Below are 70067 nucleotides of genomic sequence, written 5' to 3' on the forward strand. Positions count from 1 at the left end.
ATGTGTTTTTTCTTATTTGTGAATGAGTGCATACTTCATGTAAGTAAATTTTAAATGGTAAATAATAAATTTAATTGACTAGAAATTACAGGAATTAGATTGTCATACATTTTACTTTTTAGTTTGTGTTTCGCTATCATTGCTAGCTGTTATTGTAATACATGATTTCCATGTGTACACACGTTTTGTTTTCTAATTTATTTAGTAAAATCCATGTAATGGTGATTTGATTCATCCCCCAATTCTTAATCTTTTGTCACTAAACTATTAAATATCTATCACATTGTTAAAATTCTTCGCATAGCTACAACTTCATCGTCACTTATAAATTAAGGTCTTCGGTCAAAGGTGGTGTAAAAACACTAATTCATTTTGCACTTCACTTGCCATTTGTCCATCTTGTTCTACGAAAAAAACAAAGGGCAATGCTTTCACTGACACGAGCGTTATACTCTCACATGAAATTGCACTCGTGCAAACTAAAACCAATCTAACATTTCATAATTCATCTCATAAATCCTTTAATTTAATGAAGTAACTTTCCTTTTTTAAAGAAAATTATAATTAATAAATCTAAAAATCAAGAATTATCCCCTGGTGAAAATCAATCTGAGTAAGTTACATTTTACTCCTATTTTCATTTAATGGTTTCAAACTTATTAGTCATTTCTAAACTCACGACTTTTTTTTTTTTTAACTTTATCTCAAACTTTGGAAAGGAATTTAGTGGAAAAAAAAAGTATAGCAAAATAATAAAGTGCTAAATTACATTTAAGAAAAGCACGTTATATACCCAATCAATTTCAATGAACATTGCAGACCTTTGAGTAAGCTTTTAGCAATTGGAGGAGATATATGGTAACTAATTAGATGAGTGAGCCATTAGATAACTATATTATTGCTTCCTTTTTCATTAGGCTAGAATTTGGTCGTTGTTCATACTTCATAAGCATTAGAATTGACCCATCAACAAATTTTGTCTGTTCTTTCATAAGATCCTTCTTCATAGATTTGGACCAAATACTAATAATAGATCCTGTGTGAGCCTTTATTTCGATGAAAAAGAGGATTCAATAGATTTTGCAAGAATATCTACTGTCGGATTCTAAGAAATCTTTGTCATGAAAAACAAAGGGAAAATTCTCCAATAAATGAAAGCATAGCTCTGATCTTATATCGTGAAAATGTTCAAGATTCAACTTATAGAATAACTAACTAGAGATCTATGGTTGTTGGCTAGTCAAAGGTTTGTTGTATGTGATTGATATATTATGATGAATTTTATTTTTCTGAGCTAGTAATGTTGGCTTTATGAGTTAACACTCAAAGTTTTCATCAACATTTTTTATGCATAATATTTATTTTTTCCCATGCGATTTCGAAGATTCAAATTAATTGTATGTTTGCATCAAAATATTAATTAATTTTCTCTATGGGTAAAGGTTTACACGATGAAGGGCAATCATCCCCTTGTCTAGAAAAGCCATTTGCTCCCTTATGAAAAATAAAATAAAAATCCTACCTTCATCTTTTCTCTAACTAAAGTATAAAATATGCCTACAAAAAATAAAAAAGTATAAAATAATACATCAATTGATTTGTCTAGTCACACCTTCATCCAAATATAACAAAACCACATTTTTCTCAGGTAAATACAGCAACTTTAGGGTATATTGCATTACCATATTTGTAAAGGGTATAATAATTATTATTGTTGATACAAAAGACTATGAACAACTAATAAAAGCATTAAAACACTAAACGCGCTTTCTGGTTCTTATTTCACTGACCACTGCAGTTTGCCGCCAATGTATTTTAGCTCTATTTCAATTTTGTAATAAGTAATCCATTTTATGGATCCTCTTTTTTTCACAGCTTCTTGGAAAAGGGTGTTGGGCACGCGTCCACGTTTTGGTCCCATCTTAAGTTTCAATCACTAAAATAATATAAAGTATCAACTATGAAGCCAAGTTGTGGGTCTCCCTTTTGATCTGGGTATGGGTCCCTTCCAGATCTGACCATTGAACCTAACCTCATTCTCTCTTTTCAAGCCACCAAAGCTACAACCTAATTATCCCATTCCCATTTTATGATTTTATCTTAAAGAGATTTTTGGGTTCATCCCATTTTGCCGTGGAATATTTGGTGGTAAATGGTAAGAGAGAAGACCCTTGTTTGTTTGTGCTTATCCATGTCACCATTTTCCTTTTCCACTACCCATGTTTGGATTTCTCCAATAACATCACGTGAATTTATTTCCTTTCAATTTGATCGAAAGCAACCAGGTTAAGTTACCCTAATTTAAGTTTAAAAGGAAGGGGAAATGTCTTCTTAATAAGTTAAACTTCCTAATCTTTTTTAATCAATTTTAATCTTCCTAATCTAAAACAAAAGGAATGACGCAAGTCTTGAAAATTAAAAAATAGAGGGCATTTGTGTCTTCTTCCAATAATAACTTAAAAATGTCTTGTGCAGAATCTGCCTTGATGTTTGTAGTTAGTGTAATTAAAAATATGTTAAATACGCTACAAACAAGATAATATTAAACTAAATATTTGTTAATGTCATAAGCTTCTAGATATAATATTAAATACATAACTCATACCTTATACGATATACATATATGTTGGTAAATGTAACGATCTTTTTAATCAATTAATTCAAAGAAAATATTAGATTATAAAACTAAAACATTTTGAATTATAAACTAAATCAAATTTTATGAAGGGCATAATTTTATATAAAACAAAATATTATAAATATTTTATCATAATATTAATCGATTGAAAGAGTAGACTCATATTTTATATTTAATTTATTAAACCACTTCAGTCAAATAAGTATACACTGTAAGGGAATGTTTGAGTAAATTATTTCATTATAATTTTACTTTAAGTATTTGTTTTATTTAATTTTTTGTTTTGTATTTTCAGTAATTTCAGTCTAGTTGACAGTTTTGATTGCTTTATGCAATCTTTTTTTGTAAATATAATTTCCAATGATATGTAAATTATCAATCAGACTAAAAGTTATATTTTTATTACCAAAATATAATAAAATAAGAAATTAAATTTGAAGAAAAAAATTATGATTGATTTGATATATTTTTACGAATCTAACAGTAATACACTTAGTATAGTTTAGAAAATGTCGTTAGATAAATAATATGTGAGGTTGGTGACGGAAAAAGAGATTAAAAGATATTTCAATGCTAAAATAGTATTTGCATTATCAAAATAACAATAATTAATATATCACATATCTTGGGGGGGGGAAAAAAGGCTACTAGTTATATAATTAATATAATTGATGTATAACTATAACAGTAGTGCAAGACTATTTAGTCTGCCAACTCTTTAATTAATAAAACGGTAATATACTTTAACCTCTCATAACTTGATTCAATAAATTTTATCTCCATGTGCTTGCTTATATTTTACTATATATATATATATATATATATATATATATATATATATATATATATCATATATTGATTTAATGTTAAATTAAGCTTATTTAATATATTTTCATTAAAAAATTATTAGTATAAATATCATGATATATACATTAATAATTAATTTTATCAGTATAACATATTAGTACATAATATCAATAGATGAAATGTTAGCATAATATTTATTATTAATTCATATAAACCTTTAAAGTTTATACTAATAGTTTAACTTTTAATAGATAAAAAATTAAATCAATTAAAAAATTTTGAACACTTGATAAGTTTTATTTATAATTAAAATAAATTTATTATAGATATATATATCACACAACATATTTAATATATTTCAAGATATTTTTTTAAATGTTATATTCTTGCTGAACATAAATCAAATTATGGAATTCAATAATATTGTATTTTGTTACAAAATGCACACGTTAAAAATAAATTTTAATTCAATTTTTATAATTTTTTTAAATTTTAGATTTAAAAATTATTTTAGTCCTTATATAAATTTATTTATTTTTATTTAGTCTCTATATAAAAAAGTTTGTAAATAAATTTTTACATATTGAAGCTTTCACCCTTAATCCTAACCAGGGGCTTTAACTCTCCCATCATTCTATTCACATGAGAAAGTTTAGTTGTTGTCCTATCATGTTTGTTGTACCTGGGTAACATATCACAAATAAGAAAAATATTTACTATTCATATTAAGCATGTTTTTATTATAAAATTATGTTTTATATAAATATTTTATGTCAAAACAAAACTCTATAAAAATTGAAGATGGTCCAAGCATATGACAAGTTAAAAATTTATACCGTTTGGTCATGCACATTTCACAAAGAAGATTATGATTATAAGTAACAAATACAAACCAACATGAATAGTAAAGAAGACGCTTAGATGTAAGCTATAATATCATTGGTGCATAAACCCCATTTTATATTTCTTGATTAATTGGAAAATTTTGGATACACTATCAAAATATTATCATGCTTTCTCGGTGAATGGATGACATAAAATACTCAAATTATTTTTGTTTTCATGATGCCAACTCATTCGACCTACAAATTCCATGCATATAGTTTTTGTAACCTAAAAATAAGTAATAAATGGAACATCATGTTCACTAGAATATTCTTAACTTCTCTCATTTCAGTTTTTGCAAGAACATACTTCGCGTCATGGCAAAACTTACACTGAGTTAAGTTATTATTTTCTTTGTAAAATCTTGTTTACAATAACCTATCTTCTAAGTCTTTAACAAGAATTTATACACCAACTTTATTACTCTGCAATAATTTTTGGATAGCATTATTTTGTTAGAGCTACATCAACAAGTATTTGACTGTGATATTATATATATATATATATATATATATATATATCACACTCAAATAAAATAAAATAAAATTAAAAGACCAAACAATTAATTTTACGTTTTCAAAATTTAAAAATTCATACGAAAAATTGTACTGAATGACAAAACTTTAAAGTTTTTGGAACATCCAGGTGCTTCTTAACTTATTTTGCAAAGAGAAAAAGATTATTACAGATTTTGTGCATATTTTACTCTTAAATGTGTTGAAAAGGAAAAGACAAGTTATAATAATACTTTTAAAATGAAATCTAAACATATTTTGTTTCGATAAATTGATGAAAATGTACATTTCATATACATTACACCACTTTGATGGTGAATGATTCCAAACTAATGCCTGAGGAACTCGTGATACACGAGTGAAGTTTAATTCTCTTTTTGTAAAATAGAAAGGGAAATAACAGAAAATGAAGGCATATTATGGGGTCATTAAAATGAACCATTGGATTTATGTGTGGGGCAATAGAAGACCACATGTACACGCGTCGACCGGTGATGGTTGTTGGCAGTGTTAATGATTTTGAAATGTCAGAGAGGCATTGACTTGTTTAGTTATTAGTCTACATACAAGATAGAAAAGGTGCCTAAGTGTGAGTGTTTTGGTAGTTATACCCAACGTTTTGCATCTTTCAAATTGTATGGAATTGTTTGGCTACTTATCTGTCGTACAGGTTCTTCCCTCAACAAATTTCGAAATGGTTCCATATATGGTTAAGAAACTAAGATGGCACTTTTTTTTATGAGATCATTTTAAGTGGTTGTTTAATTTGAAGTGTGTTTAATTAATTTGAAGTTATATGAATGCTTTAGCAGTTGATAATATTTTAGGAGATTAATTAGTCTCTAAACAACATATATCAATTAACACCTAACATATAGGTAATCGAGCACATTGATGACAACTTTATGGTCAACAACCTGAAAATAGTTAACACATTGAATAAACCTCATGAAACAAAGAATGCATACGATATATTGCCTTCAATGGCAAGACCATTGGGGTAATTTGCTCTTGACCATTGTACCGGATCATGCATATTTGCAAGGATCTCAACCTAACAGCCTTATTATTGTTTTCACATGCACAACCTTATTATTATTTTCTAAAATACATAGAAGAATTGAATGATAACTCTACCTTGAGAAAGAGAGGACTTTCCTACCCTTTTTGTTTTCTTATACTACTTTCCGCATCTCATCATGACACGCTAATTATTTGAAGGAAATATAAATTTCTCAAGTTATGGAGAATTTATTTGCAAAGATGGTGAAAAGAAGGGAAATACAAGTAACTTGAAACAAGGTTCTTGCCTTGATTAAGGTTCATTTAGGCTATTATTTGATCGAAAGATAACCTGTCAAAGAACTGTTTCTTTTTGAAAAACTTCTTATGTTGCTCTAATGAATTTTGTGCTTTTAGTTTATAGTCCAAGTGGATATTTCGACCAAATCATGCATAACATAGCATTTGTAAGATTGCTATTAAAAGTGAAATTTTAACAAGTTTTTTTAATAATTGATGGTCAAAGAAAAATATGATTTTTTGTTCGAAAAGATTAATATTTAAAAAGTTTATTGAATAATTTATGTTTAAGAAAACATAAATTATGGACAATTTGTCTTAAAAATCTGTCAAAAGATATTAGAATCAAACCTTTCAGTTGCAAACAATTCAATGAAATAATCAAGTTTGTCGAAAAGTAATTTTAAAGTATCTTCAAACTTCCTTATTTTCATTAAAAATATATTGGTTCAAGATATTTTTTATGAACTTTTAAAGATAATAAAAGATAATGAAAGAACTTTTAAAGATATTAGCAGTTTTAGATAAATGATACTCGGCAAAGATTATGGTAAATAAGCGAAAAAACAATTAAAGATGTGTGTTTTAGGCAATTATTTTAGTATTATATATATAAGTCTTTAGATAATAGAAGAAGGATTTCTTCAATACACTTTTACTTTTATTTAAAAGTTTGTCAATATTTCACGTACACACGTTAGACTCCAACAAAAAAAAATAACAACTACATCATTTCAATTAAAGTACTTTTTGTTTATTGTAATTTATATTAGTTTGAATTGTTCTTAAATTTTTCTATTTCTTTTCATATTTCTTTGCAATTCTTCTTCTTCTCCATTTCTATTTTGTCATTTAAATGTTAGTCATTCATGTTATTAATTTTATTCAAAACACATTAACAAAGAACCCATTCAAAAAATCTAAAATTTAATTATAAATTATTCTTAAATTTATTTATTTACTGAAAAAATTCAACATAAACACCAATCAAAATAAATTTATTTAAAATTTTTAAACTCATAAAAAAATTAAAAATCAATTAAATCAATAATTGATTAAATAAAAAAATATATATATTTTATATTACTATTTGATTTAATTTTTAATTATCATTCTTAATATCAAACCATATTTATAATAAATTTATATAGTTTTTTACTTTATTATATATATATATATATATATTACTCTATATGTTTGTGACATTGTATAAATACATAATACATCACTTTAGATTCTATTTTTTTAATTGAATATATTTTTTCTTTATCAATAATTTATCATTATTTTTATAATTTTATCCATTTCGTTATAATTCCTTTTCGTTATAATTTCTTTTCTTAATTTTTTATTATTTCAATTAACTAATTTCAAATTTTAAGTTATTATTTACTTTAAATTTAAAAATATACTAAAAAATTATATAATAATAAATAAAAATAATTTAAAAATAAATAAAAATTAAAAGTTAATCTAAACCATGTATATTTCTAGATTTAATTTGATTTATCCTTTAAATTATATTTAAATCGGATAAACCAAACTGAGTGTTACTTTTCTTTTTCTTTTTTTTGTTAAGAATGGGAACCAAGTTTCAAGCAACAAAATAAACTAAAGAATGGACCTAAGGTAACTACATTAGTCTAGATATAAGAAAGGGAACAACCTATAAGGAACTTCAGTAAAACTAACTAAAAGAGAAAGGGATCATAGGCCAATTTAGCCAATAAGTCTCTATAATGGTTGTTTGTTAGGTAAGTGTATCCGTTGAAAAGTAATAAAGGATTCTAAAATAAATTTTTGAAATATCGTCCCACAAAAATTTATTTTCAATTACTAAGAATTTCTTAATTCAATTGTTTGAACCTAAAATATGTGAAATTAATAAGAATTAGAATTTAATTATAAAATTAATTATGAATAAAAGCAAATAACACAACACAAGTCTTGGTTGAACTTATAGGAAAGGAACCTAGGACATATGGATTTTTTCATTTAATTATTTTATGTTATTTTTTCGTTTAACTCTAAATTTAATTTTCTTACAATTACCAATCATTCATACAAATACTATTAATACTCAATTATCGTACAATACTAATATTCTTTTTTCTAAATTAATATCCTCAATAATCATACAAAATATCAATTAAAGAAAGCATAAAACACTTATAAATTTGTTAATTTAATAATGATTAGAAAAATATATTAGTTTGGTCCACCTAATCCTTTCTCTCGTTTTATTGTATAGATCCATTAACTAATTGAGGTACGATTGCCTAACGATATAATTAATTATGATTATAATTGTACATAGTAGGATAAAAGCTAATCACGAACGAAAACTAAAAATAGATTCAAACTTCAAAATTTTATAAATTCATGAATAATAGTTCTCATAACTCTACCTATGGACTTAGTTACTTTTGCTAAAGAGAAGAACTAAAACAAGTGTAAATAAAGCATAGAGAAAAGCAAAATAGAGCATGAGATGAGTTCTCAGTCTTCAAGTACAATCGCTCGAAGCTCCAACTCCTGCCAAAAGCATGCCCAAGATCTTGTACAAGAGAAATAAGATGAGAAGCGCATCAGAGAGTAAAAGATAAGATGCAAATAATGTGTTCAATAAGATGTCTGAGGTATATCTTTTATAGGGTTTAAAAACCCTAAAAGTTATTTATAATTGAGCTTCCGCAGATGAGCATGGTCGTGCAAGGCCTTGTTGAAAGGGTCTGGGAGTGCTGACTACTGCAAAGCTATGATCTTTCATTAATTTGGGCTTAAAATTCACTTGTGGTTTCTTCATACTAAACTTCACATTTAACATATAAATCAATATAAAATCCAATTAAAATAAAGGTTAAACATAAATATATAGGTCATAAAAAGGGCCTAATTATGGACTTATCAATGGTTGGTCTCCCTAAGTATATGATCCAGCCTAACAAACTTAACAAATTTAATATTGTCCCTTATCTTACAAATAACATGAAACAAGGAATGAGAAGGGCAGTGCAGAGTTTTTCGCGAGTTCATCTTAATCCAGCAAGGAGTCTGGCTAGCATAATGCAAAATTAATTGGGTGCCATAGTAGATTTTCCAGAGTTTCACTTCAAGAGGGGAACAAGAAGATAGCGAGTAATAGAAACCAGCAACAAAGTTTCTTTTTCAGTCTCTAAGGATAACCAAATAGATTAAAGGAAACCTTTTGTTTTACTTTTATTTGCAGTTTGAATAACATTTTAAATAAAAATTACATTGAATTGAGCTGAACTATGAACACTCATATTTTCATTTTCATTTAACATGCTTCATTTACTAACATTTTTACTTAAATACCAAACAGCTTTTATAAATAAAATAAAATTTAAATATAATATTGTAAGTTGTTTTAGTATTATTTTTTAGTTAAAATTAGAATTTTATTTTAATTATATATTAATTTTTATTGTATAAATTGCTATAAAATTACACTCTTAACTAAAAAAAAACCTAATATTACACTTATGCTTTTTTTTTTCTCATAAATATTCTCATCGTTCATTGCACCTAGAGATTGTCAACGTCAATAGCAAAATGACTGGTCCAAAGTATAGGAACCACTTGAAATTCAGCATCGTGAATTTTAAATACGAACAAAAGCAAACAAAATAAATATATATTTAATTCTTTAAAAAAATTGAACAACAATAATTTAGCCTTCCGAAACATATTACATCAATTTGACAAGTAATAAATTTTTGAAGCAACAGCAAATTAATGTCGTGTGAGCAATATTTCAAATTGATCTTTAAATCATTGAAAATATTGATTTAAAATTAATTACTTCGATAGAGATTGAAATCATTATAATTGTAAATTAAATTAAAGCTTTTAATATCAAATTAACATAAAATGGACCATGCATGCTATATGTCTTGCTATATAAAAACTAAAAGTAAGAGTTTAATGTATAAATAAATGCGAGCTAAATAAATATTATTACTGAAATATATGAATATTTATTAAACATAATATAAAATGTAATATGGAAAAGAATTTGTGCAATAAATCACTGTTGATGGTAGATATTGAACTTGTTAATAGATTGGTTTTCCATTGAACAACCCAAAACTAGTTGATTCTGTAATATTTTTTTACTAAATAAATGCTAAATTAATATTTGAAGGACAATTAGCAAGTCATTTGAAATAATTTGATATTTTGATTTTGTTTTGAATAGCTTGTTTAATTGATATGATATACGAGAGAATATAATTGAATGATTTTTTTATTTTATATTTTTTCATGTTTATTTAATTATGAAATTGAGTTAAATACTTAAAAAAATTAACAAGACAGTTAAGTTTAGTTAAAAATACACATGGTCTAAATAAAAAATATTTAATTAATAATATATGATGATAAATTTATCCTATAAGCTTATTTTATCCTATAAAAAATCTTATTTAACTTTATTTAATATTTCTTAGAAAATTCGTTCATAAATTTTTGAAAACTTTTCTGATCAATAATTAAATTTTTTTTAATGATTAAATTTTTAAATACAAAACTAACTATTCAAAATAACTCTGTATTTTTTTAATAGTTTTGCCCTAAAAAAATATTATTTTATACAATTTAAATAAAATTAATTATTTTAAAATCATGTTTTCCTTAAATTTATAAACACAAAATTAATTTTATATAGTTAATTATTATAAAAACCGATTAAAAATATAACCAATTTATTAAAATTAGAAAACATTTATTAAACAAAAAATATTTTATTCACTAATTTTTTTATATTATTTTAAAATATAAAAGTATTAATAAAAATATATTTTAATTTTTAAGAAAGTAAATTTTTTATTGAAATAGTAAAAATAACCTTTTATTTGTTTTATTTTATGTTTTTATATTCTGATTTTAAAAATATACTATAGTGATTTAATGTTTGATGGGGCTGGAAAGGTGAAGGCATGATGATTACTTTAGAGGTGGACCGTACTCTTCGTATTCATCTTCCTATCACGGATTTCCGAACAAAACACACGTGTAACCCTTCTTTTCTATCACTATGAAATTATATCTCATGCCATTGTCACTGTCATACCTTCACTTTCAATTTTTTTTTCCATTACAATTAATTTATTAACTTAAATCCTTAATATTAAGTTTAAATATTTAAAAATATTTTTTATTACAAATAAAAAATTCATAAAAGTGTGCTAATATTTTTAATAAAAATTTATTATTTTTAAATACTTGAATTCAAATTTAAAAACTGATTAATATTTTTTCAAATTTTAATTATAATCATAACACATCTCAAAAGCATACAAGAATTAAATTATACATATCTAATATCTTAAAAATTAAAAATTATTTATATTTTTTAAAAATAAATTAATAATTTTATTATTTATTAATATCAAATTAATAATAATTATTATTATTTTACGTGTTGAAAGGATATAAAATACCATAAAAATTCCCAGACTAAAATATTTGTTTTAAATAATTTTTCGGCGAGCAACAATTACTTTCTGTTAAACTTTTTTATTATTAAGTCTTGTATAATAAATTTCAATTCTTACACGCACTTGTATACATACAGATGTACAAAGTTAAAATAATTATTGAGATTGTGTGCAAGAATTTATTTATTTTTATTAGTTTCAAGCGTATTTTTTATCCCTTTAATTTAAATTGTGTAATTTTGATTTTTTTTAAGTATTTTTTTATCCAGATTAAGTTTTCTATTTTGAAATTAAAATTATTTGGTCCTTTTGTTAATTTTTTTGCTTAAATTAATTAATTTAACTTGTAAATATTTTGAGTGAAAGAATAAAATATAAATAGGTTTATAAAAAAAATGATACGGGGACTTCATTGTGAGAATCAAAGACGATTAAAGAATTAGATTCGATCAAAAGTTCATGAAAATAATAATTATTCATTAACCATAATATGAATAAAAAAATATGATTAAATTTATGCCCAGTAATAATTCTGTAATGGATAATAAATTGTTTGATAGTAACCCACTATATTTGTATAAATGCTAATTAACGTGTTCAAATTTTTTAAGTAGCGTAAAATAAAATAAAATATTTGAAATAGCCATGATTATCCCAAGCCTTAATGTGATTCTGTCGATATATATAAATGTAAAAATTAGAAGAGTAAATATAATTATTAAATGTGACTATAAATAACTAAAATATATATATATATATATATATATATATATATATATAAAATCACTCTTTCAAAGTTATGTATGGTTAGTAAATAATTTTTTCGTTTTAATTACTTATATATTAATTTTTAAACAATAATGCTTAGTATTTTAGAATACTAGTTAAGAAATAAAAAATATTTTTTTATTAAAACGTGAAAAAAGAACTCACTCTTTTAATTATTAATGTAATTAATTTAATATAATTTTAATAAAAAGTATTATTTATTAATTTCTTGACTGAAAAACACTAGTTAACAAGATTCATAATTTTATATTAAAATGTGGTGCTTCCATTTTCACGTATAAAGGACAGTGATAATGCAGTTCTAATCAACAATAGTTCATACGTATGATACATATGTCAATAATAATTATAATTATTTAGATAGAACTACGAACAACATTGTTGTATCTTCTATGTTCAAATGACCAATATAAAAAGAATCTCTACGGTCATGGATCGATCATAGCGACCCAGTAAACTAGTTGACCTTACTTAACCGCCTTTAAAGTCTCCACCAAAAAAGTGTTAATTAACTATGTAGATCACACTTTTTAATATTTTTTAATTATTCATTAAATTTTTTTTTAATATTTTTAAAAAAATATTAATATGAGAGTAGACACCGAGAAAAAAAAGTGCACAACACCAGATTTGAAGAATTCAAAATCAATTTACAAGTATGGTCCTGTTTGATTCTTCTTGTTCATGATGACGAGCAAACACCAGACTCTTGTAGAATTGGCTTCTGCATAACAGAGAGCCGTGTTTTGACCATACAATGGGATTCATTAAATTTTTTAACCCTTTTTGGAAAAAAACCAAATATTTTGATAACCCCATTAATATTCGAAATAAAATTCAAATTGTTGTCATATATCTATCTTGTGAATCAACACTTAAATTTACTTATCAATGTTTGAAGACCAAGACCAATTTGCAAATTGCCTTTAAATCTTGTATCAATTTGCACCTCCCACTAGTGCCTTACAGCTTTTGCCTTTATCTCGTAAGAATGTCTTTTCAACTATTAAAAAAATATTTTCTTTTTCATGTTTTGAAGATATAGAATACATTATGTATATTATTCCATATAATATTGTTATCAAAGTGTATAAAAAGACTCTAAATAGGTTAATTCATTCTGAACTTTTTTAAGCTGGACCCATTAAAGCTAATTAGGGGCTAATCACAATAATTCTAGCCCAAATTAGTAACCCGCCATGTCGGTAAAAGAAACGTTTGATATATAAACAAAATAATTTTTGACTGTTTATGGTGAGAGAGTTCAATTCAAACATGATCATCTATGTTTCTCTCTATCTCTAAATTTACACCGACAAAGGCTAAGGATTTGCAAAAAGACTGCTGCAAGGTGTTATCTTGATAGCTACATTTTGCACCTTCGATTTAATTGTTTTTTTATTCAGTCAAAGACAGTTTGGTGTGAACATAAATACCAAAATTCTCAGAGGCGGCAAACCGTATATCTATTCACTTCATTTTTTTATTACGTATTTTCCACAATACCAAAAATATTTTCCTTTTATATTTTAGAAAACCAAAGACAATTTGTGTACCACGAAAATTAAATTAATTAAAAAAAACTGTAAAGGTGGTGAAGGGATGTTTATGTGTGTGCATGGTGGAAGCTATAGAGTAAGGCACTGGGCAAAGTTTAGAGTTTGCACTTTGCACTATTTTAATGGTGGCTAGCTTAATTCCACATGCTTAATTTTGCACACCTTATACTATATAACCGTTTCATTCTCAATACTATCTCAAAGGGTGTCCAAAGAAGGAATCATACAAGAAAAAATCTGAGTAGATCTTGGTAATCTTGGGTCCAAATTTTAATAAGAACATAGTTTACATGTCCTTGCTAACGGTGGCGCACCAAAGTGGGTCAGGCGAGTACACCCGGTTCACGGGGCGGCGCGGCGGCGGTGATGATGATGAGGAATATGGTTATGGACATGATGGTGATGGTGGTGGAAGTTCTGGGGTGTCTGAGTCACTAGGATTCAGCAACCAAGGGGTGAATGTATCAGGGTACGATGTGGATCCAGAGTTGAAGGAAATGGTTTCAGCTTTGACACACGTGGTGTCATCAGGGCCTGGCCAGAGGAACAGCACCGAATGGGTCCAGGAAAGTGGTTTTCCTATGATGTCAGGTTTTGGACATGCATCTTCTCTTTCACGTTTGTCTTCTTTCCCTTCCTCTTCTTCTTCTTCTGCCTCATGGGTTGGCCACAAGAGAGGGCGTGAAGAAGAAGAGAGTGGTTCTTCTCATCACTTGATGCAACATCAAGGTGCTCATAGACTCTTCAGATCCATTGGTGACTTCATGGTACCTTCTCAAGGCGACTCATCATCAGGTGCAATTACTTGATACTTTATACTTCGCTATACTATTTCATCATTCCATGAAACATTCTTTTGCATACAATCATCACAACAACAATCATACGTTTTTATCTTAAACAATAAATGGGGTATAAGGAATATCATTATTTGCATTATTCTAAACAACTTTAAACCAATTTATTTATCATTGTTAAACTTAACCAACTTGTTGAATAAACCATGCACCATAATCTGTCTTTAGTACTCACCCTTCTTTTCATTGAATTCCCATTCCCTACCTCCAAGTGCAGAGGAACACAACTTTTATCTTAAATTCCATGCATAAAATACTACTCTTTTTTCATTTTTTTCTTAATCCAAGCACTTTTCATATTCCAAAACCATACTATCACAAAGAAAAATTCAATAAACCGAACATACTCACATACCAAAATTGCCTATACAACAGTGCTACAAGTTACAAAAACCTTAGTTCGAAATTAAGTTAAGCTACTCATCATACAATGACATTTTTTTTTCTACACTAGTGCAACTATGCAACCTTTTGGTGTAAGTTATATTTGCCTTTCACTTTAACCAGTGGCAGAAGAAGTCCCCACCACCGCAACAACAACCGTAACTACCACCGCCACCGCTGTGGCAGCGGCCGAAACGGCTTCATATGAAGAAGGAGGTGAAAGGAGGAGAAGGTACAGGGGAGTGAGGCAGAGGCCATGGGGAAAATGGGCTGCAGAAATCCGTGATCCACACAAAGCAGCAAGAGTTTGGCTTGGCACGTTTGATACAGCAGAAGCAGCAGCAAGAGCCTATGATGAAGCTGCATTAAGGTTCAGAGGTAACAGAGCAAAACTAAACTTCCCTGAAAATGTTAGAGCAGTTCCACCAGTTCAACCTTTTCCAGCCACTAGGTTAACCATTTCTGATCCCTCTAACACCCAATTCCGGCCTCTCACTGCGGCCTCAGCCGCCGCGCCGCCACCATTCATTCAGCAGCAGCCACAACAAATTCAGGCGTCCTCTGACTTGATCAGAGACTACTGGCAATATTCTCAGCTTCTACAGAGTTCTGGTGACTTTCAACAACCTCAACATCATCAACAACAACAGCAACACCCTTCTAGTTTGCTTCAACAGTGGTACTATAATGCACAATTGGCTTCACTTCAATCACCTTCATTGTCTTCTTCTATCTCACCTACACCATTCCATTCATTTTCAACATCTACTCAATTTTCCTCTGCTTCATCACTTCCCCTGTTTTCATCTCAACAAATGAACCTTTACCGGCCACCGGAAGGCGGCAGCGGAGGCGGCGGTTCGGGGTTTCCGCCGTCCACATGGTCAGATACTAGTGGCCATCCACCACCTTCTGGTTGAAACAGAAGTTCAGTTTACTTCACATTTTCCTTTTTTTAATTAATTTTTACTTTTTTTTTTCCTTTGATTCATACTTAGGAAAAAGAAAAACGACTTGTTATTGTTTTTTTTTTTTTTTTTTTTTTTTTTTTTTTTTTTTCAAAACGATGGTAAATTCCCTAGTTTGGATTTAACTGTTGTTTTGTTCTTATTCATGTAAAGAAGATTATTTGGAAACAGAAAAGGTGGAGTGATTAAAGGATGACTGATGAAGGGTAGCAGGTGAAGACAAAGAAGCAATTTAGGTTTTAGGGTTAGTTTATTTCCATTTCTCAAAGGGTTTTATGTTAACATTCTCTCAATTATCCATGGAAAGACGTATAAACCCATAGCTTTTACATAACGTGTCTGCTATCTGCTTTACAACTACAGATTTTATCTAAATGTTTGTACACTTCAGCTCGCTTTCAATAATATTTTGTGGAGACTTGGTGATGATCATTATGATGATTCTTTATCTTTTGGGGCCATTTTAGATATGTTCATTTATTCCAATCTTACTGAGCAAGAATAATATATTTAACATATAATTTATCAGCTCATGTTGCACTAAAATATTTTTTCTTTAATATACTAAGGATATGTACACACACTATGTTATTCACAACTTTACACCATCTTGTTAAATTATATGCTTTTTTGTTCTTCTTTTCACCTTACTCCTTTACATCTATCAAAATAGTTTACGTTTTTCATTTTGTGTGTAATTTTTATTTTAAAATTTTTGTGTAACTATCACTATTTTCACTTAGAGATTTTAATTTGGTCGTAATTTTTCATGAAACAAGATAAATTAATTCAAATTATGTAACTATATTTATTGGATTAAACTAAGGCTATACTTGAACGAAATATTAAGTATGCGCATGTCCTTGTCATTACACATCCTCCCTCACCTAGTAATTTAGTATGAATTTTAGAACAATATTAATTTTTAAAAATTTTAGTAGAATTTAGATTGTAATATATTTTAAAAATAAAATAAGATAATTCAAATAAATAGTAAAATTTTCACAACTCCAAAAGGATCTCTTCCTCCAACTTTAGAAGTTCAAATCCTACAGTCCATCACTTTTAGAGAAGCTAATACTCTTAATTCTAAGATTAATCTCACGATTATATTATTATATTGTCAATTAGATAGATAGATAGATAGAGAGAGAGAGAGAGAGAGGAAGCTCATTACAACTAAAATGGGTAGTTAACATAGCCCGCAGTATGAATGTTTGTGCTACTTTTCTTAATTGAGAGGGCCATGAAGTGGATCAGTCAATTCAAACAATGTGGATCCTGAGTCTGAGAAGGGGAAAGACTTTATGCAAGCTTAACAATCAACTTGTCTAAAACTTGTTTTTTTGAATGAATATTGGTCTTTGAGCATTAAAGAATTGTAGTGTAGCTTATATATTTCAAGGCTTCTTTTTGAACTGATCAAATTTGAACCTATACTTTTCAGTGTAGAAACTTGTTTGAAAAATGTTATCAAGTTATGTAACAAGACCCAAGACATAGACTTGAGGTGATAAAGTTCTGCAGGCTTCAAGAATATAAACTACATTGTACTTTTGAAGTAAAATTCAATAATAAATCAGCCACTTGTATTGAATCAGTAGGTGGCTTAGGATTGACCAAACCTCAGTTTTAACTATTAAGAGAAGAATAACACACACTCCTTAAAAGTTTCTTGTCTAAATTTTCTATACAAAGAGGAACATGTAGAGTAGATACTCTACAAGAAACCGTACTATAAAGTTGTTCTCTTAAGTTTTAAACACAATAATTCAAAATAGTAAAATTTTAATACCTAAAAAAAATATAAATAAAATTTTTCTCGTAAATTAAAATTAACATGTAGTATATCTCAAATTTTTAAAAAAAATAAAAATCTAAGTTAATTTTTAATTATAAAATAATTTAATTTATATTAATCTTTTATAACTTTTTATTAACAATTTTATCCAAACTCAACGTAATAATAAAGAAATTACAATGATAAAAAATTATTAAAGTTAAAAAAATTGTTGATAATCCTTAATTAGTAATAATTATCAATCCGGATAGTGCAATGATTTGAACTCATATATAAATTTTTATAAGAATACTTTAGCAATAAAAACAAAAATTTCCCAATCACTATATATGAACAAGTTTATTCATTTATGATCAGCAAAACACCATCATATATATACATATATATATATATATATATATATATATATATATAATTTAAAGATCGGACAACATGATTTTGATATCATAATGAAAAAAATTAATGTACCTACCAAATTAAAATTTACTGACTAAAAGATTTTATCAACATGCTACATTAAATTTGGCAGTACTTGAACACAAATTAGAAATTTGTAATTGAGTTGGCCCACCACAAGAAGAATGTCTCAAGCAGTACGTAACAAATACATCAACTTTATTGTGATACTTTGCCACCAAAATTAAAATTAAAACATAACTGTGCTTACAAGGATTTGAAAGACATAGTTGATCTCGTCTCTTAAATAATGATTAAAAAAATGCAGTTGTTGTTATTAGACCACTTCACTTAAGTTCCCCCTCCATGAGAATTGTATTGCTGAATATGGTAGCTTTTCCATTATGTGTTTTTTCGTGATGTCTAGCACAACCCAGAGGACTTTGATATATCTTTTTAAATTATCTTTACATTATTTTAATTACTAAGTAGAGATTAATATATTTTTTGTAAAACGAAAAAAACATTTAATTTGCCTTGAATCTTGCACAAAGATAAACTCAAACATGAAAAGCACCGACAGTGACTGAAAACTAAAGAATAGAAATAAAAACCATTGCTCCAATTGAAGCTTGCAATGTTCCATTCAGTCACGTTGCCCACTTCATTCATATTTCGACGAAGGCCTACCCTTATTTTCATTTTAATTTAACTATTAAAAGAATTATTGAGCACAGATAAACGTGCAATATTATCTGTAAATAGTTTGCTCAGCCATTATTTTCATTTTTGGTGAGGCTTTGGACAACTAGTACACCATTTCTGTTCATATTGGCTACACAATTTTCTATTTAAAGTAGCCACGTTGGGTCGTGTGCATAATTGACCCCACCGGCCTTTAAATTATATTTTAATGAAAATCTTTGTTAACATTTTATACCTGTAATATATTAAAATATAATAATAATGTTATGCCAGTGGAACCAAAATCCATAAATATAAAAAGAAAAAAAAAAGTGTCATTTCTTAAAATGACAACATTGACTGTTGAAAAGAACTTGGATTAGGTACAAAAACATCTACTTTTATTGTTCTTTGAACTTGTATATAGATTAATATATATTAACTGTAGAAGTTGGTACAATTGTCACCCAGAATCTCGTATGCGTATGTTTACTGTTTAGGGTTTACATGCAGGAAACAGTTAGTCATATTGAAAACCTGTAAAAGAATATAGTGATGAAGGAAAATGCACCAAACTTAGCAGTTAAGAACATTGCTATTTTAAAACCACTCTAAAAAGGAAAACAGCAAATGTATTGAGGAATTGACTTGCATATAAAGTGCGAAAAATTCTTCTGTGCCATAATATATACGTATTAAAGTAAGTTTAATGATGCTAATAACATATAGTTAACTTCATACTTCTATTTTTGTTATTTAAATATTTTTTTAAAAAAATATTATTTTGACATTATATATAAGTATTTATATAATTTATATAATTTTTTATCCTTTTTATATACATATATCAAAATATACTTATTTAAATAAAAAAATTACCTTTAGGTATTTATTTTGAAATCTTTTAATTTCTACCAGAGGTTTGCAAGATCGGGGTTGCCTTTTGGAAATGGTGACTCTTCCACAGGTAGAGATGAAGCTTTAGCCGCAGCTGCTAATTCTTCTTTAAATGTATAGTGTAATTTAATACTATATCTAATATAACTTCTACTTTTTTTTAAAAAATAGCACGAATAGTATATAAATATTACAATTAATGACTCTAAATATATCTCTAAAAAGGTTCTTCTGCAAGTCACCAATATCTACATCTATATCATGAGACATTTATACCTGTTATTAACATTACACAAACATATGTGGCATGTTATATTCATATGTGAACTGTGAAATGGTATAATTTCAGTCAATACAATGTGAAATTAGGTACATCAATTTTATGCAATGGATTCCTGAACTGAGACATTATGCCCCAACTGTTGCAATTGTACTTGACAATTTGGTGGCATTTAAAATAGTTATTGGATATTATAGTCAGTATTTGATTGATCATCCTTGAGCAACACCCATAACAACTGCAGAGGCAAATTGCTTATATTCTATGTTCTAACAAAGCATAAATTGATATTTTTTGGGTATTGTTTCTGAATACCATGAATCCTCTAAATCTTAGGCAGTGAGAAGAGCTGAAGAATGATTGGTGCTGCTATAGTGCTATATACATAGAATGTACCTCAGACTCAGCAGGTTCGGAATTTCACATGCTTATAGAGCTAGACAAGGGTCCTATATCAAATATAGGACTTATGTTTAAAGAAAATTAAAAATTAAACTTGTATATATATATATATATATAATCGTTAATTGTAAATACAACTTAGAAAAATTTTAAAATAAAAAATTTCATACTTGTGTTTAAACTCAGTTCTTAATTAGCTTTATATTTATGAATTGTTTTTTTTTTTTTTCAAATGGTTGAATACATTAAAATATTTGAATGAAAGTGGATAAAAAGATTGTTAACACGTGTGGAGCTCTTGATCTTTTGCTCGTATCCCCATTGATTAGAATCAGTCAACACAAATTATATTATACTTTAAGCACAATTAACTTGGCATTTGTACAAAATTGATTGATTAAGCACGTAAAAAATACCCAAATAAAAAAGCAATTATCATTCTAGAATCCAATGCATTTTATCAAAACGACAAGCAAAGTAACTGTTGCAGTAAATTATTAAATGTAAATTCAATTTTGTTTTGTGCTTCTCTTCCTATTTATCTATTATGAATGAATGGAATTAAGCATAATAACAGAGGGATTGCGTGAAATTAAGGCTCACGTCTCGCTCAAAACTACCTCACGTCACTTTCTTTTCTGATCTTACAATGATTTATTAGAATTATTCCACTTTAACATGTGAGCTTTAGTTTAAATTTTATTAAATAAAACTGTATTAAATACTTATAAGAATTTTACTTTCTATAATAATTTTATCTAATTTGAATATAATTTATCTTCGTTAAATAATACATGTAATTTAGATAAAAAATAATAATTATAAAATATAATATTAATAATTTTTTATCATAAATTTGAATAAAATAATATTAATTCTTCAATTAACACTCTTAAAATATTCTTGAACAAGTTTTAATATTAACCATTTGGTATTTTTATTTATGCTGATCTTGTCGCATAGTTTTAATTTCTTACTGGTTTTCTTGAAGTTGACGTGCACGTGGAAAGCATGTGAGGTGATCCATAACGTGGTCCCACTTAAACTTGGCGATTAGAGATTAACGTAACGAACAAAGTTGTATTATTAATTAAATAAAATGAGATTTATTTAAGATGGAAAAATATAAAAAAAGATTGTAGCAGTCAATATCGGGATTTTCGCTCAAATAAAAAACAAGGACATGGCACGTGTGCAGCTTAGAGTCCGCAACATCAATTCGACACGTGGGGTACACACTATACCTAACTTTGGGAAAATCAATATTATTTAAAATGATTTCTTAATCTCCTTTTTATTTATCTTAAATTAATTTCAACAATTAATGACATTAAAACGTTCTTCAAATTTTTAATTTATCACTGAATGATATTTATTTTTAAATTATTTTTTATTCTTATAGTTTAATTCAATTTTAACTTTGATTCCTTAATTTTTGGTATTAATTCATAATATTAGCAATATGTGAAGATATGTGTTTTTATAAGGTATAATTATTTAAATAAAAAATTTATTTTTTAAATTGAATGAATATACCTGTTATTAATTTAAAGTTAGTGGTTATTATGATATGATTTTATTTAAATTAATTATTGATATTGTTTTATATAATTCCCTATTTTATACAATTATTCATTTTAGAACACATGAATCATTCAAACAAATTTATGTTATCTTATAGAAATCAAAACTAAAATGAAAAAAAAATATCAGAAGATTAAAATATAAATTTACAAAACTATTAGGACTAAAAATTAATGTTCTAAAGTACGCAACCTCAAATGATATAAATTATGGGGACAAAATATGTATTTAAATATTAATTTTTGAATAAAAACTTAAAATAAAATATTCTTATATTTTAAAGTCATATATGCATCAACAACAAATTAAAACGATAATTAAGAAGACTTTCAAACAGAGTGGGTCAGGTGACAACGAATAAATGAGTTTGAACAAGTCATTAAACAATAAAAATCAACTAATAGCCTAAAGCATTTATCCGTTCTTAACATCTTTATGATTAGAATTGAGACCTATGAATAAAAGTCCACTATATAAATTGAATGAAGCTTTTAGTTAAGGACTGTTTGATCTCACTATTCAAGCCTACACTCATTGGTGTGACATGACATCAATTCCATCTTAATAAAGAACAGATTTTGAACTGTTTTGATGATAAAAATCTAGAAGTATTAAATAATTAAATAATGCAAAAAAATAATTAATTCAGATATGAAACTATAATTAATTTATTGAAAAAATTCAAACAAAAACCAGTAAATTCAACAACAAAAATCCTGAGCAGGTGTTTTTCTAAGCCATCTATTTGAGTAAACATGTTAGACATATAAATCTTTTCAAATATTGTCGAACTTGTTACTCCTAAAATTATTTCTTAAATTTTGTGAGTCAGTTAGCTGAATGATTCGCAAATACTTACTTTACTTTCGGATTAATAAAAATACCCATCTTTTTTGGCAGAATAAAGATAACAAATTTGAATCGTTTTCTTTGTTTATTTAGGATAAAATATGCAAAACCTGAAATTTACTACTTCGTAATATTACGAATAATACATGTAATGTGTAAGAAATGTTCAAGTTTTGAAGTGGAACAATCCCTTGATTTGCTTTCAGGATTGGTAGCTTACCTACCACTTTTGGGTAAAGAACAAAAGAGTAGTTGGATCAGAAGTGCTAATGCCATTTACAAAGTTGGCATGTATGGCACATACGTTTACCTTCTTAGTTTTGAATGTGATATTAATGTGAGGTCATAATAAAAATATGGTGAGTTAATAACTCTTTGACAATTGGCTCCAATGAAATAAAAAATGTGTTGAGAGATTAATGAAAGGAGCAGTGCTAGGATAAGCATGGACACGATGTGCTTCTCTATCAGTGAATATGAGACGACGATTAAAACATTATCGTTCAATGATATAGGATTTGTCTTATGATTTCTGTCAAGTAACAGTGACTTTTGGGATAATACATATCACCTTATATTTATTTTATTTCTATATTCAATGATTTGTGTAAGAAAGAGTGTTTTTTTTTTTAATTTATCTGTACACACATTCAAAAGTAGAAAAAAAAAAAATGTAAGGTGTGTGTTAGTATCTAAAAGTGAAAATAAAAAAAACATTTTCTTAAAATAAGCACATGCTTAATAATGTAAATTTTGAAGCTTTTACTGTATTTTTATAACAATTAATCATTTAATAATTTCTTCTTCATCTTTCAAATATTTTTATAAATAAAAATCAAAGATATATTGCATGATTATTTTAAAATTTAAATAAAATTTATAAATAAAAATAATAAATATTTTCATTATTATTAATAATTTTATTATATTAAATCTGACGAAACTAAAGGGCAAAAACATCTAAAATTAAAGAGAAAATTATGAAAATGGATTGCTAAATTTAAGACAATCGATTTTACTAATATGGGATGTCAAATTTTAAAATTAAGTTTAATTTAGGATTATAATTATTTGAAAAACTTAATTTATTCAAAAAAATTATTTCAAATTAACAAAAGCCGTGTAACTTAATAAAAACTAAAATAATTTCTAAAATGGCTTAAAAATATAATTTGAAAATATTATCCTTAAGAATAAAGACAGATTTTGAATATGAAAGTAAATTTCTCACAATTTTGTTGTGAATGCTGATGCTGAGCTTATTTAATAATGCATTTGCACCTTTACTGCTAGAACATGATTAAACTAAAATATCATATACACTTTTGAGAGAAAAAAAAATCATTTTAAATTATCAATAAAAATTCAATTAAATAAATCAAGAATTTCGTAAATTAGATTATATATTAATGTATATATTTGAGTGTGTTTGCGCACGAGCACATTCGTATGCATACTAAATTTTCTAGTAGTTTACAACTTTTCATTTTTTTTTCTCCAAAGCCTAAATATAATCAACACCATTTCTTTTTTGCAATAGAACTCTTGAAATTTAGAGCATCATTAATTAACCTCTTGTATTGGGCTGCACATGAGCATTATCACTATGCTAATACGAATCTAATGAAAGTGAAACGTGCCAAGACATTATCATACTTGATATCGACTAAGAGAACATCAGTGAAACACGACAAAAGACGAAAACAACAAACGCAGATGTACTTTCGTGCAGTTGCATTAGCAAAAGATGACAGAAACATGAAAACAACTTTTAGAGTATGAATATTAGCTAACAATGAACATGCGAACAACGTATATAGCTCAAAGAATTCCTATACCGACCATATGGAATTGTTTATTATTACCATTATTGCCTACTGTTCTCATCGTGATCAAGATTATGCTTTAAAATAATAATTACGTCACTTCAGCTCTATAGATAGCCTTCACTATTTGTAGTCAATCCCCAGCTAATCATTTACAATTTTTCAGATGGTTAAAAGAATTAAAAATTCAGGAACTTTTGATTACGCAAATCGTATACAACTTGGGGGCCAAAATGATATACACAAGGATTATATGATGAATAAAAATTGAGTTCTCAACTAGGGGTATCCTGACTCTTGCCTTGATGAACAGCCTCTAGACATTCCTTGGCTTGATGAACTTTGGATTGGAGATAAAAACTCCCATTTGTGGCATTTTTCTCAAACATATTGTCATATTTCTGCATGGAAGAAATATATTTAAGCAATTATTATAACAATAATTTAGAAATTGTTTGGTTTTAGAAAACATTTTCTGTTTTCTTTTCTATTTTCACTTTTAATTACAAAAAGTCACCTTATTTTTATTTTTTTTTTTGGTTGTGAAAGATTTGTACATGAAATAATAGAAACAACTTTTTTCTGAAACCAAACAGTCCCTTAAAAATTCAGACACCAGAAGGATAATATAACCACGGCATAGATGGTATGCTAACCTTCACAATCTCCTCCCAGGGAGTTTCCTCAGAAACACCAAGAATCTGCCGAGCCTCTTGCTCTGTCATCACCTTACCAGATCTGCGGATAGTATTTTGTATTGTCTCTTGCGCAACACCATTTTTTGAGGCATCTGGAATAACATAATGTTTAGAAAATGAGAAGATCTCGAGTCGCGCTATGCATGGGTGTGTGTAGAGGGATAGAGAGAGTGGCTAAGACACAATATGTGAAAGAAAAACTAAGTGGCTAAGACACGACACGTGAAAGAAAAAATAAGGACCTAACACAAATTAAGTGTATCAAAGAATAAAGAATTGTTATAGGACAAAAACGATATATTAAGGAGAAAATTAAGGAGCTATTTTGGTAAGCTTTTTAAATAAGTATCAAATGTTATATAGGGATTTGGAGACTTATGTTGTTCAAAAAGCAATGTTGCACACTATCAAAGATTCATTTCATCAACATGAGGAAACTAGTTCATGCCAAATCAATGAAGGAAACTAGTTAGCTCTTTATGATCAAAGGTGATATCCAAAAAATTTTATCCATAAAGGAAACAGATTAACAAAATCACACCACAAAACTACAGAAGCATATGATAGAACAGATGCTAAGAAAAGAAACTACTGAACTGTATCAAAAATCAATTTGGGTACTGCCTAGAAGATTGTCTGCTAAATTGATCCATCGAGGGGATGGCTAATCTTCAGACATGCGGTGGTGTCAGGACTTTCCAGTATGAATAGGTCTGCAGAGATCAAATAAATGCTTTAGATACAAAAGGGAGTCCAGTGGAATGGTTCAAAGGACAGAGGTTGATTATGATGTCAAATTGTCACCCATTGCATCCAAATACAAGTAGGATGGATACAGAGAGAAGATGCATGGAATATATTGTGACCATAAAGTGCCAAAGAAATTAAAGGTAAAAGTTAGACCTACAGTGTTAGTTGGAGAAAATGTTGGGTTGTTAATGACAATATTCCTCCAAAAGTTTAAGGTCACAAAAATGATGCATGACTGGCCAGAAGGACAAGATTAGGACTGAGATCATAAGAGTGAAAATTGCAAGGGTTTCCACAGAGGAAAAATTACAAAAAACCATTTCAGATGGCTTCATCATGTAAGCGACAATATACACAAGCCTCAATCAGATGTGAGATTATAAACCATCGCAGTATCAAGTTATCAACCTCTAAAGGTTGAGGGACATGTAAAAAAAGAAATGATGGCAGGAGATTATAAAGAAGGTTTTAGGATGAATGTAGCCTCGTGAATCTATGGTACAGAATCAAGCACAGTGGCAGTATCACAGAAACAAACAATAACTAAAACAAACACCTAAAAATCACAGAATTGAATAGTAAAATAGCACACAATATCATACTTATCACACAAATCACAAATCTGTCCATATTCACAAATTTGAAAATCTTACTAGCTAGTGCTTTACGATATGCCTGAACAAATGCCCTTGCCAAGATTCCTCCACCAATCACAATCAAGTTCGCAAGAATCTTTGCAGCCTGCATAAACAATTCAGTTAAAGTTTCACCATAGAGGGAAAGTTCCAAAAAATATATTGTATAAAAAGCATTTACAGATAGCAGATTAAATTGAATAGCTATTAAAATTGTAAATTGTTTAGCCCAATTTTTTAATTGTAAATTAAATTGAATCACAAGATTCAAACCATGATTAAAAGTAACTTCAAATATGTCAACGGGAGTGTTTGGAAGACTTTACAGACAGTATATGAAAATAGCTTATCACTGTTTTATGCTCTTTATAACTTATTACAATAAGCTTCTTAACATAACTTATCAAAATAAGCTCTTTTAAACTAATTCTAATACGATTCATGATCAAATTTATGTCATAAGCTTTCATGTGAAAATAACATATTGAATAAATGCTTGCTTATCCAAACACACCCTACACATATAATGCTCAATTTAGGAATAAAAAACAAAACCATAACTCAAAGTCATAACCGAGTCTAAAACTAATACTACAATCAATCATCAAGACTAATACTATCACTATTAGGAACAATCATGACAAACTCAGTAACATATCAACAAGGATTGGATATAAGGTTAAATACTCTAATTTAATAAATAAAAGATTTCATTTACGTATAAATTCAGTAATATAATAAAAAGTACCTGACAAATATTAAAAAATTGTAAGTAATAGTAAAAGAAATATATATATATATTTTTTACAAAATCAAATTATGTAATTCTGCATGTATAACTTATTTCACTAGATAAATATATCTTGATTAGAATTTATATTCAAGAAAATTAAAAAGTATTAGAATTTATATTGGTTTGAATTTTTTAATTTAATTGGGAAGAAAAATAACCGCATTGCTTTCATAATGGTGAAACTGTGAAAGCGGTTACTTAATTCATTTGAAAACATAGCCTTGGAAACTAGAAAGTAGAAACCACCTACCACATGATATGCTGATCCAAAGCATGGAAAATCCAGCAAAAAAGATGACACCAATTTTAGGTTGTCTTTATTAAAACAAAAAAGAGGACCAGATTTCACATTCTCTCTTCAGATTCATTTCGGGTCATCCTCTAACCCATCTTTGCAGACCAGCACAGCAGATCAGAAGTTGCAGCATATGAATCACTTCTCACACTAGAATCGCGACTTCCAATCTGAAGTCTGAACCATACGATTCCAACAATTCATGTGATTCAGCCATATACCAATTGGCTGTCTGATTTGTATCATATGAGAACTGAGTTGTATACACCACATTTCAAATGGCAAATTGTACAATTTCCATACTCACTTACATGACCTCCTCAATCAACACTCCTCTCTTTCACCTTTAATTTTCCTTTTGTTCCATCAACATTCGTAAAATAGTTACCACCGCGTCTCAGTCTTGAACCTATGACATCCCAAACAAACCGAGCCATGCCCAAGAAAATCTCAACATAACTATGCACAAATGGCATGTTCAGAGGCAATAAACGAAGCACTAGCTAAGCTTCTGTGTATTGTAAAACCCACATAACAATCGATGGAAAGAAATCAATCTAATTTAAAATCTACATATCAGCAAAGAACCCAACATAAAATTCTACAATTAAATCTTATATGGAAACAGAAGAGAAAAAAATCGAAAGGAAGAATTGTAATTCCCTTTGCGCACATAAACTAAACAACGAAAACACACAAGTTTATTAATTTCTCTATTTCCCATTAGAACCAGACAATAAAATTGACAGAAAGAACAAGACAGTCAGATATGAACGTACCATAGCTCGAGAATCAACGAAATGATCCCCTTCTAATCCACAAGCTTGGATTTTTCGTCTTATCGGACCCAAAATTGAGTTAACGAGAAGCGAGTTGATCGAGGGTTGATGAATGTTGAGCTAGGACAATAACAGCGTAGGTAAGAGAAGGAAAATACGGCGACAATGGCGGAAGCTAGGGCTCCAATTTTAAAGTTATATGATTATTCTTTGCCCATGGAGAGAAGGCAATGTGTAGACTCTAGAAAATTCTAAAAATCATTATAATTTTTTCATTTATTTTAATGAAATTTTTAGTATAATTTATAAAAAATTAAATTTATTATAATTAATTTTATGACCAAATTATAACACAAAATTTTATATAAAAAATTTATTAAATAACTCTTAATTAAATTTTGTTACTTCTTATAATAATAAGGTAAATTATTTCAAACTTGTTTTTATTTTATATTTTATAATTTTAAAATGTCTACAAAATTTTTAATTTAATAAATATATTTCACTTGAATTTAATTTTTTTTTTATCTTTATACGCAATTGATAAAATTAATTTTATTATAAAATTTATCTTGTTATATAATCTTCATGTTAAATATTATACAAAATTTAATCTATTTTAAAAATATAGAGTATGATTAATTTTTTGTATTTTAATAAGTATTTAAAACTATTAAATTCTTAAATAAAAAATTTTGAAAATTTTTTAATAACATAAATGAATAAATAGTTCAATAAATTATTATTCTATATATTTTTAAAATAAATTGTAAAAATATTTTTTATTAATGTAAAATAAAATAAATATTAAGTAGTTTATTGTAATAATAATAATAATAATAATAAACATCATTATATTTTTTTTAAAAAAATTAACAAATAAGAAACTCTCAAAAACTAGTAATGTTATTATATAATGGGCTTACCGAATACATTTTTTATTATTTCTCTCTTGATACTCTAAAATAATAGACATGAAATTGTGTAATTCATATTGTTGTCATTAAGTTTTCATGAATGCACCTTTCTTTCTTTTTCTTTTAAGCCTAAAACATAGTTAGCAAAAATGTGTACCATAGCATTCATGCATCCACATGTGTATGTGTATATAAATGCTATAAGTTGTCTCTTATGAAACAATTGTTTAATGCCATAAATCTTAATGTACCAAACTTTTAAGTGTTGAAAAATAATATTAATAATAATTTTATTCTGCTCTCCCTTCACAAAGAAACACCAATTTGAGTATAGATGATCTACACCATCTTGATTTGAGTTTTTAGGGACAAGATTCAACCTTAAGTTATAAAGTAAGATTTGATGGTCATGTGAAAATTTCTTATACTTAATCTTCTTGTCACTTCTTTATCTTTTCTTTATATATTTTAACATTATCATATGCTTCAGTTTAAAATTTATCCAACTTATTTAACTACCAGACTCTTTTCTTTCTAACCTCTTTAAGATCAAAATTTAAAAATTTAGTTGCATAAAAATCTTTGTACTTCAAGTCTATTGGAAGATGACAAGATTTTTCAAACACTAATTGTTATAGTAACATTCAAATAAGTGTTTAGAATGTTGTATGATATGTCAATAAATTATGTTGCAGTTTTTTTTATTAATTTTTTTGTTTCAAGCTTATAGTTTTTTCTTTAAAATTCTCTTTAATTCTTTATTAGACACTTCAATTTGACCACTTAATTGGTGATGGTAGCAATTTTGTGTTTCACTCCATATTTACCCAATAAATTCTTACATTATTAATTACAAAAGTGAGTTCCTTTATCACTCATTATAGCTCTAGGAATATTGAATCTAGTAAAAATATTTTTTTTATGAAAGTAATTACTAATTTTCTTTAATTGGTTGGTAAAGTTACAACTTCTATTCACTGTAACTCTTAGTCCACTGTCATAATAATGTACCTATTTAGAAATGGATAAAGAAACAACTTCATGAAATAAATTTTCCAACATAAATAACTTCATTTATAAAATGCATGTTATGGGCATGTCACAATGTGGTGATAAATTTCTAGCTTTTTGACATTTATCACATGTCTCAACACATATTTTAGCATCTTTAAACATGGTTGGCCAATGAAAGCCAATTTGGAGCACTTTACAGTTGTCCTTTTACCTTCAAAATGTCTTATTATTTGACCTATAACAGTGTCAAAAAATACTTTGAACTTCTTCTTATAATTCCATCAACACAACTTTTATACAAATAAGATTCATCCCAAAGGTAATACGTGGCATCATGCAAAAATTTATTGGTTTGCACCAAGTTAGCCCTACAAGCATGATTCTCCCGTCTTTAAAATTTGCAAATCAACATACCAACAAATATATGTGATAACTAAGAGTCATTCATCTAGAAAATCTTTTTTCATTTCTTCATATTTTGAGTCTTAAATTTCCTTTATCAATATTCTAAGAAAGAGATCAACTATCACATTCTCAACTTCTTTTTTGTCTCTTATCTGCATATTAAACTCTTGTAATAAGAGATTCCATCTAAGAAGCCTTAGTTTAGCATCTCGTTTAAAAAAAATCAGTGTAAATACTCACTTTTGAACCAACTAAATATGATCTAAATTTATCAAATGCAAATACAATATCTAACAATTCTTTCTCTATTGTAGTATAATTGAGTTTCATTTAATAGTTTACTTGCATAATAGATGACATTCAACAACTTATTTTTTACTTTAACCTAACACTACTTATTGCATAGTCACTAGCATCACATATTAATTCAAATGGTAAATTCTTGTTAGGTGCAACAAATATAAGTCAAATTTAAACTCCTCTTCCTTAGCTAACAAATTACACAGTGGTTTTGAATTCTTTGCAAAATCTTTTGTAAACCTACAATAAAATATTGCATAACCTAAAAAATTATGCACACTATGCATAGTAATGACTGGAGGGAGTTTTTCTATGATTGCCATTTTTGCTTTATCTACTTTCATCTCAGCAACCATAGAGTGACATTTTCCCAAGTTTTATGCTAGATTAGTATCTTGGTATCTCTTCAAAACATAAGATAAATTAAACAAACAATCATCAAATGTGGAGTCAAACATAGAAAAATCATCCACAAAAATTTCTATGACTTTTCTATCATATTAGAAAAAATAGAAAGCATTCATTCACATTTGAAATGTTACAGGGGCATTACCCAAGCCAAATGACAGCCTTTAATAAGCAAAAGTTTCACATGACATGCAAAAGTCATCTTCTTTTGATCCTCTGGTGCTATTGCTATTTAGTGATATTCACAATATCTATCAAGAAAATAGAAACAAATGTTGAACAAGCATTTTAATCATTTGATGTACAAAATGGTAAGGAAAATTTGTCTTTTTTTGTTTAATCATTTAATTTTCTATAGTCAATGCACATCTGCTGCCTCATAATAGTCTAGTAGGAAAAAGTTTATTATTTTTATTTTAAATCACAATCGTCTCTTTTTTTTTTTGCACCACATGTACTAGATTAACCTACAAGCTATATGAAATAGGATATATCATTCCAATATCTAACAATTTAACTACCTATTTCCTTCTTACCTTTTCATTGTTATGTTTAGTCTTCTGTGAAGTTGGATTACTGGTTTAATATTTTCTTCCTTAAGGATCTTATGTATTCAAAAAGGTTTATCTCTTTCAAATCTCCAATTCTCTATTCTAAAGTTGACTTTTTTTTTCTTAGCACTCCATAATAATTTCTTCTCTTCAAGATTAGTAATAATCCCACTAACAATAATATGATAAGTATTTTCTTTACCCCAAATAAGCATATTTTAAAGAACTAATTCAAGTTAGTGAATTTACTCCAATTGCTCATGATCATCTTCAACTTCCTTTTTGGTCTTAGAATTGACTAATACATTTTCAAGAACAAATGTTGAATTTTGCTCATTATATACATTTAAAATAATATTCTCTAATATATCTACCCTCTTTCAATTCTCTTTCTCATAAGGAAACTTTAATGTTTTGAACACTTTGACCGTAACTTGTTCATTAGGCACTCTTAGTATTAAAATTTTTAGTTGTGCATCAATTAATGCATGTCCACTAGCTAGAAAAGATCTTTTAAGTATTAATGAAATTTTAGCATTCTCCTTCATATAAAGCACTACAAAATTTGCAGAAAAATAAATTTATCAACTTTTACTAATAAATCTTCAATTATACTACATAGATGTTTATAGATTGATCCGTAAGTTGAAGAGACACCATTCTGCACTTAACCTCACCTATCCCAAGCTTCCTAAAATCGGTAATGACATAAAATTTATGTTTATTTGAAGGTCACCTAAGGCTTTACGAATCATAAAACTCTCAATGGTTCATTAAAAGTGACTTGATTTATTGTTATGGCCTTCCAAATAAGTTGATAACAGACAACGACACTAATTTAAACAATAAAATGATGAAAGAATTGTGTGTAACTTCAAGATTCAACATAATAATTATTCTCCCTATTGCTCAAAGAAGAATGGAGCAATTAAAGCAGCCAATTAAAATATTAAGAAGATCATTCAATAAATGGCAGTGACATGTAGGGATTAGAATAAAATGTTACCATTTGCCTTACATGGATAGAACTTTAGTTTGTACCTCAACTTTGACAACTTCATACTCTTTGGTATATTGAATGAAAGTAATATTTCCTATTGAGGTTGAAATTCCTTCATTAAGATTATTAATGAAGACTAAATTGGAGGAGGCAGAATGTGTTCAGTATCATTTTGATCAATTAAACATCATTGAAGGATAGCGTTGCATGCATTATGTGATGGCCATCTATACCAAAGAAGGATGAATAAAGCTTTTGACAAGAAAGTTTGTCTTAGAGAATTTGTTGAGAGAGATATGGTGCTCAAAAAGATTTTACCAACACATAAAGATTATCATGGTAAGTAGTCTCTAAATTATGAAGGACTATATGTGGTGAATAAAGCTTTCTCAAGAGGAGCTTTGATCCTCACATATATAGATAGGAAACATCTTTCAAAACCTGTCAATTCTAACGCTATCAAAATGTACTAAGAACAAAAATATAAAAAAACAAAAGGAAAGAAAAAGAAAAAATAGCTTGGTAGGTTGAAAACCTAAAAAGGTGACTCAGGTAAAAGTTAGAGCAACATAGTGAGTTAAAAACTTAAGAGAGCAACTCAAGCAAAAATTACGATCAAGTTGAGTTCTATACTAGATTGAAAACTTAAAAAGGCAATATAAAGGAAGTTTAGGCAAGAAGAAAAAGGATTGCAAGAAATGTTTCAAAATGGGGCAATGTCAAGAAGGGAAGCAATAAATTAGGGAAATTTTAAGGTTTTAGAGTGAAATCAAGAAATTGATCAGTCCAAAATCTCAAATTGGAGCAAATTTATTCCCTTAGAAGTTTTATTAATAGGTAATTAATTTATCAACATGAAAGACTAACACTATTCATCTAGAAGGTGTTACTTAAGCAGCATAATACCTCATTGTTTTTATAGTCATTCTTAGAATTAATTATCTAATGTTTGATGTATTTGTCTTTCTTTACTCATAATCATATCATAAATATTCTTGTAAATTAATCCTACTTTCTATATTATAGATGTCTAATTTTTCAAAATATCAATTTTTTTAAACTCTTATCACCATTCATTTGGTGCATCCATCCCCTTAGTAATTATTTTAGTCCAATTCTTTAATATTATCAACTAATAAATCCTTTGTCATTTCAATAAATATATACTAAAAGGAAACATGTTATATTTTTTAAATAATAAAAAAACTTAACTACAATAATGAGTTTAAAAATTCACCATAAGCTTAATGAGTTGTTTTCATAAATCTAATGTGATAGAAAAAGTTGACTTCTCATGATAGCTTATAAATAAGCTGCAGTCTAATTTGACTGATATCTTAACTTAATACAACTCTAATGAAGGAATTGATCCAAACCAAAATCGTAGTCATTCACAAACCTTGAGGTATTTGTTATGATAAGGATTATGAACTCCAAAACTCCAAAAGAAAAAAAAAAGTTTGTTTTGACTTAATAAGTCTTATCACAACATTTGACATCATTAATGTCATCATACATTAACTTCATTCCATGTGTTAACATTCATTTAGTTTGCACAATCACATTATTACATTAGCATGCATTTATCTTTATTTTTTGTTACCATTTGAAGTCTAGCTTAAGTTCAGTATTTGTCTTACAACTTTTATTTATAGTTTAAGTCTAGGATCACACAGGGTACCTTACATCTTTTTTTTTTTCAAAATTTAGAAATTGATTAGTCTCTATTTTTTTTTATCTTACTTTCTTTTGTTGAAGTTCATAATCTGATTGGCCTTTTATTTTTTGTTAAAATTTAGAACCTAACTAAATTTTTTTTACTTTTCTTGTCAAAATCTCTTTACATTTATGTAAAAATTCAGAACTTAACTAGATCCTTTTACTTTTTCATTGTAAAGTATAAAATCTAATTGACCTCTTTATTTTATTGTTCACATTTTTCTTAAAGACTAAAACTTGACTAGTCTCTTATACTTCTTTGTCAAACACCAGAACTTGAGTTGTCTGTTTTACCTAACAACATTTATTTTTAGTTTAAGTCCAATATCTATTTGACGATTTTTTATTGTTTGTACAACACAAATCTTTGTTCATGTCAGACATTCGCTTAACATGGTTTTTAAGTTTTGGATAAAATTTATTGCTAGTATAACATTCATGTACGTTTCATTGTTCTAAATTCTCTTATTTTGTCTTTATCATAATTAAATGCTCACTATAATAGCTTGTGTTGACTTTGTGTAGCTTATCCATTTTAGACAAAAAATTGATTCACTTTTGAACTCAATTCTTATTAACTCCAAAATAGAAACATCTCCATTTAATATGAACTGAGTAAAGAGAGACAAATATGAATACCAATTTTTGGATGCTCTCAAATATTTTTTTACAAAATAATATGAGAATGTTTTAACAAAAGAAAAAAAGAAAAATGTTGGAAAGTGAGTTTGGCTTATAGAATTATATACTTTGCTCTATGAAAATTTGAACATAATCCCATGAATAAACTTTTAACATAAATGAGGAAAAAAAAATTCAAAAATATAGCCTATTGTGAAACCCTAAAAGTGAATATGAGACCAACATATATAAAGGAAGGATCTAGAGAGGGGGTAACAAATTTATAAGAGAAGAGAAATTTTTAGAAAAAAAGGGCTTTGAAAATTCAAATATTATACTGTTTTAAATTTTTCTAATATTTTCTTTAACAAACTTTTATGGTGACTCATCTGATTTTTAAAAAATATTTATTTATATGAAATATTCTTTAAAGATCCTTTGTCATCCTGTTACGACTCGCGTTGTGACAATAACTTACCCAATAGTTTAATTAAAAATTTATTTTCTATTGATATTTTATTAATTATGATTTAATTTGATTTTTATTACTTTATTTATTTCGTAAATACTGCACTACGGACCTTATTATGTAATATGCAAAATACAGATTTCAATGCACTAAGTATAATTCTTGCATTATATTTCAAGCACGTTTTTTTTGAACCAAAATAATTACCATTACCAAGGCTTACATACAGATGATAAATTGGATTTGTATAAACCATGCAGCTGCATCGCAACTCCTTATCTAAACTATTTTATTGATTTATAAAATTTTCCTACAAATTTATTTGCAAAATTAGCTGTATAAAGTATTTTTTTTTTTTTTGTAAATTTTTTTACAAACTTTTCTTATTTTCTTAGGAAATTTTTGGTTAATAAATTTGTAATTTATTTATCGAATTTTTTTCAAATTTCTTAAAAAATTAAAAATACTTGCCAAATTTCTTCATTTTTTACAATTTTTTAATGAAAAATTTATGCCAATTTTTCTTAGAATTTATCTGCAAATTTATTTGTATATATATATATATATATATATATATATATTTAGAGATTCTATTGCAAATTATTTTTTGTAGGAAATTATCTACAAATTTATTCCTATTAAAATTTGTAGAAAAATTACTTGCAGATTTTATTTTTTGCAGAAATAATTAACCATAAAGGTTTTCCTGTAACAATACATTTGCAGCAAAATTTGCATGAAATATGTTTTTTTGTAAATTTTTGCAAAAAATCATAAAATTCTAGTATTATCTTATCAACTCCAACATAGAAACATCTTGATTTGATATGAACTAAGTAAAGTGGGGCAATTGTGAATATCAATTTTTTCATGCTCTCAAATATTTCTTTTTTAAATATTGAGAATGTTTTAAATAAAAAAAGAAAATGTTTGAAAGTGAGTTTGGCTCATAGATAGATATTTTGCTTTTCGAAAATTTGAACACAACTTCAAGAATAAGCTTTTAACATGAATGAGGGGAAAAAATCAGAAATATGGTCGTGTGAAACCTTAAAAGTGAATATGACACCAATATATATATAAAAAAGATCTAGAGATAGGGGGCAACAAAACTTCTAAGAGAAGAAAAATTTTTAGAAGAAGAGAGTCCTAAAGATCCAAAGAGCAAGGAGAAAGAAGATATTTTATATTTATGTTTTTTCTTCCTTTATTTCATGACTACAAAATTATATTTGAATTTGTTTTATATTAAATAAATAAATAATAAAATATTTGCATCAACTTATAACATAAACATATAATTTATCTATTGTCATGTGCTATAAATTGATAAGACCTACGTGTATCTATGTTGCTTAAGTTTTATGCGATAAAAATTTAATATATTTTAACTTTAATCAATTATATAAATATTTTATTTTAATTGATCTAAATATATTTTTTTAAATATTTTCTCTTTAATTATCAAATTATTATTTGATTCTTTAAATTAAACTAAGAATTATTTTAATGTAGCTATTTGTCATGTTATTGTGTAACATCTTTATTTTTATGCGTTTTAAATTGTTAAGACTTTGATGTACTAATATTATCTTTAGTCTCATGCAATACAAATTAATCAAATAATACTATAATTTCCCTTAATTAAATAATTATTTTTACTAATCAATCTGAATATACTTTTCATTTTTTTGTTAAATATTTCTCGTCTCATTAAATACAATTAAATTTATATTTAAATTTTTAAATCATGTTCTAACTTTGATAAATTAAATAACTTAAATTTATTTGTGCATTTTATTATATAATATTTTACGATACTATTTTACGATTTACATTACCTTTGGTTAACGAATAAGTCATAAGAGATTTATGTATAATTTACACTGTCTTAAATTTCTTTAATATTAAATTTAAAATTAAAATGTATGCTCAAATGTTTTTCATAAATTAAAATACATTGTCTTAAAATTTATACTCTTTTTGTAACGAATTACAATATGAATATACAAATCTTTCTGTTGGGCCTTCAATATATTTTATTGAATAACATATATAGTTGTGTTATTTTGCATCTTAAAATTTTTAAATTTATTTATGAAAAAGAAAAATATCTAATTTTTAAAACAAATTCCTTAAAAAATTTTTAAATTTCAAATTATAAACTAATTCTATAATTAGTATAATAGAATTATGCGATTTTAAAATCCTCATTATACTTAAGGATACGTAAGAGCAAGAATGACTTTCAAATTCATTTATGATTTTAAATATCACATTATGTTAAAAAAAAATTAATATTTTTTTTAATAAACTTTGACAACGAGCGACTTATATGATTAAAAGAAAATATTTATTTGTATAGAATATTCTTTAATTATCACTCGTCATGACTCATGTTACGATAATATAATTTATCTAGTAGTTTAGTTAAAAATAATTATTTTTTATTTATATTTTATTAATTATAATTTAATTTAATTTTTATTACATTTTTTTTCCTGTAAAGATTGCACTACAGACCTTATTATGTAACATGCAAAATACAGATTTCAATGCATTTCTACTATTAAATGCTACAATTTTTAATAAAATTTTATTATATATAATTTTTTTATTTTATGCATTATTGTATAAGTTAAAAAAAATGTTTATAACTTAATTTGTTCTTTTTTTATATTTTTCTGTAAAATATTTTTAATTATCTAGTTAAATTATTTTCATTAGAAAAATAGTAGGATTCAGTTGAAAGATTGTATTTACCGGTGATTTGATGTTAAATTTAAAAGATATAGTTTTTTTATTTTTTATGAAGAAATGTAGTAAGGAAAAGGTGAAATTATAATTAGATTCTCCCCCGCCCCCTCTTCCTTTGTGCAGAATTGAGAAATATAGTTAAGAAAAGGTGTCAGCTGTATACATATGCATTTGAAAGTTCTATGTATGAGTAGGGCAGTTTACACATAAACAGACCAAGAAGGTTAATGTGTCTTTTCCCTAACATGAGGAAAGGATGTGATATTTACTGATAAAAAATCTCTCCTTATACTTGAAATTTTATCCATCCAATATGACTAATAACCGTGCATGTTATAAAAAAAGATGTTGATGCATGGTTTTTCCTTGCGTAAGTAAAAGTTAGCCTTTTCAATTGCCATAAAACAAAAGCAAATAATTAACAAATTAAAAAAGAAAAATAATAGATCGAACTTTGAATCGATCTAAATAGTAGAATCATACACGATTTTGTTAATTTGTCTCCCTCCACATTGGAGACCCAAAAGGCTTATATTATACCCACCCAACAATTCCTTTCTCCTCTATCTATCATGCACAATCCGTTTATGGGCTTTCGGGAAGCTCGTTGGTGGCCAGAAATGCAATTTTGCTAATCAACAAGATCTCCTTGTTTAGGGCAGAAATTGTGGGATTGACAATGTTTGCTGCAGCCAAGGCTCTATCGCATGTGGCAGGTCCATCACCAGCAACTTTTGCATCATAATTTGCTGTTAAACCATCCTCTTTCATTTCTCCCAATGAGCTTTTGAATGATCCAACCACCCCATCATAAAGGGTAGTTGCACATTGTGTGATGGCTGGTGAAGGGTTTTTCATCATCATCTCCTTTAGCTCATTCTGGACTTTTTCACCCTTCTTCACCCCCATCTCAAGGATCATCTTCGAGAGATGAACATAGTTTTTCGCCGTGGCGAATCGTGGCTCGGATTGGAGAAGTTGAAGGCAAGCAACCTGGTCCTCCATCGCATCATTGCATACAGATTCAATTAAGTTGGCGCCTGATGTTGGGAAAGGCACATGAGAAATGAGGATCAAGGAAAGGGCGAAGAACAAGGAAGAAAATGCTGAGGAATTCATTTTGTTGTTGTGGAGAAAAACAAAATATAGATGAAGAATTCAAGGTCCCTTATGGCCTTGTGGAGAGGATGGGTTCTTACCCGTTATTGGGTTAACGTTCTTTATAGTGAGTGAAATTTTGTAATTTAGGCTTGTGAGCTTATTTTTAGATACGTCTATATGATAATGGTTGGCTTACGTAAGTCTTTGCTAATTTTGTTGTGAGATCGTTTATTTCAACTTTTAGTTCGAGTTGTTTAAGGTAAGTTAAGGAACTTTTGGTGTTTATTACTTCGCCCTCTGTTTTCTGACACAAACATGTTTGACGTATAGAAGTTTGTTACGAAAATTGAGAATGGTTAATATTTTAAATTATAAAAAGTTTATTTAATTTTTATTTATATATTGATTATTTTACAATAACAATTAATTAAAGTTGGTAAATTGATTTTCCCATATTATATATATATATATATTTAGCTTTGCTTGTGATCATGGTGAACACTGAACAACTGTACACTTTTACTTATTTTCTTAGTCTTGCCGTTTTTTCAACCATTATTTTTTCAACTTCATACTAACGTATGATAATTGATGCATATATAAACTTAATTCTTGAGATAAAATTAGAAGAAAAAGAAAGATAGAGTTTGAGAAAAATTATGTACAAAATAAATATAATTAATTGAACCATATTATAAATTGGGGAATTTATAGAAAAATTTTGATAGGATAACTGAAATAAACACACCTTAGACGAAAACTTTATCAATTCAAAATGCTAGATCAAATGATTTGATGGGCATAATAAAATATCATTGTTCTCATAAATTGAGAATATTATCAAAGTTTTGGTGAATTTGGAAAATTAAATAAAATTATTAAAACTGCCCAGTGTGAATAAAAATACACTGTTAAACAAATTTAATAAACAAAAGAGATGCTATAATATAATATATTGAGAATCCATTATTATAAAATACAATAAAAGTAATTTTTATCATTTGTTTTATTCAATCAAATTAATATGGAGTTTTTTTCATATATTACTTAATAATATTAGAGAATTATTAAAGTTTAAAATAAGATCTAAATTAATTTTAAAATACTTTCAAGTATGTATAATTAGGAATGAAAATAAGTCAACAGAAGCTTATAACTTAAGCTTTTTAAAATTTGATCCAACTTAATTTATTTAACTAACAAACTTAATTTAAGTTTTTTAAAAGATTAAATTTATTAAATTAGCTAGCCTATTAGAATAGTCTATTTAAAACTCATAAAATTTATAATAATATATTAAATAAATAAAATTTTAAAATAAATAAAATTTTAAATTAAAAATATTAGTTAAATAGTATCTCTACTACGTACTTTCTAAGAGAGAAAGTCTTACTTGTTGAAATCTTTTATGTTATTGTTATCTGATATATTTTATACGCATAATGTTGATTTGATTTGTATTATCTTGATTACGTGATTTGTCTCATTTATAATTTGTTGTGTATTTATTTATATTATACATAATTCTTTTTTATTATTTTTTTTCTTTATTTTCATGTTAACAAAATGTCTTCTTTAATTTAGAGTAATAAAATATTTTTTTATTTAAAAGTTTCAATATAAGTAAGTCATTAAAAATGTTAATAGATCAAAATAAATTTTTAAAAAAGTTAAACTAAATTTAGTAAAAAAAATTATAATAGATAATAAGTTAGACTTGAGCTTTAAAATTATTAAATAAGTTATATATTTACATAAAGTCTAACTAAATCTAGCCTGTTTCTATCCTTATGTATAATGAAGAGTTTTAGACCTTATTTACAATATGTTTAAATCTTAAGGCACTCTAGATTATCCAATAAAATAAGAAATAAAAAAAATAAAATAAAAAAAATTATGTTTATATAAGATTAAGGATCTTATTAATTAAGGTCTTCAAGATACTAATTAAGAAATATACAATAAAAAGTTTTTTTTAACAATAATTTGTTTATTAATTTTTTATTTTTAACTTTTTATTTTTAACTTTTTAATAGGGTAATAGCTAATCTTTACCTATAATTAATTGGTGTTTTACCTTCTTCTTTTTTTTTTTTTTTAAATTAATGGGTATTCCTAACCTCAAGCTTTGCGCGTGTGGATATGAATTTTGTTGAGGAACACCTTAAGAAGATTTTTTTTTAAAGCCTAAAAACTTGTGTATATTGACAATGATTCATAATAACAATCTTCACGATTAGAACAAAAGTCAAAATACCCACCCACTTATTTTTTATTACATTTCTACTTTATATATATATATATATATTTGAAAAAAAGACAAATTACCATCTAGTATGTTAGTCTTATTATTATTTTATTTTCTTCATCTTTATAGTATTCGTTTTTTTTATCTTTTATTATTAACAGTCAATAATATATTTTGCTGTACAAAAATAAATTAATTAGATAAATAATATTTTAAAAATAAAAATTAAATTATAAAAATAAATTATTTAAATCAATTTATATAATCTTTGTTGATATAATATATTAAAATTAATTTTAAAAATAAATTTAAGTCATTGTTTAAAACAATAATATTTTTTATTAATATAATGTATTAAAATAATTTTAATATTATATAAATATAATATTATATTTCTTTTTAAGTCATTTAACATAAATCAATCAATTGCTTTGCCAATTAATTTAATTTAATAAACTACTTATACAATTATAAGCTTTCCACTAACTTCACATTTAGAAGTCACAAGTTCACAACTTTCAGCTGTTATCAAAATAAATTATTTTCAGCTTATCCTAATAAACTTTATTATTAAATTTATGACATATTTAAATGCATTTTATCCCTTTTTCCCGAACTCAACCTCTTTTAGTCAGCTGTAGTACAAAATTATGCAAATCTTGCAAAAGAAACAAATTTTCTGTATAACTCGCCAAGAGACTAGAGGCATGAAAGATAATGTTAACAATACATAATGATGTAGTTAAAACCAAAAATCTACTTCAAACCTTAAATTGCCACCAAAATCTCAACAGATAAACAGTACCAAAATAGCATGGATGATAAAAGCCTTCTAACAGAGGAACCAGTTTTTACAATGCCTAAAATGCATTATGCAGAGAAATTCTTTTCGCATCACAACTGGTTATTTACACAATGAATAAAGCCAAGATGCAATCCACATATTGGACTGTAGAAAAAAAAATATAGAAAAAAGAAAACAAAGACACTATTCCTTTGTCTCTCGAAAATTACACACATTTCTATTCTTCCCAAAAGAGCTAAGCTTACCACAAAAAAGATCAAATAAGTTTTTGTACTTGATGCCTCAATCAATTCAATTCCCATTCCTATAATCTGATCAAGGACCCTTTCCTTTTTCCATCTTTAATATCTAAGTAACCCGCATCTTCTACATTGATACCTGTGCAAATATCAGAAAGACCCACCAAGTTTTTGTCGCACTTCCTTTGCTGCAAAATAGTTTCTACTTTCAGTTACATTTGAATTGGCAAGGGCCTCTGGTGCAATTTCCCAGCTTCCAGTTCTTCCCTCGCTCGAGTGCCTTGCTTCAGATCGAATTGTTGGAGCTCGTCGATCTGAGCCCAAAACAGAATCAACTTCAGATATGTTATGGGGAGCCCCATTGCTCCCTCTGCTCCGAATTTCCTCATCAATCTCTTCAATATTCCGACGCTGTGATATCTTTAATAGGTCTTCACCGATATCTAGATCATCTTCAACCTTTGAACGGGGATCCCCACCATGATCTGGTTCAGGATCTCGCGAAATGACCGGAGGGGGTGGCCTTGGTACCTCCTCTTGAACAAAAGCTCGGAAATTGTTCCTTGATGGCTTCACTTTCGTACAAAATACTTCCAGGAAATTATTTAAACAACCCCGATTATAGACATTGACCCTGTTATCAGCTCTGTACCGGAAGTTCTCATAGGTAGTCTGCCGAAAAAGATATAATCACTCGGGTGAAACACAAGGACTCAAGAATCAAATTTCCAGAAAACAAACTAATCTTATTATAAGCTGTATGGATATAATTGTAGAACATGGGTTTCTATAAAATTTGGACACTCGAGACACTGCATAGGAGATATATTTGTCTCTTCCATAACGTGTAAAACACTCAGTAGGGATGACTTTCTTCTCTTATCTTGGTACAAGTGAATCAGGTTGGAACTATAATTGGAGTTTGGATTGAAAGAAGAAAATAGAGAATTTCAAACCTCTAAAAATTTAAAATTACTAGTTTGGAATAAAGGAAAATGGGCTTATGATTTTAAAATTATCTAAAACTTCCTTTCCTCTCAATTGCTTAATTTTGGCTATCTTTCAAGAACAACCACTGAATGTTTTAACACCCAGTTTTACTTCATTTTGTCCACATCCACACCCTACATGAACTGGCACAAAGCTCACAGGAGAAAGAAAATAAATTGAACACCGACTTTCCTACAAATAATGTGACTGATAGATTGAGAAGTTCACAATCCATAAGGCATCTTAAGAATATCTTTTCAAAAGGGGTTTCAAATTAGTTCCATAGAGGACAATTCTTCTAATGTTGTTTATTCATAGTAGCAATCACCTAGTCTGCAGTTACAATGAACAATGAGATAAACAAGATATTAGATTTGGAATGTAAAAGACATCAACTAACCTGATTTGTGCCAATAAGGTACAAATGAAAGCCGGTTAGTCCACCAACAAACCATAAAGAGATGAAACAATATCCCATTAATACTACAGATGCAGGGGATTCTTTCATTGCCCTCCAGACTGTCCCATTATAATGATCCATCAGAACCTTGATGTAAAAAGCTGAGATGGAAAACACATAGATACATAGAATAGTTGCTGAAGAAACAAACAGAAAGAAGTAACGGTAGTTCCTCTGCACATTGGAAAAGCCATAAACAAATAAATAAATAACAAGAAAGCAAACAAGTAATGAACCGAGAACATCAATATGAACAGAACAATACACATATTATAAAATCAATAACATGAGAATGTAAACTATCATACCAGCCCAATACATTGGCCCACCCAAGGGCAATGGTGATCAAAACGTTCAACACAATTGTTGCAAATGGAGCAGTGTGAACATCGAGGAGGACGATAAAGCATACAAGTATCACAATACTTCACCCTTACAGGATGCCCATTGACCATTACTTCTTTTGTTCTAGGGAACTGAAGGCTTGGAGTCTGTCGTCCCCCAATATCAACAGAAACTGAAGAGTCATAACGGAACTCTTCCTCGGGTGGGTGTAAATTCCTCGGAATAACGCCCGGATCACGTGAGGAAGTAAGAAAGAGAAGAATCAACACCTATAAAACATAAATAATATAATTATATTGCATCAAGGTCTGGGGAATCAGAAAAGATTGAAGAAAATTAATATATAAATAAGGAATTTTCCACAAGCACAATGGTTAAAATAAAAGAAAATGTGAAAACAAGAACAACGACCTTACTCAATATATGTGAACTCTTTTTCAAAGACAAAAATTAAAAGATGCATCATACATTTTTTTATTCTATGCCGTTGACTAGGGATGAGGTTGCATGCATCTGACCCTCCATCTTTAAGATTTAATTTTTCATCAAAGGAAAGGTCACAAGAGATAAAATATCAGCTTGTTTTACTGAATGTAATAAACCCTTGTTGTTTTAAAGTTAATTTATACTCAACCATTGACATAATATTTTTTTTCAAGTTCACTAATAAATTGACTAATCAAACTCATGCTTTTATAATCAATTTTGATCCCTTGATTGGATCATGGGCAAAAGCCTTTGAAAAGATCACTTGGATTTAAGGGGAAAAACCCCAGAGATTTATCCATGTTTTGTTTATTCTTATGCTGAAAATCCCATTCTTTACTAAACAAAAAAGGATTTGTTTTATTTTATTTACAACCCACAACAGATGGAGTCTTGATTAATGGATCCAGCTTTTATTGAATGGGTTAAAGAAGCCACAGTTCAGGAGTCAGCACTGGCTCATATACAGAAAGATGGATGAGATAAATTATGGTTCCTTACATCCTTTGTGGTGCTTACCACTGGAAAGACTCAAATTTTGGACTTATAAAGAATGACAAGGGTTTCTGTGGATAATACTACATGGGTTTCAAGCAAGACCACCTGGTGAATCTCTACAGATGGGAATCATTCTGCCTGTTTTGGCGTGAAAGAATTCCTAGTGGATTTTACAACTGCTACCTAATCTTGATTTCAATATTGACTTCACATATTTTTCCTCATTTTATTCTACACTTTTCGTAATTTGTTTCCTCTTTGCAAGATCTCCTACCTGTATATTTTCAGGGTACCTGATAAGATCTCTTTTTTGGGGGCAACTTAGATGATCGGCAGCCCCTTATCAACTCTAATCTACCCCGTGTGCCTCAGTTCCAGAACTCAAATGCACTGTTTGGGTGTGGATCCACCGTGGCTTATCCTCTGTGAAGCTACTTCCATTTAGACATGTTATAGCTACATTTTGTTGCTTTCAGCTTGTATTTGGCCAGTCCAGTAATTCCTACATGGTTTGACAAGTTCTTGCGATCTGTTTGCTAGGTTTCACCAATGTTTGCCAAGCTTTAGTTGTAACAAGGTTTAAGTGTAACAAGCCAAGAGCTTAAAATCTTTAGCTTGAGAGGAAAGCCTATAAACATTTTAGAATATATATTCAATATTTTATTTGGTTAGTGCAGAATAATCAAATACAAATTATTAGGCTAGAGATTATACTTCTCTCATTTGAGACAATTCTTTTATTGATTGTAAATCAATCAATAAATACCATAACGTGTGCTAGCATGGCTAGTTAACAAGCATTTTTAGCTGCTATTGCATCGTCACATGATCTTCACATTGAGGGAGACAGCAAAATATTAACACTTACAAACTTAGAGAATACTTCCATTCATGTTATGATATATAGTCAACTATTTTTGTTTTGATTAAATTAGAATAATCAATTATTGATTGCTAGAATAGGAAATCATTTTTGTCAGCCGAGTTATTCTTTAATTCATTTTGAATCTGTTAGAAACAAATTTCCAGAGGGTTTAAAAGTTTATAAAAGGCAACAGTTTAGGAAAGGTGTTAGGAAATAGATTAGCTTTCAAAATTTAATTTCTATTTTTATTTTTCTGTTATTATATTTCGGTTATGATGTTTGTTTTTTCCATTAGACGTAGTTTAAATAAAAGTTATGATAAATAGAATGGACAGCGTGTATTATTTGGAGAATAGGGCAATTGAGCCGATTGAGAGCTCAAACAATTCAGAAAGCTTTAGTTCGACTGAGCCTATTCAATACACTTTCCATCATTAAAATATTCTTATTCTATCAATCTGGTATCAAAGCTATATCTTAGGGTGCGAAGATACCTCTTTGTTGAAACAATGGAGTCTGAACGTTTGGAGCGTGTGGAGAAGACGTTGGAAGAGCTGCTGCAGCGGATGACTATGCGGGGCCGATCGCGCCGCCGTGACCGCACACCACCCAGGGCTGTCCACCGCCAATCTGCAGGAAGGTGGAGACCCACATCTAGATCAGAGGTCTCAGCCTCCCCCGACCCCCACCACGGACAATCATCCCTGTCCCCTCGCAAACCTAAAGATTCCTCCAGACGCCGACACCACCATTCCCCGTTTCGAGACCGCCGACATTACTACTCCCCACCCTCAGATCGTGATCGGCACCACCATTCCCCGTTTCGAGATCGAGACCGCCGACGCTACTACTCACCGCCCTCAGACCGTGATCGGAAAATCGAACTTCCAATTTTTTCCGGCAACGACCCAGTTAACTGGCTGATGAAGATTGAGAGGTACTTCACCCTCCAACGCATTGCCAGTGATGAGCGCCTCGATGTGGTGCTCCTTGCCTTGGAAGGAGCGGCTCTGAACTGGTTTTATGCTTGGGAGGAGCATACGATGGTCCTTCGTGGCGCCATTTCAAAAGCTCCTTGTAGGTCGCTACCAACCAGGTGCGAGCAAGGACCCCTTTGGAGCACTGTTTCGCCTGAGACAAACTAACTCTGTGCGAGAATACATAGAGGAGTTCGAGAAACTCTCGCATCCTCTTAAGCATCTTGACATGGAGGTGTAGATCGGAGTCTTCCTCAACAGACTCAAAGAGGAGATCGAGGCAGAGCTAAGGAGCTTGGAGCTGGAGTCGTTGATGGTGATGAAGGATAAGGCCATCCTTCTAGAAGAGAGAAACCGAGCTTGGAGAAATAACCAAGTCACCCAGTGGGCCAAAGGGGCCAGCAACAGTAGGCCCAATAGCTCGCCCTACTCAAAACCGAGACAGACAACAACCAAAGCCTGGCCCAATAACACCATGCGTGACTTGCAACCCAAACGAGACCCACCACATAATACCCAGCCGCGACCACGATTATCTCAAGCCGAAATCCATGATCGAAATCGTCGAGGACTGTGCTACAAGTGTGGGGACCCATGGAATAAGGAGCATGTGTGCAAGTACAGACACTTTTGGCTCGAACTAGTGGAAGGAAGTGAAGGCGAAGGGACGGGGGAGGAAGACGAGACTCCGTTAGAAGAAGAAGAAGCACCTCCCCTGGAAACCAGACTTCGCATATTGAAGATTTCATTGCAAAGCTTAAAGGGGTTCACCAACAAGAAGTCTTTCATGGTGCGAGGGAGTCTTCAAGGCCGCGACATCACTATTCTGGTGGACTGTGGCGCTGAAGGAAATTTCCTGCACACAGCGTTGGTCGAGCAATTGAGGCTAAAAGTGACAGACACCCCAGAATACAGAGTGGAGCTAGGAACGGGAGCATAGCACCAGAGTACAGGAGTGTGCGAAGGAGTCAAGCTCAAGGTGCAGGAAGTGACAATAATACAAACATTCTTCCTCATCAAACTGGGAAGCGTGGATGTGGTACTTGGTATGGACTGGCTGCAAAGTTTGGGGACAATCACAGCAAACTTCTCTCAGCTCTACATTAGGTGACACCAGGGCGCAGAAATCCTGATGATACAGGGAGACCCATCTCTGAGCAAGAAAGGGGCCACGTTCAAGACGGCCTTGAAGGCGCTGAAGAGGGAAGGCAAAGGTGTTTTGGTAACCCCAGTGGAGCCTCAACCCGAAGAAGAAACCTCACAAAAGATACCTGAAACCATGAGTGAACTGCTCAATGTGTTTTCCGACATCAGTAAAATGCCCAGGGGATTACCCCCTACAAGGAGATGCGATCATGCTATAGTCCTAAAGGAGGGAGCTTCCATACCAAATATCAGGCCCTATCATTACCCGCACTCCCAGAAAAATGAGATTGAGAAGATTGTGGATGAGATGTTAGAGACTGGCATCATCAGGCCTAGTATTAGCCCGTACTCAAGCCCCGTGTTGTTGGTAAAGAAGAAATATGGAGGGTGGAGGTTTTGCGTTGACTACCGAGCCTTGAACACCATCACAAGACCAAACAAGTTCCCCATTCCAGCAATAGAAGAGATGTTAGACGAGCTGGGCGAAGCTAAAATCTTTACTAAGCTGGACTTAAAATCTGGGTACCACCAGATTAGGATGAAAGAAGATGACATTGAAAAGACAGCTTTCCGAACACGAGGGGCATTATGAATTCTTGGTAATGTCTTTTGGGTTAACCAATGCCCTTTCCACGTTTCAATCCCTCATGAATCAAGTACTCTGACCCCACTTGAGGAGATTTGCGTTAGTTTTCTTTGATGACATTGTAATCTGACCAAGGAAGAGCATGTAAGGCAAGTAAGGGAGGTGTTGGAACTATTGCGACAGAACCAGTTGTATGTCAACCAGAAAAAAATGTTGTTTTATGGTAGCAAAGTTGGAATACTTAGGGCATCTTATCTCTAAGGAAGGAGTAGAGGCTGATCCTAGGAAGATTGAAGCTATAATTAACTAGCCTGCACTGCGAGACGTGAAAGGATTGAGGGGATTTTTGGGCTTAACTGGATACTACAGAAGATTCGTGAAGAATTACAGGAAGCTCGCTTGGCCTGTCACAACGTTGTTGAAGAAGGATGGATTTGGTTGGAACATGGAAACCCAAACAGCCTTCGAAACTTTGAAGAAGTCCATGACTTCCTTGCCCGTGCTAGCAGCCCCTAGCTTTGAAAAGGAATTTGTGTTGGAAACCGATGCTTCAGGAACAGGATTAGGGGCTGTCTTGATGCAGGAGGGAAGGCATATTGCTTTCTGGAGTCATACACTCTCAAGCAGAAACCAAATGAAATCTGTGTATGAGAGGGAGTTAATGGCAATTGCTCTGGCAGTGCAGAGGTGGAGGCACTACTTGCTTGGAAGGAAATTCACGGTGCACACAAACCAAAAATCCCTCAAATTTTTAATTGATCAACAAGTATTGGGTGAAGGGCAGCAAAGATGGATATCCAAACTCATGGGCTTTGAGTTTGAAATCAAATACAAAGCTGGAAAGGAAAACCGAGTTGCAGATGTGCTTTCCTGGAAGCTTCAACTAACGGCCCTTTCTACGATTACTTCCCAAGAATGGGCAGGGTTAGAAGAGGAGATCAGAGGGGATGAGAAGTTAACAGACATCATACAAAAGATTATACAAGGGGAGCCTACAGCCAGCAACTATGAGCTAAAAAATGGAAGGCTTTTCCATAAAGGAAAGTTGGTACTCCCTAAAAATTCTCCCCGGATTTCACTGCTACTCCAACAGTTTCATGATTCCGCCATAGGGGGCCACTTAGGATTTTTCAGAACCTACAAGAGGATTGCAAGCTTGGTTTGGTGGGAAGGAATGAGGAAGACTATTCAAGAGTATGTGGCTGCTTGTGATACTTGCAACCGGAATAAGTGCCAGACTTTAAGCCCGGCTAGACTCTTGCAGCCCTTGCCGATTCCACAACAGGTTTGGGATGATATCTCCATGGATTTCATTGGAGGACTACCGAAGTCATAGGGCTGGGATACTATCCTAGTGGTGGTAGACCGACTGACTAAGTACAGTCACTTCATTGGCTTAGCTCACCCTTACACAGCCAAAGACGTGGCTGATTTGTTCAACAAACATGGATTCCCAGCCTCAATTGTTTCAGACAGAGATAGAGTCTTTATGAGCTCCTTTTGAAAGGAGTTATTCAAGGCAGCAGTGACCAAACTAAGGTTCAGTTCAGCATATCACCCACAAACCGATGGCCAAAACGGAAGTAATAAATAGGTGCTTGGAGGCTTATTTGAGGTGTTTTTCCAGCACTAAGCCGAAGCAATGGGCTAGATGGTTGAGTTGGGCTGAGTTGTGGTTTAACACCACATATCACAGCTCAACAGGAGCTACCCCCTTCAAGGCATTATATGGTAGAGACCCGCCGGCTATCATACGAGGGGAGGTCGGTACATCCGCAGTGGAGGAGGTCAACTCGGCTCTAGTGGAAAGAGACCGCATCCTCAGAGATTTAAAGTGGCAGCTGAATAGGGCACAAGACCGAATGAGGGCCCAAGCTAATAAGAAAAGGAGAGAAATTGAGCTTGAAGTAGGAGAAATGGTTTACTTAAAGATCCAGCCTTATAGAATGAAGACTCTAGCCACCAAAACCAATCAAAAGCTCAGTCCTAGATACTACAGCCCCTACTAGGTAATGGAGAAAATTGGAGAAGTTTCCTACAAGATCGAACTACTGGAGGAGGCAAGAATACATCCTGTTTTTCATGTCTCTCTGCTTAAAAAATGTGTGGCAGCCGAAGTAAGGAGTCAACCCTTACCCCCCAGTCTTAATGAAAATTGGGAGTTACTAGTACAACCTGAAGAGGTCCTGGCAGTGAGGACCAACAGCCAAGGAGACACGGAACTATTGATTAGGTGGAAGAACTTGCTAGATCATGAGAGCACATGGGAGGTTGCTGAAGACATTCAGATAGCATTTCCAGCATTTCACCTTGAGGACAAGGTGGTTGTTCAAGAGGGGAGTGTTGTTAGAAACAAATTTCCAGAGGGTTTAAAAGTTTATAAAAGGCAACAGTTTAGGAAAGGTGTTAGGAAATAGATTAGCTTTCAAAATTTAATTTCTGTTTTTTATTTTTCTGTTATTATCTTTCGGTTATGATGTTTGTTTTTTCCATTAGACGTAGTTTAAATAAAGGTTATGATAGATAGAATGGACAGCGTGTATTATTTGGAGAATAGGGCAATTGAGCCACTTGAGAGCTCAAACAATTCAGAAAGCTTTAGTTCGACTGAGCCTATTCAATACACTTTCCATCATTCAAAAATTCTTATTCTATCAGAATCATTCAATAAATGCCAGAACAGGTGCTGCTATTGTATTGCACTGTTGCAGCAAATTGAGCAACTTCCCCTCAATGCCCTGCTCTACTTGTCACAGTGTGCAGTCACTATTCTTATCAGGGTCCCCCTCTTTGTACCATGCCCCACCTAATTTTCTGACCAGACCTTCATGATTTCTATTGTTGTTAGACATGTCTAGGGTTGGAATTGGAAAACTTCTTCTTCGTCCAAAATTTTTGCCTCCCCCTTAACGTTTTGACCATCCAAAACCATTTTTATAAGCTAGCATCAGACACTTATTAAATTTGGGTTGAGCCTACCTCTTCCCTAAAAGTTAACTAATGAAGTGAGGATTGCCCCTTATAAGCCCTACTTCAATCTTATCCATATTCAATGTAGGATTGAAACACGCCTTCCTCAGACTTAGGACTACACATCTGGGACATGTAGATTATGGGACTAATTTTTAATATTGCACTGGAAAACTACAAGACAAGGTAAATTGCACTAGGATAGCCACGGGACCAGGTAGAACACATTGGAAAATCCACAAGACCAAGTTGATTATATTAAAAAATCTGTAGCCAGGTTGATTATTGGACAATTGAAAGTGGCCCAACATCATATATACAATAAGCTTTGATACCATCAGAAATTTGGGTTAGTTAGGACTAACTCAAAAGCTAGTTCATAAGATAAGGATTACCAAAGCTTTTTATAAGCTATACATTGTTCATATCTATAGACAATGAGAGATCTAAACATGGCTAAACCATAGTAATCCTGGACAGAGGCACGGAGCGACTGACTCCAAACACGCTATAGCAAAATAGTGGATAGCACGATGACCACTATTTTGAAAATTTAAAATACACCAAATATAGATTATGCTACACATATCTATGCTGAAGATTTCAAATTTCAATCATTTTGGAGGGTTCTTGCAAGCCAGAACAGAACAGAGAAGAAACCCCCCATCGCAAGTGATCTCACTGGAAGAAACCCCCAATGCAAATGGTCTCATTGGAAAATATGTGGGGTCTAGCTGGAAATGAAGCTGATGACTATAACTTGGCTAGATATAGTGAACCGAGTCAAATTTTGGTTGGAGAGTAGCCCCTAATGCAAATGGGTCATGTCATAAATGAGTAGGTCTAGCCAAAAATGAAGATGACCAGAACTAGGCCGAAAAAGGACATCGGCTAATGTGAGGCTTGCTGGACGAAGCAGAAGTTGCCAAAGATGGAGAAAGGGAGCACTTAGGGTTCATGAATACTGAGTTTGAATAATACAACAGCAAACAAATATTGACAATGTAAATGGGAGCAAAATCCCAAAATTTCCCCCCTTAAAAGCCTTCAAATGTTAAGAAAACAAAGATAAATTTGACACTTCTGTCCTGCATCAAATAGCAGCCACAACAGCCACTATTCTGGCCACGATTCCTGCTGCTCCAGCCACTACAGAGAACCGCAATGCTATGCACTTGAAATAGCGGTAGGGAGATGCTCCAATCCACTTTACTGCAATTGTGGCCGCTATTGACTACTATGGACTAAACTGCTTCAACTTCCTCATTTTCTCCAACCAAGTCCATGATTTTTTTCACTCTGTTCTGTACATGGCACTGCCCAGGCCACTGTTTTTTACCTCATTAGTCCATTCTTTTGTTCTTATTACTCAGTTTTCAATATTTTCAAGTTAATTGAGCCTTAGATTGAAGGTGATTGTGTCTACACTATGACTATATCAATTATGAATGTCTTTAATTTTGTTTTCTTTTTCAGTTTTGAGCATTTTATGTTTAGTATAAGTTGTTTATCATCGTGTATCCATAACTTAAGCATTGTGAGTCTGTGACCATCCCTCAATAGTAATTTTGGGGTGGGTTAACTACTGAGCCTAACACAATTTCTCTGATAAATTCTTTCAACATGTGAATGTGATGTTCTCAACAAATTATTGTCTAATTTGGAGAGGAGGCATGCAGGAGATATGGACTGTAGAACCAAGAGGAATATTTAGATGAGATAGTAGAAAGCAAGTTCTAAATAAAAGATAACCTAAAAAGATTACAGGATGTGCAAAATAACAAGTCTCTGATGAACAATAGTATAAAAAAATCAAATGACAATGAACAGAAAAACTTAATAGAACTTACATAAATATTGAACAGAACAGCCACCACCAATATAGCATATCCTGCATTATATGAGGAAAATTGATGCCGAAGATGCCTTGCTACAAATACACAAAAGATGATAACTGGAACAATGATCAGCAACAAGGTGACAAGTAGTGACCTAGCGTCAGGTCCAAATATCAACCTTCCTCCAAATAGGAATTTCTGTATAGATTAAGAGAAAAGTTTGAAATGAAATAAAATTTTAATAAATAACAGAAAATAGTTCATTAAAAAATAACATTGAAATAAGGATGAACAAATTTAGCAAAATGCAAGCTACATCATTTCAGGAGGATAACATTACTACTTTGAAACAAATTCTTGTTGAAATTTGTAGGATTTACCCTACTTATATGTGGTAATAAATATGGAAACAACATAACATTGGGAAACAATGCCTAGATTGCTTCCACAAATAAAAAACTGATTGATTTCACAACGTATTCTGAAGAAATTCTGAGATATTATAAAACATTTTAAGATGCACAAAAGATATTCTAAGATATTTCCTATATATTCAAACAAAAGCAGAATTTTTTTTTTTTTTCATTTAACATTCTTAAGAGAGAATTTTGTTATTTTGTAATACAATAATTTATGCAGTGCTTCTTGCACTCTCAATCATACTCGGTGATTTGTTACATTTATTGACTTTCATACTTGAATTTATTGGGTTTATCTGTTTAACGACACAACAGGGGTTCGTCATGTGCTTATTAACTTTCATTTATTTATTCAAACAAAGCTACATATACACATTCAAATTCTGCACACTAATAATGGCACAGAATATTTTAATGCTACATTGGGAGATATCTGCAAAAGTTCTTGTCAATTGGTATCAAAGCCTTCCACCATGTCTTCCAGCTACAATCGAGTCACAGGTGCTGATGACAGCATGACAGTGTTCACTTGAGACTAGTGAAGCAGCTAGTTCATGGCCATCCTGCATGGGGCAACAAGACTGAAAAGCATGGTGTGATGTTAAGATCCAATTACAAGGTATAGAACTTGAGTCCCACATTAGAAGTACAGGATTCTAATATGGGATTTATAAGGCCTTGAGTTCTCCCACGACAACAATTAGTTTTTGAGGTGTATTTCCTCTAAGGTTCTTATCAGAAGGAGATGGAGAAAAGAGGGAAGAGGCAGATGCAATGATACACAAGAACTAGAAGAGGAACACAGCTAAAACAAACCAGAAAAGTATAAAAAAATAGTCATTTAAAATCTCTGTGGAACTGGGTCAGACAACAAGTCATCCATGGCTTTTCAGGTTTAAGTTAAAATAGATGGGTCAATAAGGAACCAATGTTATCAATGGCAGATGCCAGGTCATGGCGGAAGCCATGGCAGGAGCATGGCAGTCATAATATATATATATACACTGCAAAATGTGATATAAAGCTAAAAAACTAACTACATATGAAAGGAAGAAGGTTTTGTGAAAAAAATAATAAAATGGTTGGAAAATAGAGGGAAAAAAAAAGCTGAAGTTATAACAGAAAAACAGAATAAAAAAAAATGGAGAAGGAAACTTGGAAGTGAAAACAGAAAAACAGAATCAAGAAAACAGAATAATAGGGAAAAATGAGAAAAATGGGGGAGTAAAACAGAATAGGAGAGGGAAAAACAGAATTGAAAAAAAAAAATGAATAGGGGAGGGAAAAACTTTTTTTTGACAACATTGATAGGAACACTGGGAATGTGGGATCCAATCCAACTGATCTTGCAATTTTACTCAGCAATCCCACTAATTCAGCAAAAAACAAGGCACAGCTGTGATTGGGATTGCAAACCATGGGAAAGACTTTAAGATCTTATGAGATTTTGTAAGACCTGATTTACAAAAAGAACAATTTTAGACCATTCATCAAGGATTAAGACTTGAATCTAATTTCTACATACAAGGACATTTTGATAGAATAATCTTCTGAGGAGAACAAAGGGAACTTTGGGATATGAATCAACATAAAGCCCCAAGCATAGACAAATTCACAATTGCTTTCTTCCAAAAGTGCTAGGACATTACAAAGACAATCTCAAAAAGATTGTCAGCAAACATGTTATTGATAGTAGGGTTCTGGTTAGGAGAATCTCAAGGTACTTGTTCATAACTACCTTCTTAGTGGTGTGAAGTGGTGAACAAAAATATAGGCACCCACATTATTAGGGTGTCAAATAATTTTGAGCCAAGCATGGGATTCAACAGATGAACAAATTGTTTGCTAATTTGGATGCAGAGTTGCAATCAATATTACTCACTCGAATCATGTAAAACAATATCACAAATCCCCCTACTAGAGTTTTAGACTATTTATCTATTAGGGGATTATCTTCTTATTGATGCATCATGCATGACCTCTCTTTATCATTTAGAATCTTTATATCACACCACATGGTTACAAACAAAAGCTTTGGAACTAGAATATATTTTACATTGATTGGAATAATTGGATTTTTTACTAGGATCCTAATGGTAAGGTATAGAACTTGAGTCTCATATTGGATGTTTAGAATTCTAGTACGGGTTTATAAACCCTTAGACTCCCCAACAACAACAACTAGTTTTTGTGGTATGAATGTACGATTTTCCCAAAACTCTTATCAAGTATGATTTTTCCAAAAATCTTATCAATTTGTATCAGAGCCTTCCACCATGTCTCTCAGCTGCAATTGAGCAGAGCAAGTAGTGAAGCTGGCATTGCAGTGTTTGCCTGAGACTAGTCAAGGACTAACGCAGCCAGCCCACATGGGCATTGGGGCTGTGGAGGGTGGTGGGATGTTAGAATCCCTTCCCAATGGCAAGGTGTGGGACTTGATTCCCACGTTAGAAATATGGGATTCTAATGTGTGGTTTATTTATAAGGCATTGGGCTCTCCAACCACAACAGCTTTTTATGCTCTTTTCAATAACTAGTAGGATTTTAACTCAAACTCATCTCTAGTGTTTTCTTGTAAACGTATGTTTAGTTTCTACTTTCTAACTTATTCTCCTATTAGAGATTTATATCCTTCCTAAACCTCCACCTGATAGGTTATGGTCATGGGAGAGTTGGCCCCTTTTCCTTAACATGATATGGAAAGTCTTTATGAATGAATCATCAACATGCAATCACTACTTCCTTGGTTCCTCCATTCTTCATAACTATATTAAATTTCAGAATTTGGTAAAGTGGTTCAGCGCATTGCTAAAGCTTAAAGAACAAAGGGCTCTTGCAACCAAAAATATCAGTGGTCAGACTTAAAACCAATACTGCTACAATCACAGTTAATAATAATAAGAGCATTAACCATAAACAAAAAGCAAGGAAAGAAACATTACAGTTTGCGAGACCTAAAACTAGAATTTTCTGATGAACACTGTTAGCAATTTTATTTATAACAGTAATTGTTGTCAATAACAACCATAAAGTAAACTAAACTTCTGTATGAAATGTAGCCAGCAGTTTGGAGACTATAGGTGTAGTCATTCTATCCCCACTCCTAATCTCCATCAAAAGTCTTTGTTTGGATGCTTTTCAGGTTGGATCACATGTCAGGCCATACACAAAATCAAATACAGGCGACTACATCACAAAAGAGATGAGAAAATATACAACTAGGGGATAGTAACACAACCTAAAAGGTAAAAGAAAAGACAAGAAAGAACAGATCTTGAAAAATTCAATAACACAGCAAAGTTTTCCAGTCTCTCTCTGCATATAAAAAATGGCACCTTAATTGAAATAGATTCTAGCAGATTGCCAAAAGCAAAAACCTATAGCAAGTTTAAAAGAAAATAGAAACCACAACCCTAAAGGTGAGCATGCATTCTGGTTCACCCAAATACACCCAAGAACTACATAAACTGCAAACTACCACTAGTTTAGCCAGTGATTTACACACACACACAAAAAAAAAAAAAAAACCACCCAAAAACTGCTCCAAAGTATAAATGTACAGTAATTTTCACCAGCAATCTTCCATACTACTGTTCCTAAATCAGACCTCCACATTAATATTACAAAGAGCACTTATAGTAATGACCTCTCACAGAACACCGGCACCTACCCTGGTTCCTTAGCCATTTTGGACGGTGTATTTGTCAAATTAGATTGCAAACATAAGGACAACAATAGAATTGTTCCTTTGGAATTCAACAGTGCCTCTAAAATCAAACTAAGTTGTGTCTACATTCTTCCTTGAAAAAAAAAATGCCTTATAGTATTTTATAATTAATTTGAAGGGGGGCACTAACTAACTAACATTAACTAACTAACATAATTTTTTTTGTATATGAAAACTATCATCAAATCATGCATGTAGAAAATTGATCACTATCACAAATTCATGATACTTCTTAGCTTCCTCAATTATAAACAAAAACAAAACATGCACCACCTTTAGAAAATGTTTTAGCAAAACAAGAAAAAAAAAAGACTGTATAACTACATAGCTCTATAACTCATTTGTTCATGAGAAGCATCTCACCGTGCTAAGGGTAATGCTGGGAATTAACTAAGACAACACCTGATTAATGTATTGCTTCACACACCTCTCCCCTATGGCAAATACAAGGTGGAAAACCAGCTGAAGCCATGACCAGTCACTAAACAACTATAAAGGCTCCATCAGTTTGCAGACAAAGTCAAGCTTCCTCATACAAACAGACAAAACTTCTCATTTAAAGTTGCACAACTCCCAAAGCACATAATCTCACTCCACAAACTCAACGCACACAGACTCACAACATACACTCACCACGTCCTAAATTCCAAAATTTACACTCCCAAGTTAAAGTTTCTCTGTCTTTATTCCCCCTTTCAACTTTCAAGTTTCAAGCAACAAGGGAAGCATTAGAGATCAAAACCAATCATAAACGAACAGCAAACAAAGGGAGAAGTTATTTATCATCATCTCTCATTTGCCCATGAGACAAAGCAACTTGCCAAGTATGGATTAACGCTTCGACCAAACCAAGAGACACAAGACAGAAGTATTATTTCACAATCTCTCCCCCACTAGAAGACAAAACCCCATAACTGAGCAGAAAACCAGTAGCAGCCAAGACCAGTTATTGATCAGGAAAACGGTATACATAAAGTCAATTAATCACATTAAATTCTTCTTGCAACCAACTCCTCCAACTCCAATGAACCACCATTAATGTTTATCAGTTTACTAACAAAGTCAAGCTTCCTCACACAAATAGACACAAGAATGGTTACAAAAGACACGCAAAACTGCTCATTCAAAGCAGCACAATTCCCAAACCAAACCACACAATCTCACCCCACCAACTCAGCACACACCCCACTTCCTAAATTTTGAAACTCCACTACCAAGATAAACCTTTTTCTCTTCTTTTCTTCTATTCACTCCCATTTATCAACTTCCAAGCAACAACAAAACCAGAATCAGAATTCAAAACGTATAACTATTAACCCTTTACAAAATTTTTAAAAAAAATCCACACTTTCCCCGACTCACAAAACAAATCTAACAGATACCCATTTCGCATATCAAGCATTAAAAGATAAATTCGTTAAAAACCAGCAAAGTAAAACTAAAAAAGAAAAAGAAAAAACAAAGAAAAGAAAAGAAAGTAAGAACATTACATTACTTCCTTTCCATGCTTCATACACGCGCTTCTCTGCCATGAATAATAATAAGAAGAAGAAGAAGCTCTGCTACAACAACTCTATGCAGACACAAACCATGCAAGTTTTTCTCATCTCAACAACGCGTTATGCCACTCCGAAACGACCCCACCACTGAACGGCAGTTCGATTCAGCGATTCAAGGGTCAAAATCTGCAACCTTCAACGCGAGAGAGAAAGAGAAAAACCAAAAATAAAAAATGGGTATGATTCAAAGATGGCGATTTCGGGTTTGGAATTTGCGAGTTTGGTTTTTATGGGTAAATATAAAAAGAAAAAAGTGAATAGAAAAATATATATAAATAAAGAAAAGGAAAACACTGTTGAAGAAGGAAGAGAAAGAGGTGTTGTTGTTGTTGTTGTGAGTTGTGAAACCAGAACCCCTTCTTTCTTCTCTCTGCGGTGAAATTTCTGAAATTCACCACCTCAAAGAAGCAGGCGTTATCCATTTTTATTGCATTAATATTTTTATTAAATATATAAATTTTAATAAAACAATTTATTAAATTTTTATTTTATGATTTTTATACAGATTTAAAAATTATTAATAAGAATTTGGTGTTGTGAATTTATTATATATTTAAAAATAGTAATTTGTTAAACATTAATTACATTTTATATATTTAACAAATAAAAAATTATTAATTTTAGATATTCAAATTCAATTTAAAAATAAATTTAAAATTATAAAAATTTTCTGTACTAAATTCTTAAATATACTTTAATAAAACCGTTTTTTTATTTTTCAGCATTTAGTATTACCATTATTGTTATTATTATTACAGCTTCGTTGGGGTCCACTCTGAAGTGGCATCATCACAACGGTTACGACAGAGATAGTCCAATTTTTCTCTCTCCATCATTCACTCACCTCAAATTCTAAAGACCGAGAGAGAGATTCAAACGGGTGAATGGAGAAATAACTGAGAAAATAATATTGAAAAAAATGGTAAATGAAGAAGAAACCTAAAGGGACACCGCCAACCTGGCTTTTCATTGGGCTTTGGCTCGATCTTGATAGATACTTCAGTTTCATTGTTAAAGTTAGTTCTTCTCTTTCTAACTGCTGCTAAATATTGTTGAAATTATTTTTAATAAAATTAATTCTAAATTATTTAACATAATCAAAATATATATTTAAATTCTTCTTAAATTAATTAAAATGGGTATTTTTTAAAATTGCAAAAAACGATTTTGCTTGAACTTAAACTTACATAACCTTGACAGATACTTCAGTTTTAGTTTCACTCACATTAATATGTCAAAATAAATGCACTAATATTAGTTTTCCTCTCTCTCTTGCTAAATGTCATTGGAGATAGAATTCATGTATTTTAAAGTTAAATAATGTTGATTATAATTAAATTAATTTTAAATTTTTATATGCAATTAAACTATCTTAAAAATAATTTTAATCTTATACTTATATTAAAATGTGTATTTTTTATTAGAAAGTATAAAATTAATTTTCTAGCATCAAAACTAATTAGGACTAGATTTAATTAGTGTCATAAGGATAATACTAATTAAAAAAAATTTAAAATGTATATAATATAATATTTAATATTATTAATATATTTATATCATAATTTTGAATAATAATATATCATATTAAATACTTTTTTTTCATTTTATATAATTTTCATCAAATAATTGAAATATTATTAAAAAATTGTTGTGATTCTAAAATAAAGAAAGAATTATGTTTTATTGTTTCCAAAATATTAAATGTATTTATTTTTTATGTAACATTTTTTTATAAAATAATAAATAGATTATTAAGAATTTTTTATTGTAAAAATGCTTTTTCTCTTATCACACAATAATAAATACTTCTTTCTAAAGTAATAGAGTCACTTGAAGAATGTTATTAACACAATTTTCTTATTATATTCTTCATTACACTTTCTATTATTTCTCAATTTTTTTAAACAATTTTAAAGAAAAGTTTAAAAGTATTAAATTTATTATATAAGTATTTTAAAATTTTAAAAAATGAACAATCACATAGATTGAAGTCTTTTACTAGAATTTTTTATTGTGACTTCACATAGATTGAAGTCTTTTAAAGTAAACAAAATATTAAAAAAGTGAAATTTTATCGATCTATAATTTAAATTAAAATATTTTATAAATATAACTAATTTAAATTTAATAGAAAATATAACTTCACTTTAAAGAGTCAAGAGTCAAATTTCACTTAATAGAATTTGTAGAATTAGAAAGTTATAACTATCTTAAAACTAAAAAAGAATGATTATGGAACTAAATTATTTTTATTGAAATAATATATTATTAAAAAATCCTATCTTAACAAATAAAATAACTTAATTTTACTGTTAACGAGATAATATTTAATGAATATTAATATACAATGAAAATAAAAAAATTTGAAAAAAAAATCTTAAATATTAAAAAAATATACACTCTATCCCAACTTACTCAATTAAAGCATTGCAAAAAATATTAGACAAGTTTTATTGGGTTTTTTTTTTTGTTGATAGCAAATTTTATTAATTTGATCTTTCATTGTTTTACTATATATCATATTTTTATGGATGATATATTTTAATTGATTAGGTTTTCTTAGCTATCATAAGATTGACCCAAACATACGGCTACAAAGTCTTTGCTTGAGGTTGTGGTTCCAAACGGCCTACAAAATCATATTAATATATTTTACTTAAAAAGAAAATATTATTAATCATTATATAAAAATTTCTTAGAATAAATTTTTTACTTAAAAAATAAACCCATCATCTTATTTCGACTCATCATTATTTTAACTCGTCATCTTATTATGACTCATCATCATTTTAGATAAATATTGTTATAATTTTTTAAATATTATACATTGTAGTTTAATACATTGTATTATTTTTTATTTTAAATGAGTGATGTTGTATATAACTCCATTTCTTATTTGCTATATTTTAATAAATATATTTTTTATTTTATATCAAATAATTTGTAAAAAATTGTTTGTAGAGCTCATACTGTAATTAACAAATTAAGGTAATAAAGACGAGTATGAAAATTTCGATACGTAGTAAGTATGGATCAATCGAGAGAAATCAAACTCATTATTATCACATTAAACTCAATAATAAAACATTTACAATTATTAATTTTAACCATCAATGTATATATTTTGGTTATTGAAATAATAGATGTATTGGTTTATAATTTCCTGGTTACATCATAATTAGATCGCTAGTAATAAAATATATAATATATTAAATAATAAATTAATAAAAAATAACCTTAGTAAAATTTTCATTAATATAAAGCTATCATATAAAATAATAAAATATTAAATAAAAGCAATGTATATATAAATCTTATATACAATTTTTTATTTACTTAAAAATTAAAAAAATGTTTAAAAATTGATTCAAACCAATTTCCAATCACTAGTTTAATAGTTTTCACTAATTTCAAGGTAGTTTTCTATGGCTATATGAGATTACATGTGGAAAACAGATGAAAATGTCGAATTGCATCGATTTAAGAAAATATTTCAAAATATATGAAGGAGGAGTGTTTTTAAAAATTTTCAAAAGTTTAGAGACTAAACTATAGGATTTTAAAATTTCATGGGATTGTTTTGTAAAATTTTGGAATTTTTTAAAAAAATAATGTTATTAAGTATATTGATTATATAAATTAATTTCATAAATTTTTAAGTAAGGAAAGAGTAAAAAAAAAGTCTAATTGTAAACTTTGATGTGATTCTAATTTTAAGATGTATTTTTATATGTAAGCATAATTGATAAAAATTTAAATAACATAATTTATATTTTGGTTAAAAGACATCATAATAAAAATAATAATACAAGATTTATAATTTTTTGGAGTGAAATATTGTTATTAAATTATTTATGAAGTGAAAGTACAAGTGTATTAAGAAGAAAATACAAAATTCTATATATAAAAAAAATTATATGTTTAATGAAGAACTTTCTAAAAATAAAGAATGGTTGAAAAAGTTTTGTGTAAATTTAATCAATCTAGATTGAAGGTGGAAGGTTCTTAGTTTGAGGCACAAATTTACCTAAAATGATTAAAGGTTAGAAGTTTATTGATTGAATAACACTAAATACAAGTGAGAAAATTGAAAGTGTTGGTCTAAGTTTTATACATAAGGAATGGTTAAGTACACATGTCAATCAAGAGACAAGTCTAGTTAACTTGTACTCCTGAGAGTGAATTGTGTAAATATTGTTACTTACACTTAAACAAACCAAGATTGGTGAAAATGTATACAATTAAAAGTGACCACAATGATTTGATTTTGTGCACTATGAAAATTGAATCCATTGGATGTAGCACTATTAGAATTATGAATAGACATATATAATAATGAAATAATTAATTACTCAATGGGAAAATTGTAAAGGAAAAATACAAAAGACTTAACCACACTTTATTTGTTGATTGGTTATTTTATGTTCTTTAATTTGATTATTTCCTCATGAAATAGTTTGTGAAAAATGTATTCAGTTTTCTATTTTTTCTTGTGACTCTTTTGCATAATTGTAATGAGAAGATGAATGATGTTGGCCCTATTACACATTGTATGATATTCAAGTTCAGAATTTGATAGTCGAATTTTAATGTAGTTAACTAGACCTTTATCTTCACTAGTAAAGTGATGTATACTATTGGAGAGATAGACAATCCACATGTAGAGATCTCATTCCCTCTAAATGTCATTCTACATTAACTTGGCTTAGATTGAATGCACTAGAGCAAATGAAAGATTAATCGTCTTATGTTATAATAATGTAGATAATGCTATAATGTTTCCTTTAGCTTACTCCTTGCATCTCTTTTTCTCTTAGGAAACATGTATATTAATAAAATAAAAAGAGTAAACATCTAATTTAGTTTATGAAATTGTTAACGTTAAGTATTTGAACTTTGAAAATTTTAGAATGTTTTTGATAATCTCGCCTTTTTCTTTTCATCCATTTAGTCTTTATGATAATCTACTTTCAAGAAACAGTAAGTGAATATTCATATATCATATTAAATAATATTTATATTCATATATTATGTTAAGTGATATTTATAACTGATTGCATGACAAAAACAATATTTTACATAGTGTAATACATATATTTCTTTTATTTTATTCTTTTAAAATTTTAAAACCTTTTATTTATACCAATTGCTGTGAAGTTTTTCATTATCTTTCATTTCTTCTTGTACTGATCAGTTTGGGTGACCCTAGAGTAGAGAAGATGGAGTGGGCTTCCAACTTTTATTTTTATTTTTCAAATTCTTCAATAAAGACGATAAAAGGCTTTTATTTTTAAAATAAATTGCAAGTTTCCTTTTGCTCCAAATTTCCTCATATGGCTTTGTTTTTGTTTTAGTTCATTTCAAGATTCTTTTTTTTCCCCCTCATAATTAACTTTGTAAATTATAAATGTGCTTTTTACTTTGATTTTTGTTTCGCAGTATGCTCCTTCCTTCCTTTTTTTCTTACACAATTGAGTCCAACCTAAACCAAATCAATTAAGCTCGATATTTATTGGTTCGATGCTTAGATTCATATTTTCTGAAATCCAACATGTTTGTGTATTCTTGGATTTTTGAGATATTTTTCTTAATAAGTTTATATTAATTAATTTTCTAAAATAAGGAATTATTATTACTTTTTTTATGATTGATTATGTATTTTATAATATATTTATAATTTTTAAATATTTTTAAATATAATTTAAAAAATATATAAAAATCATCAATTAATGGTTTGAAAATTTAAACTAAACTAAATTTTTTTTTTTTTTATAGTTTTAAATGTTTCTGTTTTACAAAACTATACCCAATCAACCTGCCAAAACCCCAACCTTTTGAAAGCATGATCTTTCAGGTGGTGACGTACTACTTCTGGTTCTGTTAATGGCTTGGATCTATTTAGCCAGAAAAATTGATTGGGCTTAGCAGATCACAAGTTTCAAACATTGGTGGTTGCACTTTGCCCCACCTTTTAGATATTAAATTTTGGAAATTATTTTAAACGATTTTTATAATTAAAATTTTAAAAACAAAAAATAGATTTTAGAATTTTATATTAAAAAATTACAAACAAAAGAATGGTGTGATTAATAATAAAAGGGAGTGTAAAAAATAGTTATCTTAAATATATTTTCTATGGATAATTTGCATTGGGATTTTGTTTTCTAAGCCATTTTAAAGAGTTAAACATGAAAAAGAAAAAAACAGAGTAAAACCCAAACTGCATTTAATGTGCCTTAGATGGTAAGTCTCCTTGATGACAAAGGACATAAAATGTTAGGAAAATCAAAGGAATTGGTATGCTATATAACTTTTGTCCTAAGAGCAATATGTCACATACCTCTGCTCCAATAAATTCGAAACACAATATATTATTCAAGACACAATAAAAAAACTAGTAAAAAACATTAATGTAAACAAAGTCTTCATTCCATCTCAAAGTAAGCAACATAAAACTTGAAGGGTGACTTAGTTTTCACATTATGTACTAATGACAATTGGTGACTTAAATAAAAACTAAAGATCAACTAAATTTACTGTAATTTATCTAAACTTTTGCTTAAATTTTACTTTAAGAAAATAGTGAAAACATAAAAAATAAAATGGTAGATTTAAGCCGCCCATGCTATATTGATGATCTAAATCTGGTGAGAATTAATAAAGTTTGCATCAGATTCGCGAGGATAAATAAAATATCATTATTGTTTCAATGCTGACTAAATGGTCTGCATTTACACGTTCAGGAAAGCACGGGAGGTGAATAATATGTCACACCGTGCCACTTTTTTTGTGAAAATTTTGGAAGTATGTTACCAGTAAACTTCAGTGTATTTAAAAATTAAAAAATATTAACAATTTTTTAATTAAATTATTAAATTTATTATTTATTAATATAAAATTAACAATAACAATTATTTTATACGTGAGAGAGAAAATTCTTTCAATTATAAAAGTTACAGCAAATTTTTAAAAGTTGTTAGTCGTCTTTTTATACTGTGAAGAAATATTTAAATGCATAATAATGTACATTGTAGGTGTCCTTTGTCCATGAAAGAAGAAACTTTTTTAAAAAGAAAAAAAAAAGAAAAAAAACTGGGTTCCCAAGCAACAATAGAATGAGAGCAAATCTGGGTGAGATGTGTTCATCACATGGCCTTACCCACTTCATTTATTGCAACGAATCATAAGAGACACCTCATCGATCTCCAAAGACGTCAAGACATAAATTCAGTCCTGTAATTAAATATGCTTTTACAGAGAATATTTAGCCCCTGGTTTTGATGTTACTGATGGATTATCCAATTTACTTTAATTTTGTTTTTTATTCTTATATTTTAATTTATATACAGATTACCATTTTTAGATTGAATAAAAGAATATAAAAGCTTGCTATTTTCAGATATTGTTAATTTTAATTTTTAAAATTAACTTTTAGATGATTAAACTCCATCACTTTTAATAAAACTCTATTAAAAAGTATCAAAGTATAATCAACAATTTTTAATAAAAGATTTAAAGGTCAGAGATGTAACATGAAATATAATAAAATATTTTTATATTTATTTATTTAATTTATATATATATATATATATGTAAATTTTTATGAATTAATTGTCGATTATGTCTTTGCATATATTTATTACTATAATAATCAATGATTAATTATTATTTTATTAAGTGAAATCGGTTACATAAATCACAGAATTCTATTAAATTTATTAAAAATCTAATTAATTAAAATTTTTTAATAACTTCATTTAATTTTTTTTTTCCTTTTTAACCTCTTTTTATTGAAATGAGAGTTATGCATGCGGCGTTTTTTCGTATCTTTACAGCGTATATAGGGCATTGCTAATGATGATGCATGCGGTGTACACTCTGAATAAAGTATCGTTTCAGTAATTACTTAATAAACATTCTTCATCTTAGTATCACATCAAAAGAGACTTCTCACTTAATTTACAATTTAGATCACTTTGAACTCATGACTACGACTTTAAAAAATAATTTCTTGGGTTTAGATTTGTCAAAGTCTTTTCAAATCAGGATGATTGGTAGCTAAGCTAACACTGTTTTAATAATTATTAAAGTTGTAGTAATTATTAAAATTTTGTGGTCACACGAAGTGGCAGAAAAATTAATCTTACAGCATGCGACAATATATTTTTTAGTGTTAACAATATTTTATAATTTTTAGTCAAAATTTGTTATAAATAAATTTTACAACGTGTCTTTATTTAATACTAAAAAAATTAATAGGAATATGTTTCCTATTAATCGTATTTTCTTCTCCATTAATTAGATAGCTGTCAATGTTAACAATATTTTGAAGCCTAGTGCTTACGAATATATTTGTGATGCTTACTTTGTTCAAAGAAATATTGGCACAATAAATAATTATAATTAAAATTTTATCACTCCATTGGCGTCCCTTTCTTCCAATAAGCTTCTGTTTGGTCTCTTATATTGTCTATTTTATTTGCATTCCACATCGAATATACGCGTGAATCAAATTTTTATCATTATTCACATCTATGTTACCTTTGGGAAATCTGATGGTAGTTCCAAGCAAGTCTTAAAACGCTTGCGCTACATTTAATTATTACGCAAAAAACTAGTGGGAAGCAACCATGAACCCTGATTCAATCTATAAATACCTCAAAGTTTTGCTTATGATCTCAAGACACTCTTAGCAACCCAAACATGGGTAGGGTTAGTGGAAGTAGATCTACTTCTTTGTACTCTTTGCTCTTCATTTCTTCACTTCTATTGGTTTCTCAAACACACGTCTTTTGTGAGAGAGTAGCAAGGCCTCCCATTGTGAAGGGACTATCTTGGAATTACTATTTTGGGCTATGTCCTAAGCTTGAAAGGATCATAAGGAAGCATCTTGAGGATGTCTTCGACAAGGACATTGGACAAGCTCCTGGACTACTTCGCCTCTTCTTCCATGATTGCTTTGCTCAGGTATAAGACTTTAATAAAGAAATCTTAAACCCTAACTTCCATCTTAATTTCTTGTTTTCTACACGTGTAAGAAAATAAAATGAAAGAAGAAAAAGTTAATTTAACGTTTAATTAGCTGTTAAAAATATATAATTTAATTATAATATATTAACAATGTAGAGATTTTGAGTTTACGCTGCCATTCAATTATAAATTATCAGATAATTAAAAATTACTAACTTTATATTCATGATAATTCAGTGTATCAATTTAACTTATTAAATATGTAATTAGAAATACGTTAAAGCACTTGTACATTAACATGAATATAACGCAAAATTTATAATTAATAATTTCAAAGTAAACGTAAATCTATAACTATTGAAACACGTGAATTAATCAATCAAACATGCTGGGATTTTAGCTAAAGTATAAATGATGATGAACTACAACTATAGTTTTTCCTTTCCATTTTGAATGCATAAAGGATACACTAAAGACTTGATTGTTTGGCACCAGTTTATTTACTCTTAGAAGGAAGTATAAGAAAAAGTTTTGTGGGATCGAGAAGTGTTTTATATATATATATATTTTAAAAAAGGGTAATTTAATTGAAGATTGATTTGGATAATTGGAACAGGGATGCGATGCATCTATATTGTTGAATGGGGTGAATGGAGAAGATGATGAAAAGCAACATCCCGCAAACTTGGGCTTAAGGCAAGAGGCCATTCAAACCATTGAAAACCTTCGGATTCTCATCTACAGGCAGTGTCTACCTGTTGTCTCTTGCTCAGATATCCTTGTTATCGCCGCGCGTGAAGCTGTTCGCCAAGTAATGTCCATTCATTATTCTTTTCTTTTAG

General features: G+C 29.3%; 5 protein-coding genes across 7 annotated transcripts in view; 2 read left to right on the forward strand and 3 right to left on the reverse strand.

The window, feature by feature from the left end:
* The first annotated feature begins 14247 nt into the window (after positions 1-14247).
* Positions 14248-16118, forward strand: LOC113868021 (ethylene-responsive transcription factor ABR1-like). The gene is made up of 2 exons (XM_027503572.1): positions 14248-14752; positions 15322-16118. Exons 1-2 carry the CDS (start codon positions 14248-14250, stop codon positions 16116-16118), a joined length of 1302 nt encoding a protein of 433 aa, XP_027359373.1.
* Positions 16119-25055: 8937 nt separating this feature from the next.
* Positions 25056-28860, reverse strand: LOC113867871 (mitochondrial import inner membrane translocase subunit PAM16 like 2-like). 2 transcript variants are annotated; one of them, XM_027503372.1, is made up of 4 exons: positions 28836-28860; positions 26987-27074; positions 25542-25675; positions 25056-25286 (listed from the first exon to the last, which is right to left on the reverse strand). In XM_027503372.1, the coding sequence occupies exons 1-4, from the start codon at positions 28836-28838 to the stop codon at positions 25161-25163; spliced, it is 351 nt and encodes a 116-aa protein (XP_027359173.1). In that variant the 5' UTR covers positions 28839-28860; the 3' UTR covers positions 25056-25160. The 2 variants fall into 2 exon arrangements, with proteins under 2 accessions (XP_027359173.1, XP_027359172.1); XM_027503371.1 differs by lacking the exon at positions 28836-28860 and having other exon boundaries at positions 26987-27316.
* Positions 28861-39581: 10721 nt separating this feature from the next.
* Positions 39582-40115, reverse strand: LOC113866860. The gene has a single exon (XM_027501659.1). The coding sequence runs from the start codon at positions 40113-40115 to the stop codon at positions 39582-39584; it is 534 nt and encodes a 177-aa protein (XP_027357460.1).
* A 3021-nt stretch (positions 40116-43136) lies between these two features.
* Positions 43137-60653, reverse strand: LOC113867203 (protein S-acyltransferase 8-like). Of its 2 annotated transcripts, none has more exons than XM_027502336.1 (5): positions 60187-60653; positions 54563-54748; positions 45148-45453; positions 44780-45013; positions 43137-44061 (listed from the first exon to the last, which is right to left on the reverse strand). In XM_027502336.1, exons 1-5 carry the CDS (start codon positions 60226-60228, stop codon positions 43540-43542), a joined length of 1290 nt encoding a protein of 429 aa, XP_027358137.1. In that variant the 5' UTR covers positions 60229-60653; the 3' UTR covers positions 43137-43539. The 2 variants fall into 2 exon arrangements, with proteins under 2 accessions (XP_027358137.1, XP_027358138.1); XM_027502337.1 differs by having other exon boundaries at positions 43166-44061; positions 45169-45453; positions 60187-60576.
* An 8305-nt stretch (positions 60654-68958) lies between these two features.
* The window catches only part of LOC113866862 (peroxidase 12-like), a 2309-nt gene continuing 1200 nt past the window's right edge, over positions 68959-70067 (forward strand). Inside the window, exons 1-2 of the mRNA XM_027501660.1 lie at positions 68959-69222; positions 69842-70036. Of these exons, the coding sequence (XP_027357461.1) occupies positions 68959-69222; positions 69842-70036 (459 nt within the window). The remainder of the gene's footprint in view (positions 69223-69841; positions 70037-70067) is intronic.

The sequence above is a fragment of the Abrus precatorius genome, unplaced genomic scaffold (genome assembly GCF_003935025.1).
Source record: "Abrus precatorius isolate BTA unplaced genomic scaffold, Abrus_2018 Scaffold5, whole genome shotgun sequence".
In the NCBI taxonomy this organism is placed as follows: domain Eukaryota; kingdom Viridiplantae; phylum Streptophyta; class Magnoliopsida; order Fabales; family Fabaceae; genus Abrus; species Abrus precatorius.

Excerpts from the sequence above, each read along its gene's own strand:
- LOC113868021 (XM_027503572.1), top strand. The coding sequence starts at position 14,248 with ATGTCCTTGCTAACGGTGGCGCACCAAAGTGGGTCAGGCGAGTACACC. Across the intron at positions 14,753-15,321 it reads TCAAGGCGACTCATCATCAG|TGGCAGAAGAAGTCCCCACC; the intron begins GTGCAATTACTT and ends CACTTTAACCAG.
- LOC113867871 (XM_027503371.1), bottom strand. The coding sequence starts at position 27,080 with ATGCAGGCTGCAAAGATTCTTGCGAACTTGATTGTGATTGGTGGAGGA. Across the intron at positions 25,676-26,986 it reads ATATCGTAAAGCACTAGCTA|ATGCCTCAAAAAATGGTGTT; the intron begins GTAAGATTTTCA and ends ATGTTATTCCAG. Across the intron at positions 25,287-25,541 it reads CCTGGGAGGAGATTGTGAAG|AAATATGACAATATGTTTGA; the intron begins GTTAGCATACCA and ends TCTTCCATGCAG.
- LOC113866860 (XM_027501659.1), bottom strand. The coding sequence starts at position 40,115 with ATGAATTCCTCAGCATTTTCTTCCTTGTTCTTCGCCCTTTCCTTGATC.
- LOC113867203 (XM_027502336.1), bottom strand. The coding sequence starts at position 60,228 with ATGGCAGAGAAGCGCGTGTATGAAGCATGGAAAGGAAGTAAT. Across the intron at positions 45,454-54,562 it reads CTGTTCTGTTCAATATTTAT|GTGTTGATTCTTCTCTTTCT; the intron begins GTAAGTTCTATT and ends TATGTTTTATAG. Across the intron at positions 45,014-45,147 it reads TGGGCCAATGTATTGGGCTG|AGGAACTACCGTTACTTCTT; the intron begins GTATGATAGTTT and ends TCCAATGTGCAG.